Below are 70,500 nucleotides of genomic sequence, written 5' to 3' on the forward strand. Positions count from 1 at the left end.
TATACCATCTTCGTCTTCGTATGGTTTCCCCACTTCAACATCTCTTTCTTTGACATTGACAACAACACTTTGACTGTTTGTTTGAGTTGGTGAATTTAACTTCACATCTGCCACCGCCATTAAACCTTTTGAAACACTTACGCTTCTATTTTTCGGAAATGACATTTTACTTAGAATAAAAAGATGGACGTATTTGAGTATCTCTTCGAATTGAAGCAAAACAAAGTTTACACACACAAACAATACAAGTTCATTGATAGAATAGTTCTTTATACAAACAATGGAAAATGTTATAGAATAGCAGTCTTTGCTGAACCAAAATATTTTCATAAAGCAAAGAAAGTTGGTATAACTGAAATGGTGAAAGTTCTTGACGTTGACAAAAATATAACAACAAAACTTACAGATATTTCTAAAGGTAAGTTTATCTTACAATTTTATGTCAAAACTGGCGTACTGTCAATATTTGACGGAGAGAAGTCAGTTCAAGAACAACTTACTGACCTGCTGCCAAAATCTGCTCGATGGAAGCTGTCGTTATACCAATCTGAGGAGCCCCAGCAGGTTTCATCGAACGAATTTTCAAAAGAGCATCTTCTGTGAAAAGTGCTATTGGTTTTGTAAACTTCTTTGCTTTCAATTCATCTGGACCGTCTCTGTCACCAGTATATTGTATTTGAACTGTACCAACAGTTGAAATACCACCCATAAAGTCTTCTGAGTCAGCAAATGGAATGCCAAGCCAAAAGTTTGAACGGTCTCCATTTGTATATTGAGTTTTTTGACCTCCTGTATGAGTCCATACTTTCACATATGGCATAATAGAACTTTGCATTTCAGGGTTAATGGTTGTTGTGAAGTTGTTGTTAAAGTTCATAGCATCTAATGTCAAGTTGTATGACCTCATATCCTCAACTGTAGAATATTCTTCTCTTGGATAGTATTTGCCATCTATGTTTATATGATATTTAATACCGGGGTTGTAGAAACAAGAATAGTCATTTATAGTTCGTCTGAAAAGAACAAACATAGTATCTGCATGTTTCATTGCAGTTGTTAAAGCAATATCTGTTCTTGCACCTGGGTCAGCACTTTGGTTTCCAACTTCACCTGCAAAGTCTTTGACAGATATTTGGTGTATAGGGAACATAAGTGGAACTGCAATATATTTGGCAGCTAAAGCATTTGAAATATCTGGGTCCAACATATAGACTGCAAGTCTGCTTTCTATTCTCTTGCATTCAAATTTTTCGCATGTGAACTTAACTGGGTCCCAAGCAGTTCCAGCAGCATTGAAGTAGTAGTTTACTTCAGTGTTGAGGTTTGAGAAACCAAAGTCTAAGTCAACTTTGTCTTTGCAAAAGTCGGCGAATGACGTTTGATTTGCTCCCTTTACGTCTGTAAGAGTGAATGGGTCTTGTGTTGGTGCAATGACTAAGTTATTTTTGCTTGGAGTAAGTTCGATAGAAATTTTTCCTGCCCAGTTTGGCAAGTATCTTAAAAACCTGAAGATGAGGAAAGATGACAAAGGAACTCTAAGTTTCAATTTTACTTTGGTTATTGCTGCTGCAGTTTGTCCAGAAAGGTCAACATAAACTCCTGGAACGTTAGGGTCAAGTCTTCTTATTTTCTCAATAGTTGCATACTGGTCTGTTTGTTCTCTAGCTTGTGGTTGTACTGAGTTTCTCAAAGCGAACCATTCATAGTTTGCCCATGTTACTGTTTGAACTAAGTCAGAGTTAGAATATATCTTATATCCCATGAAAACTTCTGGAGCATATTGGTATCCGACATAGAAAATTCCATTGCAACCTTTCTTGTCAGACAACTTGGCAGAAGGTTTTATTTCAATGTCTTGTTCCACGTATAAGAAAGAGTTGTCAATAGAAATTATATGAAACCTGTCGCAAGCAATATCTACTGTTGTTGAAGAACCTTCTCCAAACTCACCTACGTTTCCATAAGAAACAGCAGTTGTATATTCGTAAGTTCCAGGAACTATTTCTGACCTTCTAATGGCATTGTCGCATTCGTTATACCATTCGGAAACATTTCCATTCATAGCATCCAAAACTGTTGGCGTTATATTCTGAGCGGCGTACATTTCATATGAGTAAAAATATAGAATAGTTGGATTTATATGTCATAATAGAACCCACTCCGACCAAGCTTTACTTTCTTCCTGACTGAGTTTTTAACTCTTCTTTTTCCTTCATTGCCCTCTGCTTGAAGTTGTTGCATCTTTGCATTATGTTCATCTAGTATGTTGCAAATTTCCCATGTCCTTTTTGCCTTTTGGCTCTGGTCGCCCATCTCAGGTAACCTATATCCTAGAAAGAGTTTGTCATAGTCTGTATTTGAGTCTTCGCGTATTGTTTGCATGACTCTTTCCTGAGTTTCCGGTTCAAGCTCTTCAAACAGTGCCTGTCCATATGGAATATGCTCGTTTCCAAATATATGTTTTTGTAGCCATTCTGGTTTTCTTTCCATGTTACCAACTATATCTTTTGTGAATGGGAAAGCTTCTACCCAATCTTTCAGTCTTGCGTCGTTTATTTCTGTAGTTGGTTTTATTTTGTCAAGGAACATGTTTTTCAATACTAACATTTCATTTGGTACTGTCCATTTGAGTTTTCTTAAATATTCATCCCTTCTCGGTTCATCGTCTGCAAAGTAAGTTTTTATGACATTTTGTAAACTTTCGTTTGCAAGGTCATGTACAATAGGTTCTCTTCCTTCTCTCTCCCTAACTTTCTTTCTAAACTCTTCACCAAATATACCATCTTTATGGTTCTGTGTAGTTCTTTGAGATAAATGTTCTAGAACGTCAGGTGTTATATTTCCATCAGCCATGTTCATTTCATACTGGTCCAAAATATCTGCATGTTTCATATCTTTCAATGGCATTAAAGCCGCGCTTAAAATACCAGCTATATCTCGTTCACCATTGACTTCCATTGCGTCTACAACTTCTTGGAATTGTGGTTGTAAGTTTATGAACCACCTATCCGGATTAGCTTTATGACCCCATCTCATTGTAGTTCCATCGTCTGCAGAAACAAAAGTAGGTTTGTTTCCATATTGGCTAGGTTCTGAATGAACTTTAAACAATGTTTCATTTCTATATGTTTTGTTGAAATTTAACCTTTTATTTTCACCGAGTTCATCCAAAGATTGAACGTTATATGCTCGTAAGTAAAAAGGATTGTTGTATTTGTGTACATTATCTTTCAGTACTTCCATTCTATGCTGGATATTTTCATCTGATGTTGGAGTCTTTTGTATGTCGGCGAACATTTTTCGATATTCTTCTACTATGTCAGCTGAATTTTTCTTAGACTCTTGGAAAGATTCCATATTCTCCGCATACTCTTGTTGAGGGTCAAGATTTTTCGGCTGTTCCAAATCTTCATCTAGTTCTGTGAGGTTAGTTTCCAAAGGAGGGACTTGTTCGTTTCCTTCAGGCTCTTCTAGCTGTTGTTGCTGAACTATTTCTTCCATGTCTGGTTGTATCTGAACTTCTTCCTGTGGAGTTTCTTGTACCTCATCTGCTGGCATTTCATATATTCCGAGACCGTTTTCAACAATTTCCCTATCTACGTCATCCGCATTCATAAGCTTTTGTTCTTTCGTTCCGTCTCTATTTTTTACGCGTTTCATGACGAAAGTTGAATTGTCATTTAGCTCTGACATCAAATATCTCGGAGTAAATTCATCCATGTCATTTGGATGATATGCTATTAAATCATATCCCTTAGCGAGCTTGTATTTTCCAGGTTTGAGATTATATCCGTTTTGGTGCTGAGCCATAAAGCTAAATAGGTTCGGGTCAGTATTTCCATCCTTGAACTTTCCAATAGCTTCTTTATATCTGTCACTAAAGTCAACAGTATCTGGGAAACCACACTCTTCTTTAAGCATTTTTAAGAATTCTTGGTTTCCTTGTTCTCTACTTCTTTTATGTCCTTGTTCTGTTTGTGGTTGTTGTTGTGCAGGGTTTTGAACTGTTGGTTGTGGAGGTGGCTGTTGTGCTGGATTTTGAACTGTTGGTTGTTGTGTTGGTTGTGGAGGTGGTTGTTGTGTTGGTTTTGGTGCATGCCTGTGTCTGTGTCCATGTGACGATGTAAATGTTTTAGGTAGTCCTGGTGCAGGTGCTTCTCTTGGAGGGTTTGGTGGTATATAAGTTCCACTAGCTAGTATATAAGTTCCACCAGCTGGTATATAAGTTCCACCAGCTGGCACATATGTTCCATCTGCAGCATAATGTCCTACCTGACTTTTCGTTTTTAAGAAAGCATTTACTAGGTCTGTTTTGGTCTGTTGTAACTCTTTTTCTTGACTTTCCACAACAGTTGCTCTAACGGCGTCATAGGCACTTTGAACTGCCTGTCTCGTTGCTGCATCTGTTATTTTCGTCATATTTTGTGCTACTTCTTTTAACTCTTTGTCGAAACCTTCAGACTTCAGTTTCTTTCCAGATGAGAAGTCGTTCACTTGTTTCACCTTACTATGAAGAGCTTCGAAGGCGTTCTTAAAGTCAGCATTTGTTAAAGCTTCATTTGAACTGTCTTCATCCGCTTGTATTTTTGTCCTTATTGACCCTATGAGTTGGGCTGCTTTAGCGTTGGCTTGGGCATCTAACCAGTCATTGTTAGCTTTTATATATTCTGCGCTTTTCATTGCTTTTTGCATAGCCGCGTCGTTATTTTTACTTTCTTGTGCTAAGTTTTCATACTGTACGGTTTGGTTTTGCAACTGTAAAAGTTTTTCTGCCTTTACATTTGCTTCAACTTCCTTTTTATACTCATCGCTATCCATATATGTCTTCAGGGCTTTTTGTTTTATCTCTTCATCTTTCAGTACTTTATATCGAGTAGTATGGTTTTTCAAATTTATGACATCTTGTTCCATTTTTGCTACTTCTGTTGCTTTTTCTGACACTTTTTTTGCATATTCCTCTGTACTTAGTTCTTTCAGTTGTTCTTCTTTCTTCTTTTTCTCTACGTTTAACTCATTTAGTTTCTTTGTGTGTCTGTCATATTCTAGTTTCTTTTCGTTTTCACTTATTTGCTTCTGTATGTCTATGTTTGACTTTTTGACATCTGTTATTTGATTTTTGAGTGAACTTAAATTCATTTGACTTTGAGGGTTATAGGCTGTTCCGTCTGCAGCTCCACCATAGCCTGCCATTTTCGCTAAAAGTGCCGCTCTTAAACCTCCACTCTGTGCACCAATAACTCGGTTTAAAAGCATAGGATTGCTTGACATTTGTTGCAACATAGTGGGGTCATTCAGCATTTGTTGTTGCAACTGTTGTTGTGGTGTCAGTTTTACTATTGGATGTTTCAATGCTCCCTTCCTCTTACGTATATTCTTACGTAGCTTACGTGGCATTTTAAGTGAAGTTAAAAAGCGGTTTTTGACAGATGTTTTATTGTGACTTCTTCGTAAAGACTTTGTTGAGATTTCTTCGTAAATGAGTGTAAATGACCCAAAAATATATTTTAGGGTAGAAGGGTATATCTACCCCGTTTTCTACCCTCTTTTCTACCCTCTTGAATTTTCATGAATTTCTTCGTAAAGACTTTGTCAAGACTTCTTCGTAAAGACTTTGTTGAGACTTCTTCGTAAAGACTTTGTTGAGACTTCTTCGTAAAGACTTTGTTGAGACTTCTTCGTAAAGACTTTGTTGAGACTTCTTCGTAAAGACTTTGTTGAGACTTCTTCGTAAAGACTTTGTTGAGACTTCTTCGTAAATGACCCTAGTAGTATATTTTTGGTGTAAATTTCATGAAAATTCAAGAGGGTAGAAAAGAGGGTAGAAAACGGGGTAGATATACCCTTCTACCCTAAAATATATTTTTGGTGTAAATTTCATGAAAATTCTGAGTAAAATGACAGATGTTTATATGACACTTTCTCCGGTTTATAGGACCTCTCTCATATTCTAAACATCTTCGGGGCTAGAGGGCACGAAGTGCCTGGAAGCCCCACTACCTTTTTTTTTTTTTTTTTTTTTTTTTTTTTTTTTTTTTTTTTTTTTTTTAAATTGACATGTGTGATGCTTCCTATTCTGTTACAACTATTAAAGCTTACATTTAAATTCGAATTCAAAATTTCAAAATTTTTTAAATTGATCAATACAATGATTTTAATAATATATATTTGTTTGTGCTTTTAAATTTCTTAAGCTTTCAAAATTTAAGAGAATTGATAACTTAATACAATATGATCTGAGTATAAACTCAAAAGTGACAAAATTTTAAACTAAAGGTCTCAATTTTTTTTCAAATTAAACAAATGGTTATAGGAAAAATTATTTTTTGTTGAATGTTAGGCAGTGATCAGAACTCACCCAAGGGAAGATCATAATTGATGCGCACAAGATGAAACATAGTATATAAAAATTATATTTATCATTGTTGGATAAATATAAGCGTTTATATATGGGTGAGATCACACATGTGTTTTATATTAAGTTATTAAAATTATTTAGATTTATAATTAATATTGAAAGAAATTTATTAAATAATGTAAGAAATATTAGATATAAGAAACAGTGATTGATAAAATACTAAAATATATATACTACTTATACATTTATATGTATGAACATTGATAGTTTTAACATTTATATGTATTCATTGATATAATAATATTTCAAAGAGCATTTGATTATGAAATTTGCTTATTTAAAGGAAATATATTGAATATGAAATATAAAAAGGTGAAAAACAGTGGGAGTTGAAAGATCTTAAAAAATCTCAATTCAAAATTGGATATAACCTCTCTGTCCATTATGAGATAGCTGAGAAAGGAGTCCTAGCTTTGAGAAAGGGCTCCTTTCTCAACTTTCTCCATCAATGATAATTGAAAAAGGTTAGTAGATTGTATTTCCAGACTCTGACGTCAATATAAGTCAGAGTCTGGATATTTCTATCTTTAAGGACCGAGTCTTGAAGAGACCGTCCATGAAAAGGACAATCCCCCTCAAACCCGATCCTGAGGATGAAATTTGCAGGTCCTGACCTAGGCTGAGACCAGAGATTCGTATTTTCTCGTTTTTAGAGCCGGATTCTTTTCGTGCAGCACTAGATCAGGACAGCATTTAAGAAATCCGGCTCTGAGGACTGTAAGCGAGGCCCTGGTCTCGGCTAAGGCCAGAACATGTGATTCTATGTCTTTCAGGGCTGAATTTTGATGAGAACAGCCATCACATGGACATTCCTCTCAAAATTCGGCCCTGAGGATTGCATTTCAGGTGTTGGCCTTTACCAAAGCCATATCTTCGTATTTAATGCTTTTCAGGGCCGAGTTTCCGCTGAGAAGTGTCTGCGATCTGGACAATCTCAGGGAACTCGGCTCTGAAGGATATTAGCGAAGCTCTGGTCTCGGTGGGAGCCAGAGCCTGTAATTTGATGTCTTTCAGGGCCGAGTTCTTGCGAAACCGTCTATCATTAGGACGATCATCGCAAAACTCGGTCCTGAGGATTGATCTTGCATGCTCTGGCTTCAGGAAAGGACAGAGCTTCGTAGTGACGTTCTCTCGGGACTGGATTCCTCTCCGGCCGCCCCGAATCAGGGTGGTCTTTGAGAAAACCGGCCCCGAGGAATGTTTGCGAAGCTCTGGCCTTTCCTGAGGCCAGAGCTTGTGATTTTCGTTCAGAGCCAAGTTCCTCTGGGAACATTCCTAATGAGGACGACCGTCGAGGAACTTGGCTCTGAGGTGATGAATTGTGAGCACTGGCATTGATGAAGGCCAGAGTTTTTAAACGAATGTTTTGACGGGATGAGTCTATGATCAGTAAGCCCATCCCATCAAAACATTCGTTTAAAAATTGAATTAAAAATTATCGTAATCATTGAAATTTAAAACAAATTAAATGAATAATATTATTATATAATAAGAATGGAATAAAATAAATACAAAATTGAATAAAAATTTCCAAAAAAAATTGAAATTTTGAAAAATAAGATAAAAAATAGCAAATTTGATAAGAAAATTAAGGATTAGAGAAATTTTAGAAAGATAAAGTATGATTATTTATATTTGAAAGTGAAAAATGAGTAGATTTAAAAAGTTTTAAATAAAATAGGGTATTTATAATTTATTAAAGTGCTATATATTCAAGAAAGGAGTTTACAAATGCAGGGTAAAGGAACAATACTCTGCATTTGTAAACTCCTTTCTTGAATTTAAATCTCGATGTGACATTCTATAGAAAAAGTGCTATATATTCAAGAAAGGAGTTTACAAATGCAGGGTAAAGGAACAATACCCTGCATTTGTAAACTCCTTTCTTAAATTTAAATTCAATGAATCTCATTCAAATGAAAAAGTGCGTTATTTTCCAGCTATGCATATACGGGTGCAGTGTATCAGTGATATACACTGCATCTATAAGGGAAGAACTGGAAAAGCATATACTACGAATCAATTATTTTTTACACAACAATTTTATTGTGTATAATGATGTTGTTCTATTGATTACATATACAATAATCAAAGATAAGCACTAAGACATTTCAAAAACACAACTTAAAAATTTGGTGAATATATTGCTGATAGAGATTATGTCGAATATCATTTAATTACATTGAATATGAGAGTTAACAAACTATAGTATCATGTGAAGTTACGAACCTTCTGTTATTTTGTATTTTAGGTTATAATCAAATGTGATTATAACCTTCGAAATAATAAAATTCCTCCAAATTCTCATAGATTATCGCATTATGCCTATATTTTAATGCTGTAATATCAGCATTGGTTATTAGCTCTGTTTTATATCCTCCAGCATGCATTTGTTTAATTTGGAAAAAATTGAGAGGACTAGTTTAAAATTTTTTCACTTTTGAATTTATACTCATATGATCTTAATGATATACTAATTAATAATTCGCAAAATGTAAAAAAGTCTTCTCAAAACTAAATTCAATGCCTTTCAATCGAGATTTTGAGGCAACTTTATTAATTAATTTTTTTTCAAATGCAAATATATTAGAGGTACTTATCCATTGATTGCAAATTTTGGCTTGAACTTTTTTTATTAATTTTGAAAATAAGAAAGTCAAAAATACCTCAGAAATAATTTGGACCATCAAGTGTTTCTTACCATAGAAAATGTGAAGTCACTAGTAAATCTGAAATAGATTTAAATCCAAGCTTGGATACTATATTCAATCTAATTTATAATATTTAAATCTTATGTTAATCCCAAGTCAATACAAGCTAAGAATTTTTTTTAAAAATAAATGGAAACCGAGCTTCATCAAAATTACGAATATATTGGAGCTCATGTAAAGGATTATTTAATCGATAATAAATTATTTAGTCTTTTTGAGATGGATGAAATCGAAAAAATCTTTGATTACACTACATTTACAGCAGATGACTACATTTCTTTTCTTGAACAATCGCAAAATGAAACACCTACAGAACAACTAGCTATAATTGCATTAAAGGTGAATGTTTCTATGAATAATAACCAAGAAGCTATCTCAATACTCAAATCATTACGAAATATTTTAAATCTTAAATTTTTTGATAGTCTTATTACTTTTTTGAGTTCATCTAAGATACAAACATCAATTTCAACAACAAATACATTAAACTCAAGCCATTCTTTTGCATTACAAAAACCAAATTTAGGATTTAATTTAGGTGGTTTAAAATTACCTCAACGTCCTAAAGATGATTTGTCAAGAATTAAGGAATTAAAAATGTCCCAAAATAACAATGAAATATACAAATTCTTAGAAGAACTCATAAAACAAGGAAAACAAGATATGATTAAAAAAGCATGCGAAGAAGGACTTGCTGAAAAGGGAGATTCGTCTTTTATGGGAAAAATGTTCTTCATCAAGCATGCGAAAAAGGAAATCTCAAACTTGTCAAATCTCTAATTGAATGTGGTTGCAACAAAGAATTTAATGATTCACTTACATTTACTCCACTCATGACTGCATCTATTAAAGGGCAAATTGAAATTGTTAAATATCTTTGTTCAATCGATGCAAATAAAGAAGCAAAAAATAAAAACGAGTTCACACCATTAATTTTTGCTGCTAGCGAAGGACATCTAGAAGTAGTCAAGTATCTTATCTCTGTTGGAGCTAATAAAGAAGCAAAGACAGATTATGGCAACACTCCGCTTATTTGGGCTTCTCAGAAAAATCAACTTGAAATTGTCAAATATTTGGTTACTATTGGTTCTGATAAAGAAGCGAAAACTCAAAATGGATATACACCGTTAATAGTCGCTTCTGAAAAAGGAAATCTTGAAATTGTGAAATACCTTATTTCTGTTGGAGCTGATAAAGAAGCAAAAGAAAGCAATAATTGTACTCCTTTGATTGTGGCCTCCAAACAAAATCATCCAGAAGTAGTAACTTATCTTATCTCTTCTGGGGTAAATATTGAAGCAAAAGATAAAATGGAATGCACAGCTCTTATTCACGCATCGGAAAAAGGTCATCTTGAAGTTGTAAAATGCCTTGTTTCTGCAGGAGCAAATAAAGATGCGAGAAATAACTCGGATAAAGCCACTCCACTTATTATAGCGTCAAAGAAAGGATATTTCGAAATTGTTAAATATCTGATAACTGCTGGATCAGAAATTGATGCAATCGGTAGTCATTATAAAAATGCTTTATTATTTGCATCAGAAAATGGTCATCTTGAAATTGTTCAATATCTCGTCTCAAATGGAGCAAACATAGAATCAAAAGATAATTGTAAAAATTCCCCGCTTATCATGGCATCAGAAAATGGACATCTTGAAGTTGTTAAATATCTTATATCAGTTGGAGCTAAAAAAGAAGAAAAAAGCATATATGGTATAGATCATACACCATTACAAATTTCTTCTAAACGTGGTTATCTTGATTTGGTTAAATATCTTATTTCGATTGGCTGTAATATAGAAGCGATGGATAGAAATGGAAAAACTGCACTTATTTTTGCATCGGAAAATGGAAAACTCGAAGTAGTAAAGTATCTTATTTCTGCTGGTGCAAAACTAGAAGCTAAAAGCAATGATGGAAGCACAGCTCTCATTTGTGCGACAATGAATAACAAATTCGAAGTTATAAAATATCTTATCTCAGTTGGTGCTAATAAAGATGCAAAGAGTGACATTGGTCATATCCCTCTTATTGATGCAGCATGGAACGGGCAGATTGAAATCGTCAAATATCTTGTCTCTGTAGGAGCAAACATCGAAGTTGAGAATAATAATGGATATACACCACTCATTTGTGCAGCATGGAATAGTCATTTTGACATTGTTAAATATCTCATCTCGATTGGTGCAAATAAGAATGTTAAAGATTGTGATGGTAAAACGATTCTTATCTTATCATCAACCGGAGGCCATCTTCAAGTTGTTGAATATCTAATATCAATTGGAGTTGATAAAGAAGAGAAAGATAACAATGGATTAACATCTGTTATGTGGTCATCGTCTGGAGGTCATCTTCATGTTGTTAAATATCTTATATCAATTGGCGCAAACATTAATGCAAAGAGTTATTTTGGACATACTGCTCTTATGTTAGCATCAATGAACGGACAACTTGAAATGGTTAAATATCTTATTTCTATTGGTTTAGAGAAAGAAGTTAAAGACAATGAAGGCAAGACATCACTCATTTATGCATCAGAAAACGGAAAAGTTGATGTTGTGAAATATCTTATTTCAATTGGATCCAACAAAGACGAAAAAGATCTTAATGGAAAAACACCACTCATTTATGCATCATCTAATGGTCATGACGAAACTGTTAAATATCTTATCTCAATTGGAGCTAATCCACATGAAAGAGATCATTTTGGAAAGACTTATCAAGATTATGCTAAAACTACATCCAGAGGACTTACAGGATTAGGAGGGCTGTCCTTAAGATTGAACAGTAACAAATATTAAATGAACTTACAAATGCATATGGTGTTCAATTTCCAGTCTAATAAATATCAATTTTTTATTTAACTAAAGGATTTTTAACGTTGAATGAAGTCAACTATTTATGAGAAAAATTATGATATATGCAAAGAAAAAGCTATTTGAATATAAATTTTTTATACACGATGGAATATAATCAAGTAAGATTGTAGTTATCCGTATAAATCCATTGCCATAATGACCAGTCTCGATAGATCCATATGGAGAAGACATTGGATGTTTGCCATCAATCATCTCTGTTCGTTCAAATCGATATCCTGAATAGTGAACTGAAACATCTCCTTGTGTTTTGAAATTCATTTGAGACTCAGTTGAATCTTCTAGAACAGATATGCACCCTATATGACCACCGATGTAGCTGCTTCCACCTCCACCTCCAAAATTACTAATTATATCAGAAGATCCACCCCCAAAATAACCAGAACCGCCAGCACCATTTCCTCCAGAGTATTTGACATCTCCAACAATAGTATCGTTCCCACCGCCATATCCAAAACCGCCTTTAAATTGTCCATCACCACCTTGAGTCTGTGTACCACCTTTGCCATGGTCATCTGTAGAGTTATAACCGATTAATCCACCACCGGGACCTCCTGAAATTCCTGAATCAGTACCTCCGGCACCTGCCGCAACGATTATGCGACTTTTCAGAGAGTCAAAATCATTATATGTTCCTGAATTAAGTCTTACATCACTAGCTCCTCCTCCACCATATTGTCCAGGACCTCCACCTCCATATGAATAATTATTTTGCCATTGAATTCCTTTTGAACAAACATGTAAATAGAAATCTCGAGAACCGTTGAGGAAGAGATATCCTTTCACATAAGAACCGTTGATTGGAGGTATGTGTAATGGCTCATCGATATACTCAGATGATGAGCAACCCCACAGTTCAAACAAGTAGTATCCTTTTTGTAATACAATGTGATATGGCTCAAAGGTGTAGTAATTAACACCTTTGAATTCAAACTCTAGTTTCTTTTTTGTTGAGAATAGAATTTAAGATTTCAAGCTATTATTACTCATCTATTTAAATAAACCTTTTTGTTGTCTTGCCAGCATTGCATTCTAATCATATTTGAAAGTATGGAATGAACTTAATACTCATCACTGAACCTGAAAGGATTTGCATATTACCTATATAACACAACAGGGAATGCTAGAGAAAGAGTCACAAAAGTAAAAGATTCATTTATTTTTGAATATCCATGTGATTCTATTTCCAAATGCGAACCATATGTCATCCAATTTCCGAAAGGTAGCTATGAAATCGAACTATGGGGATCATCAGGTGGAAGTGGACGAGAAAACAATTCTCCTGTCCTTTATGAGAAGTCAGGTGGAAACGGATCATATGTTAAAGGTCATCTTCACCTCAAAACATTTAGTAAGTTTTATCTTTATTTAGGTTCACAAGGCGAAGATCAATCAAAAACCGACGAATATTCCATTCCTGCGAAAGGTGGCTGGAATTTCGGAGGTGATGGTGGAATTGACAAGAATAGCACAAAGTTTAAACCCACCTCACAGAGTGGTGCAGGCGGCGGTGGTTCTGTTGACCTCCGCAATGAATATATCGACATCAACTCAGCTGCTATCGATAATATCTCGAGTTTTCATTTGCCAGATTCAATGATTAATACAATTTGAATATTTGCATCTTCAAAAATCACACACAAAATACATTTTAAAGAAGTTTGGTATTTAATGGTTAACAATGATAGAATTGAAATTTTGGCAGTCAGAGCATATATAATCTTGATATAAATTATATGTTATCCTGAATATGTGAATCAAAAACATTTTCGGGAAAAAATAGAGAAGTCAAAAATATCCCAGAAATATTTTGGACGATCAAGCACTAAGAATTTTATTCATTGATCATAATAATGCTTTGATTGATCTATTTTATAAAAAGATGCAGCAAGTTTTATATGAAAAATTTCGGAAATAATGAAGTCAAAAACATCTCAGAAAATAATTTGGATCATCCGATTTCTGTTCAGTTCATCCGGCAATTTCTGACGTTTATAAATATTTAAAAATATGAGTCATCTCGAGGAGAGATTCGCAGAAATTAGGACTCATCTTAAAGACTATGTTAGTAACAATAAGTTATTGATGCAATTTCAGAAGAAAGATCTCGAAAGTTTCTTTGAAAATACAACATTTTCATCAAATGATTACATTACATTACTTGAGCAATCTTCTAATACAGGATATGCAAGTACTATCTCAGAACTGGCTCTTAAAACTAATGTGGAGTTTAATAATTACGATGAAATAATCTCAACTCTGAATACAGTCAATAAATGTCTCAAACTCAAATTCTTTGATAGTGTTATTAACTATATAAATCTATCAGGAACAGAAATTAATAACTTAATAGCAAGAATATCATATCTTGAAACCACAATCAAGAAACTTCTGATTGAGATTGATCATCCAAATAAGCTAAGACAATCTACATCCTTGAATAATGAAAACAGATCAGAGAGTTCTCAAAATCCTGATACTGATGATGATAACCTTCCTGTTGAATTTTTAATGAAACTCCATGAACTCAGAAAATCAAGAGATTTCGAAATTTATTACAAATTCTTTGATGAACTTTCACAAAATGGCAATCAAAATATGATTACAAGGGCATGCGAGGAAGAATTTGATCAAATTTATATAAGAAATTACATGCATTGTCCATTTGGATAAAAATGCCCTGACAAAATAGCTAATATTGGTGAAAACAATATATTTCAGGAAGCTGCGCAAAGGGGAAATCTTAAGATTGTTCAATCACTCATTGAATCAGTATATGACAAAGAATTTATAAATAAAAGAGGATGGACTCCCCTAAATATTGCTGCAGCATATGGCCATCTTGAATTAGTTAAATATCTTATCTCAATTGGAGCTAATATTGAAACAAAGAATGATCAAGGAAACACTCCACTCATTTGCGCATCTTACAATGGTCATATGGATGTGGTTAGATATCTTATTACTGTCGGAGCCGATTTAACAGCTTACAATAATGAATGGCTTACATTACTCATTATTGCATCAAATAATGGAAATCTTAATTATGTCAAATATTTGATCAATCAAGGATTCGATCTTGAGTATCATGATAAACATGGTGATACTCCACTAATTTGGGCAATTAAGCATGGAAATTTAGAAGTGGCCCAATTACTGATTTCTAATGGTGCCAATCCAGATGCATGTAATAATGATGGAGTTACTCCGCTGATGATCGCCTCAAGTGTCAGCCTTGAATCAGTCAAATATCTTATATCAATTGGAGTTAATAAGGATGCAAAGGATCGAAATGAGATCAATTCGTTGATGTATGCAGCATCCAGTGGTCAACTTGAGATAATGAAATATCTAATTTCCTTGGGAGCTAAAATTGATGAAAGAGATAGGCATAATTATACTCCACTAACTTTCGCATCAGAGAAAGGCCACCTTGAAGCAATTAAATATCTGGTCTCCCTTGGCGCCAATATTGAGGCAAGAAATTCTGAAGGACGCACACCACTTTTATGCGCCTTAGATCATTATAATTTTGAAGTCATCAAGTACCTAATTTCACAAGGTGCCAACATTAATGTGACTGATTATCGTGGAAAAGGTCTTCTTTCCTCTCCTAAAGATGAAATTATAAATTATCTAACTTCTAATGGTTATATTGATAAAAATGAAAAAAGGAAGAAATAACTGTAAAGGTGGAATGGCTTTCCATCAAATAAATATCAATTTTTTATTTAACTAAAAAATTTTTAACATCGAAACATTGAATTGATATTTTCAGTTGAATGAAGTCAACTATTTATGAGAAAAATTATGATAAATACAAAGAAAAAGCTATTTGAATATAAATTTTTAATACATGATGGAATATAATCAAGTAAGATTGTAGTTATCCGTATAAATCCATTGCCATAATGACCAGTCTCGATAGATCCGTATGGAGAAGGCATTGAATGTTTGCCATCAATCATCTCTGTTCGTTCAAATCGATATCCTGAATAGTGAACTGAAACATCTCCTTGTGTTTTGAATTCTATTTGAGATTCAGTTGAATCTTCTAAAACAGATATGCACCCTAGATGACCACCGATGTAGCTGCTTCCACCTCCACCTCCAAAATCACTAATTATATCAGAAGATCCACCTCCGAAATAACCAGAACCTCCTGAGCCATTCCCACCGGCGTATTTGTCATCTCCAATTGTGCTGTTGTTCCCACCGCCATATCCAAAACCGCCTTTGACAAGTCCATCACCACCTTGGATCTGTGTACCGCCTTTGCCATGGTCATCTGTAGAGTTATAACCAATTAATACACCAAATGGTGTTAGAATTCAAACTCATACTTTCAAATATGATTAGAATACATTGCTGTCATGACAGCAAAACATATTTATTTAAATATTCAAACTCAACAGGGGATGCTAGAGAAAGAGTCACAAAAGTAAAAGATTCATTTATTTTTGAATATCCATGTGATTCTATTTCCAAATGCGAACCATATGTCATTCAATTTCCGAAAGGTAGCTATGAAATCGAACTATGGGGATCATCAGGTGGAAGTGGACGAGAAAACAATTCTCCTGTCCTTTGTGAGAAGTCAGGTGGAAACGGATCATATGTTAAAGGTCATCTTCACCTCAAAACATTTAGTAAGTTTTATCTTTATTTAGGTTCACAAGGCGAAGATCAATCAAAAACCGACGAATATTCCATTCCTGCGAAAGGTGGCTGGAATTTCGGAGGTGATGGTGGAATTGACAAGAATAGCACAAAGTTTAAACCCACCTCACAGAGTGGTGCAGGCGGCGGTGGTTCTGTTGACCTCCGCAATGAATATATCGACATCAACTCAGCTGCTATCGATCAATCTATTCTGACAAAATCTTTGAAATCTCGAATTATGGTCGCAGGATCTGGAGGCGGTGCTGTCTCAGATACAAATAGAAATGGTTTGCCTGGCAGAAAATTGTTTGCTTCGAACAATGGCGAATACATGTTCGGAGGTACACAAACTTCAGGCGAATTGGGAATTGGTAAAAATGGTATCGATTCTGACAAAAATCAAGGCGGTTCCGGCGGTTGCGGCAGTGGATATAGAGGCTGTTATCACAATTTTCCCCTAGATCTTACAACACTATCTGCATATGAATATGGCGGATCAGGAGGAAGTTCATATATAAGTGGCCATCCAGGGTGCATAAGTCCTCACTATCCATCAACTGCAGCAGCTGATGAATTTACTCCTTTCCATGAATCTCATTTTTATTTCACAAACACTTTAATGCGAAGTGGTGATGAATCAATGCCAGATCCGTTCCATGACAATTCTATTATTGGTCATTATGGTCATGGAGTTTGTAGAATCAGATTTCTCTTTGATCCTTATTGTCAAACACATTTCATCATTTTTCCTCATTACTTTTCATTCTCTATATACATGATTTTATTTTGTTTAGTTTCTGAATAAAGCATATGATTAACATAATATCGATTGGATCAAATATGAAGATCAAAATTTTTCATTTGCTGATAAGGTACACCATGTAAGCATTGAATGAATGGATCTCTATTCTGCAGCTCCACTGTGAAATGGATTTTTTTTACTTTTTGCGCTTAGCGTGCTATGTATAATTTTAATTATTAAATAATACAATTCTTAAGGGTGCATTTACCATTTTCTGACATGCTATGAAAAATTCAACATTATTTTAATGGAAAAAGAGTATAATAGCCATTTTAGGAACTAAGCAGTGATTTATAATAACTTTTTTTTTCGTCAAAAATATTAGCTTTTTATCATAAAAAATTGTGATATAGAGCTTGTATGTCATGAAATGTAAAGTATGGACAAAAAATAAATTGAATGGAAGTCAAAAGAGCATCTGAAATACCCTCAAAAATTAATTGAAGATTAAGATATACATTTTTAAAAAGTGAAAATTTGGGCATATATCCTTTAATATTTTAACATGTGATATTGATAAAATATTCGAAGTCAAAACAGACTCACAAAAAAAATTATAAAATGGAAGATAGTCAAGAGAAGTGCTTTGAATACTTTGGCACTCACATTAAGGACTATATCAAAGGAAACAAGTTGTTTCAAGTCTTTGATATCGACGGAATTGAATTAATCTTTAAACATGCAAAGTTTAACGTCAATGATTACATCTCTCTTCTGGAACAATCATATTCTACGAATCATTCAGGCAAACTTTCAGCCGTCGCCCTGAAGGCAAGCGTTTCAATGAATAATTTTGAAGAAGTCATTTCAACATTAAAATCTATTCGTCAATGTCTCAATCTCAGATTTTTTGATGGCTTAATTAATTTTTTATATCAAACTGAAAATGAATTAATTGAAAAAACGAAACAAATAGCAGATTATAAAAAATCTGTAAATAATCTTATTCAAAATTTAAGAAATGACACAAACTGTAATCTTGTCAAGAAAAATTCTGACGAATTCGATTATTCAATGGATTTTTTGCTCAAAATTATTGAACTAAGAGCTTTAAGAAATTATGAACAAACCTACAAATTCCTGTCTGAACTTTCAGAAGAAGGAGATAAAACAAAGTTTTCCAAAGCATGTGAAGCCGGATTATGTCAAATAGAAAGAATAAATAAATCATCAAAAAATTATATCCTCGAGGATGCATCGGAAAAAGGAAATCTCAAACTCGTAAAATTACTTCTTGATTGCGAAAATATTAAAAATACAAACCACAATAGTATGAATGAATCATTGATTATTGCATCAAAAATGGGACACAGAGAGATAGTAAAAACTCTTATTTCCTTTGGTGCTGATAAAGAAACATGCGATAGTGAAGGAAAGACTCCATTTATTTATGCTTCCTAATATGGTCAGCTTGATTTGGTTAAATATTTAAACATGATTGGTGCTAATAAAAATGCGAAAGCGCATACTATTAACAAGGGTTTGGGTCCTAAATATATTTAGGATCCGGAAAAACATCTTTAATGTTTGCGTCAAATGAAGGTCATCTTGAAGTTGTCAAATATCTTATTTCTATTGGAGTTAATATAGATGAAAAAGATAATACAGGAGAAACATCTCTAATTTATGCAATTGAATCTGGTCATCTTGATATTGTTAAATTACTTGTTCAAAATGGAGCAGATAAAGAAGTGAAAATCACTATCTCGTCAGGAGGATTGACTAAAAGCGTGTTAATATCTGAAATGACTCCATTATGCATTGCATCAAAGAATGGCAATCTTGAAATTGTTAAATATCTTATCTCAATAGAAGCTAACGAAGAAGCAAAGGATAAATATGGATGTACGCCACTTATTTGGGCATCAAAGAATGGTCATCTTGAAGTTGTCAAATATCTTATCTCAAATGGAGCTGTGAAAGATGAGAGAGATAAAAATGGAAAATCACCTCTAATTTGTGCATCAGAAAACGGAAACATTGATGTAGTTCAATATCTAATTTCTTGTGGAGCAGATATGGAAGAAAGGGATGATGAAGGAAGAACCTCACTTTTTATTGCAACGATAAGAGATCAGCGTGAAGTAGTTAAACATCTTACCTCTATAGGAGCTAATAAGGAAACAAAGGATAATAGTGGTAAAACAGCTGATGATTATAAAAAAAACAGTTGGTGGACTGAAACTATGTTCCTCTAATAAACTCCCAACCTTGATTAAAAAATAAGAAAGCAGAAAGTGAAATATTGCAATCATTATTTTCTTTTGATAAATCAAATGTTGTCCTGTTGGTCATATGTGATAATTTTTTTTTAAAAAAGCTAATAATTCGGCTTATATATCATTTAATTGAAAAATGTCCGGGATATCCAAAAACGGAGTTAATTGGGGCTAATACTAGGGATTCAGAAGGGATGTTACTTTACCAATATGACATCATATGAGAGAACCTTTGAAAACAGAGAAATTTCGGTAAATGACTTTATATATTTACTTGAGCAATTGCATAAAAGAGAATTAGCACAGAATGTTTCTTCAAATTCTATAAAAGCCAACTTTCAATGAATAATCTTCAAGAAATCATTTTAACTCTAAAAACTATTCAAAAGTGCCTTAATATCAATCTTTTTGATAGAATTATTGATATTTTAATACAAACAGAAAATATGAATTGCATTCTTGAAAATTCTATTAAAAATCTTCTAGAAGTTGCTAATCGTTGTCATTCATCCAATTCACAAAGTTTTAAAGAGATTCAAACAAAAGTTCCTCAAAATAATGAAGAAGGACATTTTCCATTAGAATTAAATTGAGCTCAAAATTACAAATGATTTTGAAAGCGTCCACAAATTCTTTGATGAATTGGGAAAGCATGTGAAGAAGGGCTTCTTGTAAAGAATGATAAAAATGGCGACCTTAAATTCGTTCTTCAAGAAGCTGCAGAAAGTGGAAATCTCAAACTTGTTATATTCCTTGTTGAAAGTTATTGTGGAATTCCTCTAATCAAAGCTTCATAAAAAGGCCATCTTGATATAGTTAAATATCTAATATCTGCTGGAGCAGATAAAGAAGAAACAGATCAACGTGGATGCACCTCTCTTATTATGGCAGTAAATAACGGTCATCTTGGCATAGTTAAATATCTTATATCTGTTGGAGTTAATATGGAAGCAAGGTGTAATATCAGGAAGCATCCACAATCTTGGTCAGGCATTGATGATGGAATCACATCTTTACTTATTTCAACTGAAAAAGGTCTTATTGATATTATTAAATGTCTAATCTCATCTGGAGCTGATAAAGATGGAAAGGACAATAGTGGCAAAACTCCACTCATTTATGCTTCCTTTTTGGATAATCTTGAATTAGTTAAATACTTTCTTTCGATTGGAGCAAATATTGAAGCACAAGATAATGATGGATTTACTCCACTCAATTATGCTTCAATGAACGGCAATTTAGAAATGGTAAAATATATTATTTCATGTGGAGCAAATATATAATGGAAGCACATCATTTATTTTGTGCTTCAGAAAAAGATCATCTTGATATCATTAAATATCTTATTTCAATTGGAGCCAACTTTGAATCCAAGAATGATAAGGGATACCCACCACTCTTATTTGGATCAAGAAATGGCAATTTTGATATAGTCAAACAATTAATCACAATTGGAGCTAATAAGACAGAAATTAATTGCAATGGAGAAAATTCACTCATTTTGTCTGCAGCTGAAGGCCATCTTGAGTTGGTAAAATATTTTATCTCCATTGGTGGTAATGTTGAAACAAAAGATAATAAAGGAAGAACTCCTCTAATTAGTGCATCAGCATGTAGCCATCTCAATGTAGTTAAATATCTTATCTCTATTGGAGCCAATAAAGAAGCAAAAGATATTCATGGAAGAACTCCCCTTATTTGTTCTTCAAGAAATGGTCATCTTGATGTAGTTAAATATCTTATTTCTTCAGGAGCTGATAAAATAGCATACGATCTAAGAGGAAATGATTCATATGCTACTTCACATGAGAATGTAAGAAAATTCTTTTGCTCAATAGGGCTTACTGCTGAGGCCACATTTCGCCGACAGGTTTTAGAAGCATTTAAAAAATAATAACTGAAAAAAATACAAATAATGAAAGATTTGATTAGTCTATAACAAAATTGTATCTCCCAATCACTTTAAAACTATATGTGATAAATTTTAAACATATTTTATATTGAATATGACGACTTAATTGTCCATGAATATGAGCATAATCCATGGACAATGTTAGCTATTCATTGACTAAGCTTTGGTGCCATAAATAGTCGTCTAAGTTGATTTCTTCTTCTGTATTCTGAATTGGAAGTTGGAAATGGGGAAATCCTTGGTTTTGTGGAGAAAACAATTCATATCATGGGAGAATATCTACTCTTGGCATAAATATTGAGGCAAGAAATTCTGAAGGACGGACACCACTTTTATGCGCCTTAGATCATTATAATTTTGAAGTCATCAAATACCTAATCTCACAAGGTGCCAACATTAATGCGGCTGATTATCATGGAAAAGGTCTTCTTTCCTCCCCGAGAGATGAAATTTTTAATTATCTAACTTCTAATGTTTATATTGATAAAAACGAAAAAGGAAACAATGTATGTTTTGGAGTATTGTCTTTCCATCAAATAAATATTAATTTTTATTTAACTAAAAGATTTTTAACATCGAAACATTGAATTGATATTTTTAATTGAATGAAGTCAACTATTTATGAGAAAAATTATGATATATGCAAAGAAAAAGCTATTTGAATATAAATTTTTAATACATGATGGAATATAATCAAGTAAGATTGTAGTTATCCGTATAAATCCATTGCCATAATGACCAGTCTCGATAGATCCGTATGGAGAAGGCATTGAATGTTTGCCATCAATCATCTCTGTTCGTTCAAATCGATATCCTGAATAGTGAACTGAAACATCTCCTTGTGTTTTGAATTCTATTTGAGATTCAGTTGAATCTTCTAAAACAGATATGCACCCTAGATGACCACTGATGTAGCTGCTTCCACCACCACCACCAAAATTACTAATTATATCAGAAGATCCACCTCCGAAATAACCAGAACCTCCTGAACCGTTCCCACCGGCATAATTGTCATCTCCAATTATGCTGCTGTTCCCACCGCCATATCCAAAACCGCCTTTAACAAGTCCATCACCACCTTGAGTCTGCGTACCACCTTTGCCACGGTTATTTGTTGAGTTGTAGCCTATTAATCCACCACCGGGACCTCCTGAAATTCCTGAATCAGTACCTCCGGCACCTGCAGCAACGATAATGCGACTTTTCAGAGAGTCAAAATCATTATATGTTCCTGAATTAAGTCTTACATCACTAGCTCCTCCTCCACCATATTGTCCAGGACCTCCACCTCCATATGAATATTTAATTTGCCATTGAATTCCTTTTGAACAAACATGTAAATAGAAATCTCGAGAACCGTTGAGGAAGAGATATCCTTTCACATAAGAACCGTTGATTGGAGGTATGTGTAATGGCTCATCGATATACTCAGATGATGAGCAACCCCACAGTTCAAACAAGTAGTATCCTTTTTGTAATACAATGTGATATGGCTCAAAGGTGTAGTAATTAACACCTTTGAATTCAAACTCTAGTTTCTTTTTGGTTGAGAATAGAATTTAGTAGTTTAATCTATCACCAAGCATAAATTTAAATAAATATCTTTTGCTGTCATGACTGCATTGTATTCCAGTCATATTTGAAAGTATGGAATGAACTTAATACTCATCACTGAACCTGAAAGGATTTGCATATTACCTATATAACACAACAGGGAATGCTAGGGAAAGAGTCACAGAAGTAAAAGATTCATTTATTTTTGAATATCCATGTGATTCTATTTCCAAATGCGAACCATATGTCATTCAATTTCCGAAAGGTAGCTATAAAATCGAACTATGGGGATCATCAGGTGGAAGTGGACGAGAAAACAATTCTCCTGTCCTTTGTGAGAAGTCAGGTGGAAACGGATCATATGTTAAAGGTCATCTTCACCTCAGAACATTTAGTAAGTTTTATCTTTATTTAGGTTCTCGAGGCGAAGACCAATCAAAAACCGACGAATATTCCATTCCTGCGAAAGGTGGCTGGAATTTCGGTGGTGATGGCGGAATTGATAAGAATGACACAAAGTTTAAATCCACCTCAGAGAGTGGTGCAGGCGGCGGCGGTTCTGTTGACCTCCGCAATGAATATATCGACATCAACTCAGCTGCTATCGATCAATCTATTCTGACAAAATCTTTGAAATCTCGAATTATGGTCGCAGGATCTGGAGGCGGTGCTGTCTCAGATACAAATAGAAATGGTTTGCCTGGCGGTAAATTGTTTGCTTCGAACAATGGCGATTACATGTTCGGAGGTACACAAACTTCAGGCGAATTGGGAATTGGCAAAAATGGTATCGATTCTGACAAAAATCAAGGCGGTTCCGGCGGTTGCGGCAGTGGATATAGAGGCTGTTATCACAATTTTCCCCTAGATCTTACAACACTATCTGCATATGAATATGGCGGATCAGGAGGAAGTTCATATATAAGTGGCCATCCAGGGTGCATAAGTCCTCACTATCCATCAACTGCAGCAGCTGATGAATTTACTCCTTTCCATGAATCTCATTTTTATTTCACAAACACTTTAATGCGAAGTGGTGATGAATCAATGCCAGATCCGTTCCATGACAATTCTATTATTGGTCATTATGGTCACGGAGTTTGTAGAATCAGATTTCTCTTTGATCCTTATTGTCAAACGCATTTCATCATTTTTCCTCATTACTTTTCATTCTCTATATACATGATTTTATTTTGTTTAGTTTCTGAATAAAGCATATGATTAACATAATATCGATTGAAGCTAATATAAAACTCATTTTAAAAGACTTTTAAAGATTATTTTGATATGAAGATCAAAATTTTTATTTGCTGACAAGGTACACTATATAAGCATTGAATGAATGGAGCTCTATTCTGCAGCTCCACTATGATATGAATTTTGTCACTTTTTGTGCTCATCGTGCTATGTAATATTTCAATTGTTGAATAATACAATTTTTAATAAATTCTTGAAATGTAATGTGAGGAAAAAAATAAATTGTATGGAAGTCAAAATAGCCTCTAAAATAAATGAAGAAGTAAGATATATATTTTATTTAGGCATATATATCCTTTAATATTTTAACATGTGATATTGATAAAATATTCGAAGTCAAAACAGACTCACAAAAAAAATTATAAAATGGAAGATAGTCAAGAGAAGTGCTTTGAATACTTTGGCACTCACATTAAGGACTATATCAAAGGAAACAAATTATTTCAACTCTTTGATATCGATGGAATTGAATTAATCTTTAAACATGCAAAGTTTAACGTCAATGATTACATCTCTCTTCTGGAACAATCATATTCTACGAATCATTCAGGCAAACTTTCAGCCGTCGCCCTGAAGGCAAGCGTTTCAATAAATAATTTTGATGAAATCATTTCAACATTAAAATCTATTCGTCAATGTCTCAATCTCAGATTTTTTGCTGGCTTAATTGATTTTTTATATCAAACTGAAAATGAATTAATTGAAAAAACGAAACAAATAGCAGATTATAAAAAATCTGTAAATAATCTTATTCAAAATTTAAGAAATGACACAAACTGTAATCTTGTCAAGAAAAATTCTGACGAATTCGATTATTCAATGGATTTTTTGCTCAAAATTATTGAACTAAGAGCTTTAAGAAATTATGAACAAACCTACAAATTCCTGTCTGAACTTTCAGAAGAAGAAGATAAAACAAAATTTTCCAAAGCATGTGAAGCCGGATTATGTCAAATAGAAAGAATAAATAAATCATCAAAAAATTATATCCTCGAGGATGCATCGGAAAAAGGAAATCTCAAACTCGTAAAATTACTTCTTGATTGCGAAAATATTAAAAATACAAACTGCAATAGTATGAATGAATCATTGATTATTGCATCAAAAATGGGACACAGAGAGATAGTAAAAGCTCTTATTTCCTTTGGTGCTGATAAAGAAACATGCGATAGTGAAGGAAAGACTCCATTTATTTATGCTTCTCAATTTGGTCAGCTCGGTGTAATAAAATATTTAAACATGATTGGTGCTAATAAAAATGCGAAAACACATTCTATTAACAAGGTGTGGGGTACTGTTCAAACAGGATATGGAAAAACTTCTTTAATGTTTGCGTCAAATGAAGGTCATCTTGAAGTTGTCAAATATCTTATTTCTATTGGAGTTAATATAGATGAAAAAGATGATGGTGGAAAAACATCACTCATTTATGCTATTGAATCTGGTCATCTTGATATTGTTAAATTACTTGTTCAAAATGGAGCAGATAAAGAAGTGAAAATCACCATCTCATCAGGAGTATGGTCTAAAAGCGTGTTAATATCTCAAATGACTCCATTATGCATTGCATCAAAGAATGGCAATCTTGAAATTGTTAAATATCTTATCTCAATAGAAGCTAACGAAGAAGCAAAGGATAAATATGGATGTACGCCACTTATTTGGGCATCAAAGAATGGTCATCTTGAAGTTGTCAAATATCTTATCTCAAATGGAGCTGTGAAAGATGAGAGAGATAAAAATGGAAAATCACCTCTAATTTGTGCATCAGAAAACGGAAACATTGATGTAGTTCAATATCTAATTTCTTGTGGAGCAGATATGGAAGGAAGGGATGATGAAGGAAGAACCTCACTCATTATTGCAACGATAAGATGTCATGATAAAGTTGTTGAATATCTTACCTCCATTGGAGCTAATAAGGAAGCAAAGGATAATAGTGGTAAAACAGCCGATGATTATAAAAGAGAAGCTAGTCTGAGATATTGTACCTTCACCGCAGGCAGTTGGGGTTCTAAACACTGCAAATAATAAGTAAGCAGAATGTGAGATGACACAATATAAATTTTCATTTGATAGATTATATGTTAACATATTGGTCTTTTTGATATCACAATATAAATCTTCGTTTGATAGATTTAATATTTGATAATAAATATTCATATTGCTGTAAATATATATCTACCATTGAGACTTCCAATTCCCAGAATTTATATATATAATTAATTAATTTCTGGGTCCCAGTCCCAAAATTTAATTTCCAATTTAAAATTACATGAAAGGGTCTATTTGAATTACAATATATAAAATGCTATTATATCAAATGAATTCGACAAAAATATGTGGAAATCAAAACACTCAAATGACACGAAAAAAAATCTCAAATTGCATTTTAAAATGATTTTTGCAGTATGATCAAATGTTATTTATTAAATATATGTGTTAGTTTAGATTCTCTGTGGAGAACTATAATTATGGTTGTAGTCGTTCTTTGTTCTTTCAAAAAACTAATGCATTTTACAATTGTTATAGTATTTAATTAAAAACATTTAAACTACAAAATATAAAATGACAACAAATATAAGTGCTATCATTAATAATATAACAAATGAAAGACCATAGACTTTGCTCCTTTTCTGCTGAATTGCAGATGTTTGTTCATTTTTGTTCTCAACTTTAGAAATAGGATTCTCAAGTTCAGGAGAAAGAAGAATTCGCCTCTTCCTGACTTGTTCACTCAATGCGAACTTGTCTTCATTTATTGGCTGATACTTCGGCGGATTGTTTTTGTTTTCGTTGTCTGAACTCTCCATCTTTGCACTAGATGAATCTGAACCAAGTCCAAGTGGAGATGTCAAACTAGAATTCCAAATAGGAACTTCTGAAAACTTTTCAGTCTTCACGGAATTCTCATCAATCTTGGATTTGCTTTTCTGTGGAATATCTTTTTGGTCACTGTCAAAACCGCTGTCTTCTGTAGAATCAATTCCAATCAACTTCTGTTTTCCTAAATTCATCAAATGATTGAAATTGGAAACAGGAGTTTGCGAGGAAGGATTGAACTGGTCTGGATGAAGCTGGAACTGACTAATCGGAAGAACAAATTCATGTGAAATGGTTTCTTTTGTGTCACTTTTTTCATCGTTAGTTTTCACTTCACTTTCTTCATGATGAACTGAATTCGAATTTTGAGAAGATTTCGGAGGTTGGAAAATTTCATCTTCTCTTGTTTCTTTGAAAACAGGAGGTGTGAAAGTGATGATTTCTTCTTTCTGCTGGTTGACAGGTGGTTTAAATATATTCAATGTCGTTGCAAAAGAAGAAAGAGGCTTCGAAGGAATAAATGTGCCATTTTGTGTTCGAGAAATAGGTTGGAAATCGAAATTTGACAACTTTACACCGGATGTTTGACCATTTTGGAAAAAAGTTGTTCTTGAATCTTCCTGGAGATCATCTGGATTAAATACAAGTGATCTTGTCTTGTTCTGGATTGTCTCTCCTGTTGCTAATGTGATTCCATGAGAGCCAATTGTGATTTCTTTCTCTTTTTCTGGTGGGTTTTCTTCGTTTTGTTGGTGTTCGTTAGTTTTCGGTTTGGAAAGGTCTGAAACAATGATGTTTAAGTCTGTTCTCCGCTCAACAACAACATTCTCGCCTGTTGTGACTTTCTGGACATTTGGATTAGATAAATTTATCTTCTTTTTCTTTGGAATCTGTAATTCTTTGGCAACAATTGATTTTTTGACTGTATAGTCCTTCTTTCCTGTGGATTCTTCTTGCTTGATCTGTTCTTCTTCTTCACTGTGCTCTATTTCTTGCTCAGGATAGTCATCTAAGTTGATTTCTTCTTCTGGATTCTGAATTGGAGGTTGGAAATGGGGAAATCCTTGGTTTTGTGGGGGAGGAACAAAGAAACTGTTGTTATATTGCATGGGATATGGTTGTTGGACTGGAATTTGGAATTGATTTGGATTTTGCATCTGAAATTGGTTCTGATTCTGAATAAAGTTCTGGTTTTGCATATTGAATTGGTTCTGCATAGGATATTGCATCTGATTTTGCATTGGAAACTGGTTTTGCATGGGAAATTGCATTTGATTCTGAATATTATATGGAACTTGGTACTGATTTTGAACCATTTGACCTTGGATGAACTGGTTTGGTTGTTGCATCATCATTTGGCCTTGGTTTGGAACCATTTGTGGATTTTGTATCATTTGTTGGTTTTGTTGAACGAATTGACCCTGTGGAACTTGTTGTGGAGGCATCACATTGGTCATTTGTTGAGGAATCATTTGGTTTTGTTGGAATTGTGGATTTGGTATTTGAGATATTTCCAGATTTTGTGGATTCTGCTGTTCAGGTTGGGTTACTTCAACAAGATGTTCTGATTTCGGAGGTTTTTCAACAGAAATTTTGCCATCTTTTGTTTCATTTGATTTTTGTTGCTGATTTACTTCTTTTTTAGCATTTGCTGGTTCTTGATTGTTCTTTTTAGCTGGTTTTGCTGCAATATGCTTCTTCTCAGCCTTTGATTTTGAAATAATTTTGAAATTTTTAATAACTTTTTCTTCTGCATCAGCAATATCATCAGGATCGATTTCAAGCATTTCTTTGATCATTTCCTTTGGAATTCCGTTAATTATTTCAGCAGTTCTATCATCTTTGAAACAATCACTGACTTCTGAAGGTAATTCCATGGCATTCTCCTTTCTGAGCAGCATAAAGTCACTGTATGGATCGAAATTATCATCATCGTCCGCATCTTCTTGAAGATATTTTGATGAAGATTCAGATTGTTCGGTTGGCATCTCTTCTTCCTCGCCAATTACAATTTCCTTCTGACCAATAGTCGAAAACATGTAGTCTGGGAGCTTTCCGGACTCTTCTTTTTCTAATACATAAGATTGACCTTGTGAATAGACAGAAATTGGTTCAGGACCTTCTATGACGTCCACAAGTATCTCATCTGGATCTGGCTGTGGGAAGTTTTTGAATTTCTCAGCTGCTTCAGGTGATGGCGGCGAAATTACTATTTGTTGGCCTTCATCGTCAACTTTTCTTTCAATTTCTTGCTCGTGGTCGATCTTTTCTTCATCGTTTTTCTCAATTTCGTTAATTTCAGGAATATCTTGCTTTTCTTCTTGTTTTTGCTGAGAAACTTCGTCAGGAACCTCTGTATGTATTGTTTCCGTTGATATCATTGGGGAATCTTTCTCTTCAATTAACTTATTTAATTCATGAATGATTTCATCGCTTGGAACTGGTTGATTTTCAAAAACAACCTCTTTCTTGGGTTTCTCTTGCACTTCCTGTAGAATTTCGATGTCTTTTTCTGCTTTTTCGACAACAATTGAAGGAATATTTTCATTTTCTTGAGAAACTTGATTTTCTTCTTGTTTTACGTCTTGTTTCTTCTTTTCTATTGGTTGTTGTGTTACAATTTGAACGTTGAAGTCTCGTTTTTCGAGTTTTTTAACTTTCAAAGATTCTCCATTTTGAACAGCTCTTTGGACTTGTAATGTTGTGGATGTATTTAATGGTCCTTTGGTGGATATTAATTCAGTACCATTTGGCTTAATTACCTTGATGTTTTGTGATTTATAAGCATTTTTCGGATCGTTGATCAAATAAGCAAGATCTTTGGATTTTTTGAGCTTCTGACTGATTTCGTATTTCCTTTGCTCCTCGGCTGATGTGAATAACGTTTTAGATTTAATTTGATTTGAAATTTCTTTCAATTTTGGAGATGTAAATAGCTCTTTCTTGGGTGTATTTGGCTTTTTATCTGGTTTAGTGGTGAAATATTCCTTTTTATTTGGAGTTGAAGCTCTTTCAACGGTCATTGTTTGTTCTTGATGATTTTGTGGTTCATTTTGTGTTTTGGATAAGACAAATGTTCGTTTTTTCTTATTTTGCGTATCATCTGCCTGTTGAAATTGATAATTCGGATCAAATGTTTGCTGTTGCATCATACTTGGATTATATGCTTGAGGATTATAACCTTGTATATATCCAGGAGCTAAGTAATATTGATTTGGTGGCTGAAAATGGATAGGGTTAAAATTTCCGTGCCCTTGATCCATTTTTGAGAATTTTTTTTTACAATTTTTTGTTACATCTTCATTACTGTGATTGATTTACTTACTAATAGACAATGCAAAATTACAATATGGCTGTTATACTTGAGTACACATGATGAAAAAAACACTAAATCTTTCAAAATTTCCTTAATTGATAACATTTCATTTCGTAATTGTAAATAATATCGATATACAACATATGAGATTTTCTTACAATCAATAAAATGTTATGATTTATTATACTCATAGACATCTAATTTATAAATCGAAAGTGTTTTTCATTATCCGAAAACTATTGAAACAAAAACAGCCCTTGACGTATAATTAGATTCTACATTATAAGATATTTATAGAAATATGAAACTAGCCTGGAATTTGTTGCTTATTAAAATGATTAGTTATTTGAATGTGGAAACAAAGCATATTACGTAAATATGAATTTCTAAAATAGATATTGTTTAATAATGAGCTACATCAAGCATTTGTGCACAAAAATGTTCAATAGAAAAAATATATTTCACAAAAATATCAAAATATTGCAATTTCTCAATAAGAATTCAATTTTATTTGGTATAAATTGAATAAATCATACATCAGATAGACTATAAATCCAAGGTTTATAGATGGCGTAAAATTTTCAAAGTCCGAAACGATGCATAGTTTATCGATAAAAAATATTTGTTATACTAATGTAAGTATATTTATTATGTTTTCAGAAGTATTGAGAAGTTCTGACGGTGATTTGCCAAAAGTGAATGGAAGCACTCGATATTGTTGCCGCCCCAGCCACTAACTTTGTTAAGTCCTGCGTCAAGGTTCTCAAGCGCTGCACCCTCCCATCTACAAAGGTTCTTAAGGATTCAGCCTCAGCTTCAGCCGTTGGCTTCCTTATTCTTGGCTCCGTCGGTTTCATCTTCAAAGTCATCGCCTACCCAATCAACAACGTTATCATTGGTGGTATTGGCCAATAAATGATAGTTCGTGCAGGGTTCTCTTCTATTTGCTAAATAAATCCTTAGATATTACAGTAAATCGACTATTTTTATGTAAATATTATCCTCTACGATGTTACCTTATCATAGGTCCCTCATTTGGCCTACAAATGAATACCTTTCTAGATATAATTATGATAAAATAACGACCAACTTATATTCTTTAGAATTGAATTTGCATTCTTAAGAGCAAAACCTAAATATAATTTAAACTGAATGATTATCAATCTAGATAGTTTCTATGTCACTTTTAGGTGCTGTGATTCTCTCTTGAGACATACTTGGATGAGTTCTATATATAACAAGTATGAATGAATTCTCGTTTACAGATATGCAATGAACTTAAAAATAAAAGAACTTGTTCTTTCCACTAGTTTCTAAAAATGCTAAAAAAAGCTCGGTCACCGGGAATCGAACCCGGATCAAAAGAACGACAATCTTACATGATAACCATTACACTATGACCGATTTACATTTTAACTTATTTAATAAATTATTTTCATTTTATACATAAACATTTAGCTTATATTCATTATGTTGTATCTTTGTTTTAAGGATGTCGTAGTATGAATCACTCTATTAAAAATTTGCTAATATATTAAAACTAATATTCTTTATAAAATAATATGATTATAATAAATTAGATTAATGTGTTCGAAATACCCTCAATTTTTTACTTTTGCAACTCAATATTAGTTTTAATAATAAGAATGCATATATTTTTGAAGAAATCTCCTTAAAAATTTGCTAATTTCCATGAGATTTGATTATAATAAATTAGATTATATTTCGAACACATTAATCTAATTTATTAAACATTATAATTAAAGGTTCAGACTTGGCAATTCTGTGTGCTTTAAGGAATGGTATAGTTTTAATTTGAAAATTTTGATCGTATGAAATTGTAACTTTTTCTGAGCATTCACGACTCTTCCTTTATGATATGGTGAAAGAATTTATCTAAAATTAGATAATGGATGCAAATATTTAGGTTTATCTCAATTATTCCGCATTGCTGATAATTTTTACATATCTCAGAATTTATAATAATCAGTAAATAAATGATTTGCATTGATGATGTTAATATATTTGAAGCATATGATAAGTTTCTGAAAATAAGAATCGACACATATAAATTCAAAATGGCTTTAATAAACATACTGACTCTGCGCAATAAATCTATAAAATTATAGTAATTATTTTCCATATGCATTTTTGAGAGTTAATGATTTTCTTCAGAGGATAGTTGTGCTGGAGTTGCGGGTTGGTTTTCAATGGTGGAGTGTGGTAGAATTTACGAAAAAGTGACACTAGAAAAGTGACACTTAACCTTAAATTTCCAAACACTATTTTTTGATTGTATTTTGTTATTTATATATTTATATATGTATATTTATATATGTATATTTATATATGTATATTTATATATGTATATTTATATATGTATATTTATATATGTATATTTATATATGTATATTTATATATGTATATTTATATATGTATATTTATATATGTATATTTATATATGTATATTTATATATGTATATTTATATATGTATATTTATATATGTATATTTATATATGTATATTTATATATGTATATTTATATATGTATATTTATATATGTATATTTATATATGTATATTTATATATGTATATTTATATATGTATATTTATATATGTATATTTATATATGTATATTTATATATGTATATTTATATATGTATATTTATATATGTATATTTATATATGTATATTTATATATGTAATTTATATATGTATATTTATATATGTATATTTATATATGTATATTTATATATGTATATTTATATATGTATATTTATATATGTATATTTATATATGTATATTTATATATGTATATTTATATATGTATATTTATATATGTATATTTATATATGTATATATTTATATATGTATATTTATATATGTATATTATATATGTATATTTATATATGTATATTTATATATGTATATTTATATATATATATTTATATATGTATATTTATATATGTATATTTATATATGTATATATTTATATATGTATATATTTATATATGTATATATTTATATATGTATATATTTATATATGTATATATTTATATATGTATATATTTATATATGTATATATTTATATATGTATATATTTATATATGTATATATTTATATATGTATATATTTATATATGTATATATTTATATATGTATATATTTATATATGTATATATTTATATATGTATATATTTATATATGTATATATTTATATATGTATATATTTATATATGTATATTTATATATGTATATATTATATATATATTTATATATGTATATATTTATATATGTATATATTTATATATGTATATATTTATATATGTATATATTTATATATGTATATATTTATATATGTATATATTTATATATGTATATATTTAAAAGACGGTGGTTCACCAACATGATTATGAAAATGATGTCCATTTACAAATCTGTATTGATTAGATTTCATTTCAAAGGTAAAGTTAGCACTACAACTTCCCCATCTACAGTAATGTCTAATAATTGTTACTCCATCTGAATTCAAATGCGAATCTTTCCGATAATTGCAGTTAGCACGCATCTCTGCTTGAACTCCATATTGAAGATAATGAATGAAATCAATATATGTTTTGTATCAGCAAGGGGTGCAGGAACGGATTGATTCATTTAAAAAATGAAAAAAGTGAGAATTGTAAATAATTAAGGTTAATATTGAATAAATAATACATCAAACTAGTTTTAGAGTTGATAGTAAGAAGCGAAGAACACTACCAGTAAGATACAGCAGTAGTAGCTGCTTCATGCTGCATTGAGTATTGTTGAATAATTTGAAGTAGTGGTTTTTGAAATCAGCACCCCTATGAGAGCGCTGGCGACCGAAACACCACTAGTAAGATTGTGTATTAGAAACTGCTTCATGCTGTGTTGAGTAAGCTTCGATGTCTTTGTAGGATAGCTTTCTGAGAGCGAAACAAGATAGTGTTGAAAAAAAATTTTGAAAATCTGAGAGACTGTGCAAGAGCCAACGACCAAAACACTACCAGTAAGATACAGCAGTAGTAGCTGCTTCATGCTGCATTGAGTATTGTTGAATAATTTGAAGTAGTGGTTTTTGAAATCAGCACCCCTATGAGAGCGCTGGCGACCGAAACACCACTAGTAAGATTGTGTATTAGAAACTGCTTCATGCTGTGTTGAGTAAGCTTCGATATCTTTATCAGACCACCTTTAAATTAACCACTCACATTCTCACTGTGGTCCATCTAAAATTTGTAAACTTTATGACATAAAATTATATTATATGCAGGATCCCACCTATTACTTAATCTTTTTGGAATAAATGCTTTATAATATTTATCAATTGATTGTAATTTTTTGTATAAAAAAAGTTTTTTATTTATATTAAAAATATATTCGGTTAATGATATTATCTTATAATTTGTAAATAAATCTAGTAATAAAATAACTTTAATAGTTGGTGTCACTTTTTCGAAAATTCTGGTTTTTTCTTTTCCATATGCATTTTTGAGAGTTAATGATTTTCTTCAGAGGATAGTTGTGCTGGAGTTGCGGGTTGGTTTTCAATGGTGCTATATCCATTGAAGAATGCATAGACTTTTGAAGAAATCTCCTTAAAATACCTGGTAATTAGCCATTGTCTGTTTTCTTGGTTCGGATTATTCTTTTTTTCCCATTCGTACTTGAATGCGTCATCTATATCAAGCTGTATATAGTCAGGATTAGAATTATCTGAATTGTATTGGAAACATAATTTAGTAAGACGGTAATGTTCAACATTAAATTTTGAACAGACAAGGAATATAGAAGTATCTTTATCAGGATGGATCTTTGAAGCGAAGATACGGAAATATACGAATGGATGCCAATCATAAAATGCATTCCTTAGTCTTTCTTCATTTTTAACAGGATGTGGTTCTTCAAATCGAATTTCATTGAGATCAAGATCTTTATTTGAATATCCTGTAAGTCTATGCAATACTTCTAAGAAAGGGAGGTCTGTCTTAATGTAGAATTGAACAAATACTTCACCTTTATATGAATATAATTTTTTCCCATAAACAAATGTAGCTGCAAGGATAGTTATAACGCCATCTTTTTTGTATGAAATCATAAAAGGTACATAGTCTTTATTATATTCATGATAAAAATTTGGCTTTTTAACTCCAAATTCTTCGGAAAAATTAATTAAAGCAAATTTGCTCTTGAGGATATCGACAATTTCTTTGTTTTGAATCCAAAAACAAAGCTTAGGAACGTTTCCTTCCAGTTCCCAAGGTAAAAAAAGCTTAGCTGGAAAACCAAAAGCCATAGGTTCGGACATTGAAATAATGAAAATTTTGACATCAAAAATTGTGAATTCATGATTTAAATTGTGAACTTTACAAAAGAAATTGTAATTACAGATTTATATAGTCATTAAATTCTTTTATTATTTACTTACCTTTTTCATAACTAAGGAATATTACTTTTAAAGAAAATTGGGAAAAAACAGTCGATCCTTGGAATCATCAAGAGATAAAGAAGAGACCTAAAATGGTCCGTCCACACCCAGCACATTCATGGTGATGCTCATGCAGTAATGAATCACATTAGATCGATTTCAACTTATTTGATGATTGGAAGAATTTTTAGTAGCATACACCTTGATAACATCTTGACCTATGTCAAGAATTGTCAAGTTATTCATAAAGCCTCATATCTCATATATATGAAATTAATATTCTTTATAAAATAACATATCGAACATATTAATCTAATTTACTAAACATTTGTATTCATAAAAAGATTTTATACATTTTTTGATCCTTATTGATTTTGAATTGTTTCGTATCCATTGAAGAATGCATAGATTTTTGAAGAAAATTCCTTAAAATACTTGGTAATTGGCCATTGTCTGTTTTCTTGGTTCGGATTATTCTTTTTTTTCCAAATCAACGCGGTACTGGTCGTAAAGATCAAGCTTGATATAGTCAGGATTAGAATCATCTGAGTTGTATTGGAGGCATAATGTACTAAGACGGCAATGCTCGACATTAAATTTTGTGCAAATAAGAAATATAGTAGTATCTTTATCAGGATGAATCTTTAATTCGAAAAGACGCAAGTATGCCAACGGTGGGCAATCATAAAATGTATTCCTTAATCTTTCTTCATTTTTTAGAGGGCATGGTTCTTCAAATTGAATCTGATTTAGATCAAGGTTTTGATTTGAATATCCTGTAAGTCTATCTAATACTTCTAAGAATGGAAGATCTGTGGTAATGTGGAATTTAACAAATACTTCGCCTTTATAGTCATATATTCTTTTTCCATAAACAAATGTAGCTGCAACAACAGTTATAACGTCACCTTTTTTGTAGGAAATCATAAAAGGGATTCTGTCTTTAATATACTGATGATAAAAGCTTGCTTTTTTGACAGCATATACTTCCGAATAATTGATTAACGCAAATTTCTTCTTTATTTCATCGACAATTTCTTTGTTTGTAATGAAAAAGCAAAGCTTGGGGATGTTTCCCTTCCTTTCCCATGGCTTAAGAAGCGAAACTGGATATCCACAAATCGTTTCTTCTGCCATTAAAAAATTAAAATTTTCAGGATTCACTCTAACGATATAGAGTATACAAATTATAAATTCACAGAATTTTTTGCTTGAATGTCATTAGGTATTTAATATAATCGTTTTAAATCTATAAACTTAATCAAAATTAAAAATTTTATCAGAAATCTTTGTAGTCATTGTTTTCTAAATGTATAGCATGATATTTTTTTTCACATAATGAAATGATGAGATAATTTAGTTGATAAAATGTAAATATATTTTTAAATGTCCAATCAAGACATTCGTCCAATCAAATACAGTGAACTGAGAAGTGTTATTCAATATCATATTGATTCATATAATGCATTGTATCAGTTAAAAATTGACAGAGAAGAAGATTTAAACTCAATTTACAAAATGATCAAAACAGAGCTGATTGATTCAAAGAAACATCCTCCCGAAAATATTATAAAAGACATTTTAAATATCATTGAGTACAATAATCGGTATACAAAGTCATACTTGAAACTTGCAAAACTCATTTCTGATGATTATCATGTAACAGATGTTTCTAATATTACAAATCTTTCTAACTACCTCTTTTATGAAGAATATGGAATTAATTTGGACAAAACAAAAAAATTCGAAACAATTAACATACAAAACCTCAAAATTCATTCAGAAGATACAATTTTCAGAGCAATTATGGATAATGACTTAGAAAAATTCATTGCATTCACTGAAAGACAAGGATTTGATAAAGATCAAAAACTCAAGAGTAATTTGTATCCATATTCATCCTGGGGACATTCATTACTTGAATTATGTTGTTACCATGGAGCAGTTGATTGTTTCAAGTTCTTAAGAACAGAATTTAAATCAGCAATAACTGATACATGTCTCAAATTTTCATTTTTAGGAAGAAGTAAAGAGAACTTGAGTGAATGTTTGAAATATCTGAAACCAAATGAATTTTGCATGAGATACGCAATTATTTCACACAACATTGATTTTGTTACATTTCTGATGAATGAATATAGTTTATATATCGACTTAGAATACTGTGCCGAACATAACAATATTGAATCATTTTTAGTATATTTTGATCAAACTAATGATGTTGACAAATGTTTTGTTTATTCACCTATGTTTAATATTCCATCCTTTTGTGAATATTTCCTTTCACGTTGTAAATATATCAATACAAGAGTTAATGGATTAACAGCTCTTCACAGTACGACATGGAATAATTGTAAAGAAATTGCCGAACTTCTCATTTCGCATGGCGCATATGTCGATGTGAAAGACAACAATAAAAAAACCGCTCTTCATTATGCAGCATTGAATAATAGTAAAGAAATAGTCGAACTTCTCATTTCGCATGGTTCAGATATCAACGAAAAAGATAATTCCGGAAAAACCGCTCTTCATTATGCAGCACAAAAAGATTATAAAGAAATAGTCGAAATTCTTATTTCACATGGTGCAGATATCAACGAAAAAGATAATTCTGGGAAAATCTCTCTTCATTATGCAGCATGGAATAATTGTAAAGAAACTGTTGAACTTCTTATTTCACATGGTGCAAATATCAATGAGAAAGATGAAGATGGAAAAATCGCTCTTCATTATGCAGCACAGAAAGATTATAAAGAAATAGTCGAAGTTCTTATTTCACATGGTACAAATATCAATGAGAAAGATAATTCTGGAGAAACCGCTCTTCATTATGCAGAATGTAATCGTTGTAGAAAAACTGCCGAAGTTCTTATTTCGCATGGTGCAAATAGCTCTGATTGTAAAAACAAAGATATTTTTTGCCTAATTTAATGAGTTTTTTTCACCCAATTTAGAAGATGATCTCAAGCGCTCCAAATTGAAGTTTATCTTATACTTCTTAGATGTTTGGTAATTAATACTCAATGGATTTACTCTTTTATGAACTCCATTTTAAACAGAAGAATCATTGATCCTGTATTGGCGACATACGCAGCATATGGAATGCTGCAGTGCCCTCTACCACGAAAAATAGAAAGAACAAATTATAAAAATGACTAAGAGTTTGTATTATAATATATGAGCACATCAATTGGATTGATGAGAAGTGCATTTCTCTTAAATTGTGGAAGAGCTCGCATCTTATGATTATCTCATAAATGCTAAAGACTGCAGCATACCGAATATTGCTGTGGTCTCTACCACCAAAAAATGGTTACAGGACGGAATCGAGAAATCAGGCAAGATGAAAAGTATTATCAGGAAGTAAAAACGAGATTTGGATTCTTTGAACCAAATAAAATGAAATTGTAAGTATATTGGTCGCTGAAACGGCTGGTATTCTATTTCTTTCTAAGATACATATATAATGCATGAGAAGGAGCAGCGATCAAAAATTGAGAGCTTTTTGCGGTTCTAACGGTTTTCAAATGGAACATGTTTTAGGTGAATTTATGACTTTCATGACTGCTGCACACGGTTTGAGCGATCCACTACACGCATACATGACCATTTCAATCATTATATTGGAGAATATCCAAGTTGAAACAAGATATTTAAAAATATCAAAAAGTTTTTCCTGATTACTGCTTGCAAATCGCTTCAGGACTAGGTACAGAGCTTGCACGCATGATATTTAGTTCAAAAAAATTAAAAATCCTAAAAAAGAAAAAATCTCCTCCCGTGTGGATCGAACACACGACTTCCAGATTAACAGTCTGACACTCTAACCAACTGAGTTAGGGAGGAATTTACATTTAGGAAATCTAACTCGTATATATCATATCTAATGAAAACTTGAAGAATAAATTTATGATTTTTTATTTCTTAGTTGGAACTAATAAAGAAGCATAAAGTATATTAGTAGATATTTCACCTATTGTTACATCAAATTATACTCAATTAAGAATTAATTAAAATAAAATATATATTTTTACTTAGACATAAAGGCAACAAACATAGAGTGCATTGTCTTATCACCATTCCAAATTTCTTTTGGAACTTCATTTTCTCCTTCCATGCACAAAATTGCTACATCTCTCCACAACTTTGGATTTGGAGGGACTCCGCTCTTCAATATTTCATGTTCTGACTTATTTATCTCTTCTTTCTTAATGTCTGACTTTGCCAAAATCGTTTGTGCAGCAGTAGAAACTTTCTTTGACTTGTAAGCCAAATTAAACATTTCATTTGTTGGTATTTTGACTCCCAGAGGCAAAGCATCAGCGCATATCTCTGCAACAACACCTTGTGATGACTTTTCGCTACTTCCCATTATGATGTTTCGACTAATGTTCATATTTTCATCGAAATTCTCTTCTTTCGTCTGGACATCAGCGCAGAAAACTTTAATTTCTCTGATGGAAATGATCTTAGAAACAAATATTTCTACTTTGACTGTCTTTCCGCACTCATTTTGTTTTAATGGGAACATAATATCTTTTTGACCATCATTATTAAATGGGAATGTAACTTTTCTGTTCTTCACAACTATTGTAACATCATCGAAAGATTGTTTCGACAAAATGAAGCCAATAACTTTTAATCCTTCATCGGCTTTCAAAATTAAGGACAAATAATTCTTTACATTGATGGAATCCGTGAACTTGACTGTATCATTTATGATTACTGATCCGCGGCCGTTCTTATATGTGCTGTTTGTCCAAAAAGTCAGAGGAACTTCAACAACTTCCTCGGGGAAGTTGTCACTTTTGTTTGGTATATTTGGCCTTGAAATTAATTTTGGTTCTCCTTCAGCCAAAGTTCCTATTGTTCCATCTTCTAATACAACAATAAGTTTCTCTCCATCGGAGGCTATTCCTGCCACATTATTTTCATGTATAGTTGTTGTGATAACCTTGTCATCAGCTATTTCAACAGTCATAATTGATTTTTTAGAAGTGAAAACGAAAATGTTTTCATGATGAGGAACTGTTGTGAAATACTGATATAATTCCTGGCAATTTATCTTGCAGCAATTATCGAAATCATCTGGTCTTGCTATTGTCAAAGAGTTCTCTGATGAAATGAAAATGAGATTGGAATAAACTAATGATGACAAATTCAACGAAGAACTTCCAAAAGAAGGATTTGAAAACATGAAATTCTTTGGTCCATTCATATCCTGAGTTATTTGAACTTTTGCCATCGATCCATCCATGGAAGAAATGACTGCAACAGGTGTTTCGTTATCTACTATGAATGTGCATGAGTTTATCATCCTGTCTCTCGGCAACAAACAAATCATTGGAGACAAACAATCATCAGGAATGTTGTAAATTTTGACAAATTTGTTTGAAGTAACCGCCAAAAGCATTGGCATGTTTGGAATCCATTCCAAGGAAATCAGAGAGAAATCTAACTCAGAAGTCATTAATTGAACAGTATGTGTTCTATTGATACCAGTTTCATCAACATACAAAACATAAACAACATCAAAACTACCAGCAGCTACGATATTTGGATCAAGATTTGATGCGGCCAAATAAGAAATTTGAGAGGACAAATCCAATCTCGATATTACTTCCATGTTTTTAAGTAATTTTACTGATTTTCCATCTGCTACTAAAACACCATCGAGTACAGAAACAATAGGTAATCTCTTGTTGTTCATTCTTATTGATCTTCCCCATGTAGACAATCCTCCCAAAGCTCTTATTGTTTGAGCATTTTGTGGCAAAGAAACTTTCAAATTCGATGAAGAAACTGACAAATAAGGAACTTTTTTTTGTATTTGCATGTTCTTTATATCTATAGTTGTTATATCTTGTGTCAATCTGTTTTGTAATATCGCTGATTCCGAAATCTCTATTTCATCCATTGATTTAACCATTTCTAACAAAGAATCAGGATTTGGACAATTTTGTTTGACATTTTCAACAAAATCGAATTTAGAAATTTGTGGATTTCCAAACAACGAAGGACCATGATTTCCTGGATTTCCATGATTTTCAAATGGAGAATTTCCAGGATTTCCGTGATTTGCAAATGGAGAATTTCCTGGATTTCTAAACATCGAAGCTCCAAGACCGAATTGTCCTGGGTTTGGTCTAACTGGCAAATTTCTTCTGTTTCCTCTGTGCATGAGTAAATCTCTTGTTGTCAATCTCGGTTCATCATCATTTTGGTTGTTTGGTTGACCGTCAGGACCAACTAAATATCTTCTTTCCATTCTCTGCATCAGAGCAATTTCGAAAGGAAGACCTTCCATTTGATCGACTTCTGGCAAATGCTCTTCTTGCTCTTGTTCTTGTTCTTGTTCAGGAACAAATGTTTGTTCTTTGTTGTATAAACAATTTCCTGAATAATAACAATCGCAATAGAAATTAGAAGGTCTATGATATTCCAAGATATGTCCTTTATGACATGTCATTGCGCAATTAACACAACAACCCATTCCATCTATTAATCCACATGTATAACAATGGAAATATGGTTGAAGAAAGTCATTTCTGCCATGTTCAACACAGTTACAATGAATATTTTTCATTTCTTCTTCTGTTGGAATTTTCCAAAGTGAATTTTCTTCTTCTGGTTTTTTGCTTTCTTCTGACCAATCACAATCTATTTCTTTGATGTACTTGTTCTCTCGTGGTGCACTATATGTTGGTAAAAGTGACAAAACATTTGAGAGAAAATGTAAAGCTGAATATTTCACTTTTCCTTTCAATTTTGTATTTTCCAGGATTATTTTTGCGAAATTTGCTGTTTTTGGAATATCATTATAAATGGCATCTATTGCGTTAGAGTTTTCTTGAAGTGTTGATGCCATTGCAACATAAATTTGTTCCAAAAACTTTATGTTTCTCGCAAAAGCCCTGAAAAATTGAGAACATTTTTCCAAATCATTACTTAAAATGAAAGTGAAGTATTTCATGACATCTTCTGATTTCAGATTAGTTAGAATATTATCACCACATACTTTAGTGATGAAATTAACTTTCGAACACCTGTTTTCTTCAATCAAAATAGAGATTGCTTCAGAAGCTGTTGTTTTATATTCAGGATTCAATAAATTTGCAAAATTTCGAACATCTTTCAATGCTTCTTTTAGAGACTTCTTCCAACATATATCTATTAAACCACTGATCTTTTCACAGTCAATGTAATCTGATACTTGAAGAGGAATTGAAGAAATTAATGAAATTTCTGCCAATTTTTTAAGTTCTTCTTCTGTTTTCAAAGAATTTGAACATAAAATTGCACAAATACATGCAACACAGACTTCGTTGTCTTTGATATCAAGTATATCTTCTATTTTTATTGTCTTCTTAGTCTTGTTAAGTTTGATTGGTTCAATAAAACAAAAATCGTCACATTTTGTTTTTGAAATAATGAAATCAAAACTTTTGTTGAAAACATTAACGGAAGAACCACCATTAAGAAGCTTGATGGCTGTAGATACAGTGATATCATCTGTTGGAGAGCTCTCATGGTTCATGGATTTGACAATTGTCTGAGAAAATGGATTTGACATCAAATTCCAGGAATTTTTAAGCTTCGATGCTTGGATAAGTGCGGGAATATTTCCTTTGTCGGCCCATTTGATGATTTCTTCAATGGAATCGGGTATATCTCGCTTGAAATTTGCAATAATAGGAATGTATTGTTCAATTTCAGGCGAATTCGTGTTGATAAGCTGGAATATCTCTTCATCGAACTTCTCCAGCTTGGTTGACATCGAAAATAGTAAGGCAAGTTTGACAGATGGCGTTGTATCAATGATATCTTTTGGTCGGAGGTTTATACCGTTCTTTAATGCACAAATGATGATGGATTCCACTGTGGCACCTTTAAGAAGCTTGTTGGTAGTGATTGGATTGCCACAAGCGTAACAGGCGGAGATTAATAAAATTTGATTGCTCGCCCTTGATTGAATGAGCTTAGTAAAGTAGAAATTATCGTATATTGGTGATTCAAAACCTTTGCCAATGAAATTACATACGCTTCCAACGCATAAAAAGTTAATTGACTGATTATTGTAAGTTGGCTTGAAAGCAAGCGATCTATCAAAGGAAAGAATGTCACTAACAATACTTTCTGGTTTGATCTTTGCGGCATAATAGTCGTTTTGTAAAAATGAAAATCCTGGCTTATTTTTATTTCGAAATTCTTTCAAAGAAGCATCTAATACCCAACAAATAATTTCTTTTGTATTGTAATATGGTGCTTGAAATAGTTTTCGCGCGAAATGAATGAGTTTTAATGGCTTTAAATTATTTTCTTTGAATTTTAAGCCTTGAGGAACAATAACTTCTTCTGAAGGTATAGTTCCATGAGTCCAGGCAGAAATTCCCTCCCAGAAATCGAAATTTAAATAAATTGATACTGATGATCTGATAAATTTGACTAAATAATACATTATTTCATCGTCATTAAATTTGAAATCAAAGTAATGAGATATGTTATAAGAAATAGAAAGCAAAAATCGTAAAACTGAATCGATATCTCCTCTAATTTCCAATTTGTCTGTCTTTATTGCTGCGGCAGCGCAGAGATACTGTTTCATCTCTTCACTACTAAGACTTTTGAAGTCTTTTGAAAGAATTTCTGTAAAATGGGTCGATAGTTTCTCTTGTTCTAACATAAATAAAATTTTAAAATTTTTTTTTTCACAAGTGAATGGGAAAAAAATTTTGGAAGGAAAAAAAAAATGAACTCATACATTTTTATCAAAAATAATAGGGATTAATTATTTCCTTCTAACATCCAATAATCAATTAGTAGTTCTCGGAATTCTATTCGAGAATTGATATCAAAATCTAGCATTAGCTTCACTTCCTAGTAGAACTTATTCATGTATAAGATTGTAAAATTAATAATCATACTTATGATGATATCATAGCGAAATATTTAAATCTATTCTGATAAGTTCTTCATAGTTGCAATATCTACTCCGCATTATGTGTTACGAGGATTGCCTCAATAATTTATCAATATGCAGTCTTTTGATGAAATAGGATAATCATATTGGCGAAATTGGGGAAAGCTACTCTCAATAGATTGTCTTGTTTGACATGTCTGCTTGAATTTGAGCAATCATGTGTGTCCTCGTCATCACAATTGTTGGTTTTTTTATAAAAAAATCATCATCTTCAGGACTGATATAATGAATTTATGTCAGTGATATAAAGATATGTTTAATGAGCTATATAGGATAAATGCATTTGATAAAGATTATATACTGGAAGAACTCCTCTTCAATATGCATTATAAAAAAATATTTTTTGTTGTGGAACCTATACTTTGAATAGATATCAATATTCCAAAGAAATGACAAAAACTATTAATAATTAAATACAAGTAATCAATGATATTTAATGATTGAAAAAAAAATTAAATATCCTTTAACTAAAACAGTGAATACTTTTATTTAATTACGCTCCCCACGGATGCGCTGAGCGAGTTGAACATCACGTTCCATGATTGTAACTCTGTTAGCATGGATTGCGCAAAGGTTTGTATCTTCGAAGAGACCTACAAGGTAAGCTTCAGAAGCTTCTTGAAGGGCAGCAATAGCAGAAGACTGGAAACGAAGATCGCCACGGAAGCCAGAAGCGATTTCTCTGACGAGACGCTGGAATGGGAGCTTACGGATAAGGAGATCTGTGGACTTCTGATACTTACGGATTTCACGAAGAGCGACTGTACCTGGGCGGAAACGGTGCTGCTTCTTAGCGCCCTGGGAATCGATTGTTGGTGTAGACTTACGAGCAGCCTTGGCACCAAGGGATTTACGTGGGGTCTTGCCACCTGTTGACTTTCTAGCTGTCTGTTTAGTACGAGCCATTTGAAAATAATGAAGAAATAACGGTTAATAAGTAATCCCGCCAAGAATATTGATTGCCAATTTGCACCAATTTATTTTGAAATTATTAAAAAATATAATATGTAAATCATGTGGATCCAAAGTGGAAAATGATAATTGTTGGCGGCAAACCAGATGATCGGAATTCTCTTCATTAGTTCATAATGTCCGGCCGCGGTAAAGGTGGTAAGGGTCTTGGTAAGGGTGGTGCTAAACGCCATCGTAAAGTAATGCGTGAGAACATTCAGGGTATCACAAAGCCAGCTATCCGTCGTCTTGCTCGTCGTGGTGGTGTCAAGCGTATCTCTGGTGATATCTACGAAGAAGTTCGTGGCGTTCTTCGTCACTTCCTCGAGAACGTCATTCGTGACTCTGTTACATACACTGAACATGCTCGTCGTAAAACAGTTACAGCTATGGATGTCGTCTACGCTCTCAAGCGCCAAGGCAAGACACTTTATGGTTTCTAAACATCTGTCTAATTGTTTTATTATTCTAATTTTTTTTCTTCATATCCGAAATTTGTTTATTTGTTTTAAAATACTTATGTAAATTTTATCAATATTTAATGTAATAAAGTTATTTAATACGTAAGAATAGATGCTCCGCAGTCATTTTGAGTTAGCAATATTTTCAAAATCTGAGCAGAACAATAATTCGTAATGATACTTATGATATCCATAATAAAATCACCAATAATTTAAGAAGAATAAGATAAACTTCAATTTGGAGAGCTTAAAGTGAATTCTTCAATGGGACAAAAAGTAATCTTTTAAAAATATTGACGGCGAATGTGACTGTTTATTCAATTCTAGATATTTGCACCATGTGAAATAAGAACTTCGGCAATTTCTTCAAAATTTTTAATTGTTGCAATTTGAAGTGCGGTTTGTCCAGAGTTATCTTTCTCATTGATATTTGCGCCATGTAAAATAAGAAGTTCTGTCATTTCTTTAGGATAATAGCATGCTGCATGAAGAAGAGCGGTCTGTCCAGAATTATCTTTTTCGTTGATATTTGCACCATGTGAAATGAGAAGTTCGGCTGTTTCTTTACAATTATTCCATGCTGCATGATGAAGAAGCGGTTTTCCTTCTTTATCTTTCTCATTGATATTTGCGCCATGTGAAATAAGAAATTTGGCGGTTTCTTTACTATTTCCTACTGTTGCATTATGAAGAGCAGTTTGTCCAGAATTATCTTTTTCGTTGACATTTGCACCATGTGAAATAAGAAGTTCTGCTGTTTCTTTACAATTTTTACGTGCCGCATAATGAAGAGCAGATTGTCCAGAATTATTTTTTTCGTAGATATTTGCAACATGTGAAATAAGAAGTTCTGCCGTTTCTTTACTATTATATTCTGCTGCAAGATGAAGGGCGGTTTTTCCGTTGTTTTCCTTCTCATTGATATTTGCACCATGTGAAATAAGGAGGTCGACTATTTCTTTACAATTTTTACGCGATGCATTATGAAGAGCGGTCTGTCCAGAATTATCTTTTTCGTTGATATCTGCACCATGTGAAATGAGAAGTTCGGTTATTCCTTTACTATTATTCAATGCTGCAATATGAAGAGCGGTTTGTCCATAACTATCTTTTTCATTGATGTTTGCGCCATGTGAAATAAGAACATCGGCTTTTTCTTTACTATTATTCAATGCTGCATAATGAAGAGCGGTTTTACCATTGTTGTCTATCACATCAACAAATATGCCATGTGAAATAAGAAGTTCAGTTATTTCTTTACAATTATTCCATGTCGTACGGTGAAGAGCTGTTAATCCATTAACTCTTATATTGACATGATAACAACGTGAAAGGAAATATTCACAAAAGGATGGAATATTAAACATAGGTGAAAAAACAAAACATTTGTCAACATAATGGTTTCGATCGAAATATACTAAAAATGATTCAATATTGTTATGTTCGGCACAGTATTCTAAGTCGATATATAAACTATATTCATTCATCAGAAATGTAACAAAATCAATGTTGTGTGAAATAATTGCGTATCTCATGCAAAATTCATTTGGTTTCAGATATTTCAAGCATTCACTCAAGTTCTCTTTACTTCTTCCTAAAAATGAAAATTTGAGACATGTATCAGTTATTGTTGATTTAAATTCTGTTCTTAAGAACTTGAAACAATCAACTGCTCCATGGTAACAACATAATTCAAGTAATGAATATCCTTCATAAGAAGATGGATATAAATTGCTTTTGAGATTTTGATCTTTATCAAATCCTTGTCTTTCAGTGAATGCAATGAATTTTTCTAAGTCATTATCCATAATTGCTTTGAAAATTGTATCTTCTGAATGAATTTTGAGATTTTGTAGGTTATTTGTTTCTAAATTTTTTGTTTTGTCCAAATTAATTCCATATTCTTCATAAAAGAGGTAGTTAGAAAGATTCGTAATATTAGATACATCTGTTACATGATAATCATCAGAAATGAGTTTTGCAAGTTTCAAGTATGACTTTGTATACCGATTATTGTACTCAATGATATTTAAAATGTCTTTTATAATATTTTCGGGAGGATGTTTCTTTGAATCAATCAGCTCTGTTTTGATCATTTTGTAAATTGAGTTTAAATCTTCTTCTCTGTCAGTTTTTAACTGATACAATGCATTATATGAATCAATATGATATTGAATAACACTTCTCAGTTCACTGTATTTGATTGGACGAATGTCTTGATAAAGGTGACCAAACTATTTTTTGAAAGTCCGCCATAACTTTAATGGTACTATTTCAGCGTGTACAATGAATACAAAAATTCTAAGAGTGCCACATAAAATAGTACTTTAGACTTAAGTTAATGCTACCAAGCAAATGTTAAAAAGATGACTTTAGTGTTTTGATAATCAAAGATTAAAATCATTATTGTCTAAATCAATAATCATAACGACAGAAGTTAATGTTTTTTCATCAGTGCTTTAAATCCACTTTTAAAAGTATACCTCAAAAATCAAAATATCAAAAAAAATTGGCCGATAGGTTTGGCTTTAATTTTTGTCTGCTTTTATGATTTGATATGGATGTTATAATTTTAAAAGTTGAGCCAAATTCACCAATAGATTTTTGAGATTTGCAAATACTCAATAATTTTCAGCGTGTTATCTTTTATTAAAAGAACTATTTGGTTTCAGTATCATATAAATTGATATTTACTTTCTATTTGAACCTTCATTTAGCTAATGATTTAATAATACAGATTTCATCTAGTCCTTATAAGAGAATTTTGAATTTGTTATAATAAAAAAACAAACAGATATAGCTTACACTTCTATAATAAAGATACCTTTTATAGAAATCAGTATGAAATGTGTTTTGGCTTATTGGAAGCATATCAGACATAATCGCCATAATCAAAAAATCTATATACCCAATAAGTAATAAATTTGTCGATATAGATTTTCCATAAAATTAGTTTTAGGGTTGTTAAAAATATCAAAAATTAGCGTTTTGAAGACACCATGGTGTCTTATAATTTTCCCTTCCTTATTGGCGTGTAGAAATAAATGCGCCAATAGATTGAAGAAGAAGAATTGTTTTTCTCTTAATGAACTTTAATCATTTTGATATAAGAATATTGAAAACATTAATATAATTTCGATTTCGGAAATTAAATTTCCAAATTTTTTGTCGATTTCGGAAATAACAGGATCCCGCATCCAACACGCAACAACAAAACACAAAACACACTTTTTGGTTCTTTCATCGTTTTAATCGTAATTTATGTAATACATGATTTGGATAAATTTTACAAAAATAGAACCTATATTATATTCTTTTCAAAGATTCTTACAAATCATCAAAAATAATTGTATTTTAAAAAACGATCAAATTATCCTTTCATTATTTTAAACTTAAATTAGTTTTTATGATTGACTAAGGGTTTCGTTTTGCGAAAAAACGTACAATACGCAATTTCGCTAAAAAACATTTCGCTAGCAATTTCGACCTTTGACTCCACTCAAGACGTCACTTTTTTAATTTTGCGGTATCATATTTTTGGAAAATCTTTATGAATATTATATAAAAAGTCTCTTTAATATCTATATTTCATATTTTTATCGATTTTTAAAGTTTTTGCGAAAAGTATTCAATTATTTTTGCTATTTTGTCGGGTAAATGTCAGATTTGCGACATTTTCTGATATGATATTCAGATTCTACGTTGATAATAATGCTCATAGAACCCTCTTGCTATTGTGTCAAAATTGCGAAACCGATAGCAAAAATATCTCGCAATATCAAAATTGAGATATTGAGTGAATTATGCATTATAGAGATTAAAAATCTGATTTGTGAAAACATCTCATCAGTTTCTAGCTAATTCAAAAATCTTTACTATCTTATTCGATTAAAATGAAAAGGGAATAGTTTCATTATGCTTTAAATGACAGCCTTATAATATAATCATAGTTTTCGCTCAATATGCAGCATTTTTTTTTCGAAATCTATGGTCAATGTCCTAAATACTGATTGCTTTGCATTCATATCTCTTACATTTTCTATACCCACATCACTATTCATTGCTATTCCTATCTTTTTCATTTTTGTTTGTTTCTCATAATTTCTCAAAAAACACGATAACTTGATATTTGTAAATATCATACTTTATAACGTAAATAAGAACTTGACCTATTAAGAAAAGCAGTAATGAAAAGAAAATCTGAAATTCATAAAAATTACAAGTTTCTGATGACAATTAGCTTAATTAAACCAGGTACAAGATTATATAATTGTATTTTCTATCCAATTATCCATATAATATCTTATCCAGAAAAAATAACTTGATCAATACCAAATGATTTTTTAACTAGTAAATAAAGTATTTTCTTTACACACACATTGTATATCATAGTTTTTTTTTTTTTGGTTTCGCAAAACATCCAAAAACAAATATGCTATAAAAGTGACAATTTTAGCAAAACGAAACCCTTAGATTGACTAAAGCAATCATATTTATTCATCATTAAATAAACAAAAAATAATATTTGAGAGTTATTTCAAAAAAAACACATTGAATTTATTAATTTGTCTCAATTTCAGTATTATAAATTTTTATAATTTCAATATTTTGAAATACACTTTTTAATATTTCAATATTTATGATATTTCAATGTATTAAGTGGTCTCAAATTGAGCTTCTCAAATATAAGTTGGCCTATTCAAATAATAAAATTAAATAATATTTAAAATAATAAATAAAAGTGATTGAGGTCATAGCAAAACGGCTGTTTCAGTCATTAATTCTTAAAAATAAAAAGGGTAAAAACTAAATAAAATGGGTAAAATTCAATAGTGTCTGTGCTATCGTTCAATTTGAAGGTGTCTTTTGAAACCGCAAGACACATTGAATTTTTGAATAGTGTATTATGGTTTGACAGACACCAATGAAAAAAATAAAATGATATTTATTTTAAATATATAAGATCCTTATATAAAATATAAATATTTTATCGTTTTATTTTCTTGTTTTAGAAATGTTTTTTATTGAAAAATCAATAAAACTAACTCCAAAATAAAATTTTTGATCTAAAGACACTATGATGACACCAGGCAAATCTTCCAAGACACCTATCGTCGGGAATCTAACAACCCTAATTAGTTTTTAGTCTGATCTTAAAATAAATTTAATTTTTTATAAAAAAAATCACATTTAAAAGTACCTTTTTAGTAGCTCGAAATCCTGTTGGTGGATTTCGGGCGTACTTCAAAATTAGCTTTTCTTCTACATATGCAAGCTATATTTTAAATATGGGGCAAATCGGATCGGCGAAAGGAGTTTAGTTACCTTTGTCTTGATTGGACATTTAAAAATATATTTACATTTTATCAACTAAATTATCTCATCATTTCATTATGTGAAAAAAATATCATGCTATACATTTGGAAAACAATGACTACAAAGACTTCTGATAATTTTTTTAAGGGGGTAGGTTTGAATAGTTTACATTTTTATAAAAAAATTATTATATCTCCACATCATTGAAATATTTTTTAATTCTGAGAAGTGCTATTGACGTACCTATGTCTAATTCATGAGTTGTATCAGTTTCATCATTTATGCTATTACACAAGTTGCTGACAGTTAGTTGAAAAAAAATTACGTAAATCTGCTATAACTTCTTCGATGTTGAGTATTTATCTGTAATAACAGCAGATATCATGGTTTGGAAAGATTCTCCAGAATCGTATTAGACCAAAATTTTGAAATATGCCTTAAATTAATCTAATCTGAATCAAATTACTGGATTTGAAGACGAAAATTAAAATTCTAGTCTAATAAGATTCTGGAGAATCTTTCCAAACCATGATATCTGCTGTTATTACAGATAAATACTCAACATCGAAGAAGTTATAGCAGATTTACGTAATTTTTTTTCAACTAACTGTCAACAACTTCTGGAGTATTACAGTAATTGAAACTTATGTTACATATACATCAGATATAATATTGCTAATATCACTTGTCAGAATTAAAAAATATTTCCTCTATATGCAGAAAAAGCGTGTTTTTACTAAAAATGTAAACTTCACAATGTTACCCCCTTAATTTTGATTAAGTTTATATAAAACGACACAATGATAATAATAAAAGCGAACTATCCATGTAAAAAATGTAATGTGTCTCATACATAATATTTTGTTTTAACATAACTCATTGCATTTATACAGTAATAAAGCACTTAAAGATATGAGCTCTCAATTTTCGACCCCCAATATACGTTTATTTTAGTTTCGGCATATTAACATGAAGCACGAGCCAAACCCTTAAAGACGTGTCCTCTAGTTTTGCCAACTCTTTCATATATTGTAACTATTTTCAGGAAAAAACGCAAATTCAAAATTAGAAATTCACATTTAATCGAGTATAGTATTAAATTACTATCTTTCGTACACGGACCAAGCAACAACTCAAGGTGCATGCTCATTACAGACAAAATCCCCTCTAGTGCACTTAAATTGGGTGAGTTAGCACCAAACAAGCCATAAGTTAAAGATCTGAACTTGCTCCAGACAATGTATCACTTTAGTTATGAATGCACCAGAAATCCGTCCCAAACTCATACATTTCTACGCTAATCACGATAATAAATATACTATTTTGTACTTTTTACAATAAATCTCTCTTTGTTACACTACAAAATTAATGTGCATTTCGTTGCACCAGTTTTGAATCTTGTTAAATAATGATTTTTGTTACTTTCATGATACAGTCCCATTTAGTAAACGGATTATTTACAAAATAAAAATAAAAAATATATTTTTTATTTACGATTTTTTATATTTGGATTTTTAAGGCATAATTTAGAAAATATTAATAATTTAATCGATTTGATATTAAGAAAGACATTTAAAATTCATAAAAGATCCAAATAATTTCATATCCAAAGTTATTAATATTTGAAGATTTGAGGAAAGAAAAGGAGAAATATTGCATATGAAATGTTTTCAAAAAATACATCAGAAATTGTAAAAGAATTTTAATAATTAATAAGATTTGGATGGGTTAAAATTTGTGATGAAACCACCCGATGCTAACTCACGCCACACATAGACAGAAGCATTCTATCACGCAACCACCCGATGCTAACTCACGCCACACATAGACAGAAGCATTCTATCACGCAACCACCCGATGCTAACTCACGCCACACATAGACAGAAGCATTCTATCACGCAACCACCCGATGCTAACTCACGCCACACATAGACAGAAGCATTCTATCACGAATCCACCCAATTTGACATTAATTTTTATTAATCTTATTTTCATTACTATATGCAACCAACCAATTTGACATTAATTTTTATTAATATATTTTTCATTACTATATGCAACCACCCAATTTGACATTAATATTCATAAATATATTTATCAAACTTATATGCACCCAACGAATTTTCAAATTCCTATCAACCACTTTTTTATTTTTATATTTTACAATTCTTTTATATACAAATTTAATACAAAGTTTTTATTCACTCATCATCTCTACTTCTTTATTATCTTCAATCTCATTCTAGCAGCTCTCGCATCTTTTACTTCCTTCATTAATTCAGGCAAGTATTTTTCCAACCAAATTTCTGGTTTATTTTGTAATGTAGATTCATAATTTTTTGATTGTTTTTCCAGAGAATTGATTAAATCTTTGGCATCTTGGAACGTTTCAAGATTATAAAGCAGTTTTACGACTAAAACTGCTTTATTTTTATCGTCAATATCAATAAATTCTGCGTATTTTGATATTTCGATCGGCGAACTCTTTTCTTTGTGATCCACGAGTTCATCCTGATCACCTACATTTTTATCGATTGGGAATTCTATGATTTCACCTACGTTTTCTCCTATTTTCATAACATGTATGCCTGCAAAGGGAACATGACTCTTATTCATAAAGAAATCCTTGCAATATTTACAAGGATTCTTATCAGTATTAATATCATTATAGGAGAATCCGCAATGTATGCATTTTTCGTTTAACAAGTCATTCTTCTCGCGTTTTTGCTTATTAATGGGATCAATTGATTCATTAATCCTAATGATAGTATCATTCAGAATGAAATTGATCAAAGTAGAAAAGTTTCTTGCTTTTTTTTGCAAGTTCGTTAATGTGTCTATGCTTACCCTCTGCACTATTATTAGTGCTTATAGGTGGAATGCGGTGGTATGCTGCTAAATGCTCTTGATCTTTATATATCTGCTTCCATTTTTCCAGCTGCTCATCTGATATATTCTTTGTAGCATACATTTTCTGAACCGATGGATCAAAACATTTGTAATTGTCCTCAAAATCTTGTGCCGATTTTGATAATAATACTATCAGAGCAAAAACATGTAGTAAAGTATTATTGCCCATGGTTCCGAGATAGTGCCTAATACAGATATAATTTTGGAAATGATTCGTATTCAAAAATTTTAAAACTCCAGTACCTAAATCGCTCATCCATTTGATTCTTGAAAAGTGCTCCATAATGTTTAATGATTTAAATTCAATATTCATGGCTGTAAGCCACCGTTGATAAGCAGCTGATGATTTGCTGCGCCCTATGTATATCCCTAGAGGGTAACCTCGCATATAGTAATTACCACGAGGAAAAATAAATATATATTTCGGCCATGAAAAAGTAGCATCTAAGTGAATTAAATTACACTCCAACGCCAAATTTCCTGATTCGCTTGGAATATATATAAGAAATTCTATAGGATTTCCATTGACGAATAAACTATCACTTCTTATCGTTGTGCTATAATTTACATAAAAAATTTCCCGGGATATGAAGTTAAGATATCACCAATCTCATTATCATGCTTTATTTTTTCCTGTATTTCATCTTGCAGAGGATGTCCTGGAGATCAACTTTCGTTATTTGAATGTACCATTTTAACCTCCCTGAAAACTCTTTGGGTAATTTTATGTTTTCATGTTTTTTGTACAGTAATCATCCACAACGTATCTGATACTTTTGAATATTCAAAGGATAATTTTGTCATACAATGTGAAATTTTTAAAGGGGAATAATCTTCGTTTTGAAGTAGAAAATAATTTAAGTTTACAGATCGATCAGAACTTATATTGGAAAGGCCCAAATGAATAAATGCTGGCATTTGTTCCAAAAACTTCAATGTTTGTTCATAAGTTAACACATTGATATGAATACCAGGGCTTATTAGAATTAATTGCATTGATTTGAGTTTTTCAATATCAGTATTTTTAGAGCATTCAAAACAAATATGGCAACCATCTATTGTAATTGGAGACCGATCAACTGGAATTTTTTCTATGGATTCATGAAATTGTTTGATCGCTGTAAATTTAATACCCATGATTTGTTCAAAATCTGCTTGAATTTTTTTGTCAGCTTTCAAACAAGCTTTTGCTAAAATTTCCAGAAGGTCATTGTTTTTTATTTGATTCAAAACATTAAAGTTCTTGTACATAAAATCATTATTTTGAATTAGGGCCTCATGGAAGATTAAATGAATCTTTAAACGAATAACTTTGCTTTCATTCAAATTCATTACTGATATAATATTATTTGTTGAAACAATCGAAGAGAGTAATGGATTTCTAAATGTAGAAAATAACTCTGAGATATTGTATGCAAAAGATAAAACATACTTGATTTGGTTTGTAAATTGATAAGTCTGCAAATTGAATTTATCATTCATTTTGAAAATTGTTTCGTTTGGGCTTGACATTATCAATGCTTTCATGATTGGTGTAACATTATCTATATTACACGAATTTAAAATATTAATTGATTCAAATTTAACTGCTAGTTCATAGAAAGAATATTTACTATTATCCAATATAGATCTGATACGTATTTGATAATATTCTTCACCATTTTGATTTGTTTGATCTGAAATTAAAACATTAATAAAATCTTCGATTGTTAAATCACACGATTTTCCTGAAAAAGCAAAAATATTCGAATATCTTTTATCGCCATTAATTATTGCTTGTATTAATGGTTTAGAAATTCCTGCTTTTGAGTATAATTCCTGGTCAAATGAAAAATTTTGTAAGAAACCTATAACCTGTGCATAAAATTTGGGGCGGGCAATTATAAATGCTTCTAAAAATTTAAGAATATATTGTTCCCCTAGACGATGGATTTTGATTTTAATTTGACTGAGATCTGTTTGCAAATATTTTTCACTTATAATCATATTTACCATTTCTGTAAAAGCTTCAGCGGATTTCTGAAATTTAGGTGTTGTTTCATATGTTTGAAGATACTTTACTTCATCGCTATTCGAGATAAAACGCTCTTTGAGTTCCTCCAAATAACAAATGATAGATTTATTTTCAAATCCAAATAATTTATGTCCAAAATTATATACATTCTTAATATTTCTGTTTAATTCTTTGATTTTTGAAACGATTTGTCCCCAAGGATATGATGGTGAATCTCCGACATATGCATTTGATAATGAATCCAAAACAGTGAATTTAGGTTTACCATCTTGATAAGTTATTTTATTTGTATACCATTCTTTTTGATAGGGTTTATTGGAAAAATATCTGGATAAATTGTTGAATCAGAATTTACACTATTACATCTAATAGAACCCAACTGAATTAAAATCAAATCATCCGAAACATTTAATGGTAGATGAAGATGGTTTAGCATTAAAAAAATGTCACTTTTTTAAAATTTCGGATTTTTAAGAGTATGTTGAAAATTAAACATACTCTTAATATATGTTAATAATTATCATTTGATAAAATTATTTAAATAGTAATCAAAATATTGTTATAAATATTAATGGAGTTGAAAAATTATGATCATAAAAGTAAGATGTTAGCATCTAGCCTCAGTAGATACTAAGTCATATCAGAATAGACACATATTCATCCTCAATTGACTCTTACTCATCTTCAATTGATTCTCACAAATAATCAATTGATCCATTAATTATCATTCTCACTAAGATCAATTGATTCTTACTCATCCTTAATTGATTCTCGCTAAGAATCAATGATTCTCACTATTCTTCAGAATTCAATTGATTCTCACTGATGTTCAGTTGAATCTCACTAATAATCAAATGATTCTCACTCATCCTCAATTGATTGTCACTTATTCACAATTTATTCTTAAACAACCTTAATTAACTCCCAGTATTCTTCAATTGATTCTCACTAATTATAATTTGATTCTCAGTCATCCTCAATTTATTCTAACTCAATAAGAATATGAATTTGTGATAATTAAAATATATTGATATGAATTTGTGAGAGTGTCTTTAATAAAGAAAAATTTGTCAAAGAACAATAATGTCAAATTGGGTGGGAGCATATAGTAATGAAATATTTATTGATAAATATTAATGTCATAATAATTGAGAGCATGTAGTAATGAAAAATTAATTGATAAATAATAATATTAAATAGGGTGATTGCATTGATCAATACATATATATGAATGAATTTCGATGTCAAACCGTCAGTCATATTGTCAGTCAAAACGTCAGTCATGTTGTCACTCAAACTATCAGTCTTATTCTCACTAAAACCATCAGTCATACACTCTCTTAAACTATGAGTCATATTGTCACCCAAACTCTCAGTCATATTCTAAATAAAACCGTAAGTCATAGAGGCTGTCAAACCGTCAGTCATATTGTCGGTCAAACTCTCAGTCATATTGTCACTCAAACTGTCAGTCTTACTCTCAATAAAAAACTAATTCATAGTGTCTGTCAAACCACAGTCATATTGTCACTCAAACTGTCAGTAATATTCTAATTAAAGCCGTCAGTCATATTGTCAGTCAAACTGTAAGTCATACACTCACTCAAATCAACAATCATATTGTCACTCAAACTATCAGTCTTATTCTCACTAAAACCGTCAGTCATATTGTCAGTCAAATCGTCAGTCATATTGTCAGTCAAACTGTCAGTCATTCACTCACTCAAATCAACAGTCATATTGTCACCCAAACTGTCAGTCTTATTCTCACCCAAACCGACAGTCATATATTCATTCAAATTAGCAGTCATATTGTCACCCAAACTGTCAGTCTTATTCTCACTAAAACCGTCAGTCATATTGTCAGTCAAACCGTCAGTCATATTGTCAGTCAAACTGTCAGTCATTCACTCACTCAAATCAACAGTCATATTGTCACCCAAACTGTCAGTCTTATTCTCACCCAAACCGACAGTCATATATTCATTCAAATTAGCAGTCATATTGTCACCCAAACTGTCAGTCTTATTCTCACTAAAACCATCAGTCATACACTCTCTTAAACTATGAGTCATATTGTCACCCAAACTCTCAGTTATATTCTAAATAAAACCGTAAGTCATAGAGGCTGTCAAACCGTCAGTCATATTCTAACTAAAAAGCTAATTCATAGTGTGTGTCAAACCATCAGTCATATTGTCACTCAAATTGTCAGTCTTATTCTAACTAAAAAGCTAATTCATAGTGTCTGTCAAACCGAAGTCATACACTCACTCAAATCAACAGTCATATTGTCACCCAAACTGTCAGTCTTATTCTAACTAAAACCATCAGTCATACACTCTCTTAAACTATGAGTCATATTGTCACCCAAACTCTCAATCATACACTCACTCGAATCAACAGTCATAGTGTCTGTCAAACCACAGTCATATTGTCAGTCAAACTATCAGTCATATTCTAACTAAAACTGTAAGTCATCGTGTGTGTCAAACAGTCAGTCATATTGTCAGTCAAACTTTCAGTCATACACTCACTCAAATCAACAGTCATATTGTCATTCAAACTATCAGTCTTATTCTCACTAAAACCGTAATTCATATTTTCACTCAAACCGTCAGTCATATTGTCATTAAAACGGTCAGTCATACACTCACTCAAATCAACAGTCATATTGTCAGTCAAACTATCAGTCTTATCCTAACTAAAACCATCAGTCATACACTCTCTTAAACTATGAGTCATATTGTCACCCAAACTCTCAATCATACACTCACTCAAATCAACAGTCATATTGTCAGTCAAACCGTCAGTTATATTGTCACTCAAACTGTCAGTCTTATTCTAACTAAAAAGCTAATTCATAGTGTGTGTTAAACTGTCAGTCATATTGTCACTCAAACTGTCAGTCTTATTCTAACTAAAACCGTAAGTCATAGTGTGTGTCAAACCGTCAGTCATATTGTCAGTCAAACTGTCAGTCATTCACTCACTCAAATCAACAGTCATATTGTCAGTCAAACTATCAGTCTTATCCTAACTAAAACCATCAGTCATACACTCTCTTAAACTATGAGTCATATTGTCACCCAAACTCTCAATCATACACTCACTCGAATCAACAGTCATATTGTCAGTCAAACCGTCAGTTATATTGTCACTCAAACTGTCAGTCTTATTCTAACTAAAACCGTAAGTCAAAGTGTCTGTCAAACCGTCAGTCATATTCTCAGTCATACTGTAGTTCATACTATCACCCAAACTGTTGTTCATACTGTCACTCAAACTCTAAGTCATATTGTCAGTCAAACTGTGAGTCATATTCTCTCTCAAACCTTGAGTTATACTGACAACCAAACCCTCATTCAAAATGTCACTCAAACTGTCAGTTATATTCCTAGACACATTCAAACTTTCAGGCATATTGTCAGCCAGATACTCAGTTATAGAGTCACTTTTTTGTCATTAATGAATTCAGTTATAGATTCAAACATACATTCGGTCCAATATTGGATCATGCAGTTAATTCTACATTTTTTTAACTTGTAAGTCATTATTTATGAAAATATTTAAAATAGTGTAATTGCACAATGATGTGCAGTATTATCTTTAATATTAATATTGTAATATGATATTAGATTTTATCATATGAGATATTAATATTGATTTATGGATCACTGCACAATGATGTGCAGTATTATCTTTAATATTAATATTGTAATATGCAATGTTATATTCTAATTTGAATGTTCCTTTTTAACCTCATGATTTCTTCTCACTGATCTGCCTTTTTATGCAGCATTTTGTATTTAATCTCTCTTATCCTTTAGATTCTCTATGCTTTCCATCTTTCTAAACCAGATTCCATTGTTAATTCTTAAATTAACACAAATCTTAAATTTCATATTAGTCATTGATCTGAAGTTATTGAAACATCTGACGTCTTTAGATTATCTTATCTAATATTAAAATGATTGATCTATTTACATTTTTAAAATAGTCCTAAAAAGTCTCAATATTTATAAAAGCATAATAAAATTAAATTTTTTAATATCATTTTGTAAATTATTCGTTTACTTTAGGGTTGTTAGATTCCCGACGATAGGTGTCTTGGAAGATTTGCCTGGTGTCATCATAGTGTCTTTAAATCAAAAATTTTATTTTGGAGTTAGTTTTATTGATTTTTCAATAAAAAACATTTCTAAAACAAGAAAATAAAACGATAAAATATTTATATTTTATATAAGGATCTTATATATTTAAAATAAATATCATTTTATTTTTTTCATTGGTGTCTGTCAAACCATAATACACTATTCAAAAATTCAATGTGTCTTGCGGTTTCAAAAGACACCTTCAAATTGAACGATAGCACAGACACTATTGAATTTTACCCATTGTATTTAGTTTTTACCCTTTTTATTTTTAAGAATTAATGACTGAAACAGCCGTTTTGCTTAAAGTTCATTAAGAGAAAAACAATTCTTCTTCTTCAATCTATTGGCGCATTTATTTCTACACGCCAATAAGGAAGGGAAAATTATAAGACACCATGGTGTCTTCAAAACGCTAATTTTTGATATTTTTAACAACCCTAGTTTACTTTATGGCATAGTCTTGAAAAAGTATCAAAAAACATTATCTTAATGGTCTCTAAAGAGGTTAAGTAGCATACACACAGATATGCTAATGTGGTAAAAAGAGATTTATTGCAAAAAGTCCAAAATAGTATATTTATTATCAAGATTCGCGTGGAAACGTACGAGTTTGAGACGAATAACTAACATTCTTAAACATTTAGTAATACTCTGATAAGTACAAGTCCTTAGATGCGACATATGGCTTCTTTTGTTCTAACTTACCAAATTCAAGAACTCAAGTTGGCAGTAACTCTGTACTAAACATACTCTAAGAGCTTGTCATTATTCCGTGTATGACAAATCATACTTTAATGTTTTACTCGTTGAATAAAGAATGCTTGATTTTGAAATCGAATGTTTTTGCTTAAATAGTTCCAGATTCTTGAACTAGGGACGGAATTAGAGGACACGTCTTTGCTGGTTAGTCGCGTGCTTGATGACAATATGCTACAATTATAATAAACGTACAAAAGGGACGAAAATTGAGAGCTTGTAACTTTCAACCAGTAATAAAGATACTAAATGCAGGTATCGGAGCATTTTATTAGATTCTAGATTGAAAGAACTCTCTTTGAAATGTGTGTGATCAATGTGAAATGATTTACCTTATCTTTGAATTAATTATTTTTGCAGTTTCCTTCTCTATATCATCATCAACCTTATTAATTACATTAACAAGTGTCTAAGATAATTTTTACTCCAAATTGAGAAAGTAGGAAATAAAAAGGTACTGACACTTCAAATCTGTTAATAGTTTTTCAATGTGGTTAAGATGGAAGATAGTATGGAAAAATTCGTCTGTATGATTTTGAGTTAGGATGCACTGAAATATCTTTTATTTTTATATTATTTTAGCTAAAAATTTAAATTTTAACTCGAAAAAGCCTCATTTTGCGAAATTATAACGGCAAAAACGCATGTTTATTATATACAAGGCACGATATGAGCAAAAAGTGACAAAACTATCGATCAAAGGGGAGATAACAAAAGAAGCATTTCACAGAGGTAAGGCAATGGACAAAATCTACAGATATGAGGGAATTGATCCTAGAATGACAAAATTATTCCTAGCATTTGCAAAGTTATCAATAGCATGGAATCTGACCTAAAAGGCAAAGATGTCGAAAGACAACTCTATTAACTTTTGATACTTTACAGACTTTTTCAATTTGTCCATTTAATTTTCAGAGGCTTTCAAAACAAAAATGCAAAAAAATTGAAAAAGTGCAAAAAATGCGCAAAAACGATTATTTTACATTCAAACTGCGCATTATTTGTGCGTTTAAAAATCTATCCGTGTAAAGTAGTCAAAAGATGTAAGCATTTTTTCTTTAATATATTATACATATGCAATTGTGGCTATACTTTATTAATGGTTTTGATTATTTATAATAGTCAACTCCAAACTTTTTCAAATGCGCAAAATATCCGCAGATTCAATTTTAAATAATCGTTTTTGCGCATTTTTTGCACCCCATGTAAAACCCAAAAAGTGTATAAAGTATCAATATTTTTATGATATTTTTATATAATAGGCAAGTCCATGTACTGTTTTAATGTCTATGGACATGAGCATTATCCATGAACGAGGTTAACTATCCATAGACTAAGCTTTGTCCATGGACAATAATCAAAGTCCATGAACTTGCCTAATATTCATTTTGTTTTATTTATTTTATATTTTCTTCAAAGTTATATCTTTAAAAAGTCTGTATATGGTATGGAAAAATCAATTGAAGAAATAAAATGTTTATTCTTAAATAATGCTGTTTATTTTCAATTCTTAGCACCATGTTCAACTAAGAATTTCACAATTTCAATTGAATTAGTTTTGATTGCAATAATAAGAGGGCATTCATTAACATAGAGAGAACTTCATTATACAATGAGAAATGTGAAATGAATGAGAATGCAATAAAACAATGATAAATATGAAAAGAAAGAGAATCAAATAATATAATGACAAATATGAAAAGAAAGAGAATCAAATAATATAATGACAAATATGAAAAGAAAGATAATGTAATAAAGCAATGATAAATATGAAAAGAAAGAGAATGTGATGAAACAATGGCAAATATGGAAAGAAAGAGAATTCTATAAAACATTGATAAATATGAAAAGAAAGAGAATAAGTTTTATGTTAGCATCAGCACCATGTTCAACTAAGAATTTCACAATTTCAATTGAATTAGTTTTGATTGCAATACTAAGAGGGCATTCATTAACATAGAGAGAACTTCATTATACAATGAGAAATGTGAAATGAATGAGAATGCAATAAAACAATGATAAATATGAAAAGAAAGAGAATCAAATAATATAATGACAAATATAAAAAGAAAGAGAATGTCATAAACTAATGAGAAATATGAAAAGAATGAAAATGTCATAAAATAATGATAAATATGGAAAGAAAGAGAATAAGTTTTATGTTAACATCAGCACCATGCTCAACTAAGAATTTCACAATTTCAATTGAATTAGTTTTGATTGCAATACTAAGAGGGCATTCATTAATATAGAAAGAATTGCATTAAGCAATGACAAATATGAAAAGAAAGAAAATGTGATGAAACAATGACAAATATGAAAAGAAAGAAAATGTGATGATTTTCATTTAGAACTTTGTTTCATGAGTTTCTGGAACAAGATAACATCTGAAACCTTTTGTGCGGGCAAAAGAAGGGATGTTTGTTGATTGAAAAATGCTCATTTAAAAGAAGTTCTGAAAAGAAATTTGGAGATGATTTGTGGGTTGTGTAAGGTGTAGGTGTTGTGATATATTTGGAATGGAATGATCCTTACCTAAGTCATTGACTCATCCTTACCTCAGACAAAAAGTCATCCTTACCTCAGTTATTGACTCATCCTTACCTCAGTCATAGACTCATCCTTACCTCAGTCATTGACTCATCCTTACCTCAGACAAAAATTCATCCTTACCTCAGACAAAAATTCATCCTTACCTCAGACAACAACTCATCCTTACCTCAGTCATTGACTCATCCTTACCTCAGTTATTGACTCATCCTTACCTCAGTCATAGACTCATCCTTACCTCAGACAAAAAGTCATCCTTACCTCAGTTATTGACTTATCCTTACCTCAGTCATTGACTCATCCTTACCTCAGTCATAGACTCATCCTTACCTCAGTCATTGACTCATCCTTACCTCAGTTATTGACTCATCCTTACCTCAGACATATACTCATCCTTACCTCAGACAAAAAGTCATCCTTACCTCAGTTATTGACTCATCCTTACCTCAGTCATAGACTCATCCTTACCTCAGTCATTGACTCATCCTTACCTCAGACAAAAATTCATCCTTACCTCAGACAAAAATTCATCCTTACCTCAGACAACAACTCATCCTTATCTCAGTCATTGACTCATCCTTACCTCAGTCATTGACTCATCCTTACCTCAGACAACAACTCATCCTTACCTCAGTCATTGACTCATCCTTACCTCAGTCATTGACTCATCCTTACCTCAGACATATACTCATCCTTACCTCAGACAAAAAGTCATCCTTACCTCAGTTATTGACTCATCCTTACCTCAGTCATAGACTCATCCTTACCTCAGTCATTGACTCATCCTTACCTCAGACAAAAATTCATCCTTACCTCAGACAAAAATTCATCCTTACCTCAGACAACAACTCATCCTTATCTCAGTCATTGACTCATCCTTACCTCAGTCATTGACTCATCCTTACCTCAGACAAAAATTCATCCTTACCTCAGTCATTGACTCATCCTTACCTCAGTCATTGACTCATCCTTACCTCAGTCATTGACTCATCCTTACCTCAGACAAAAATTCATCCTTACCTCAGACAAAAATTCATCCTTACCTCAGACAACAACTCATCCTTATCTCAGTCATTGACTCATCCTTACCTCAGTCATTGACTCATCCTTACCTCAGACAACAACTCATCCTTACCTCAGTCATTGACTCATCCTTACCTCAGTCATTGACTCATCCTTACCTCAGACATATACTCATCCTTACCTCAGACAAAAAGTCATCCTTACCTCAGTTATTGACTCATCCTTACCTCAGTCATAGACTCATCCTTACCTCAGTCATTGACTCATCCTTACCTCAGACAAAAATTCATCCTTACCTCAGACAAAAATTCATCCTTACCTCAGACAACAACTCATCCTTATCTCAGTCATTGACTCATCCTTACCTCAGTCATTGACTCATCCTTACCTCAGACAACAACTCATCCTTACCTCAGTCATTGACTCATCCTTACCTCAGACAAAAATTCATCCTTACCTCAGTCATAGACTCATCCTTACCTCAGTCATTGACTTATCCTTACCTCAGTCATTGACTCATCCTTACCTCAGTCATTGACTCATCCTTACCTTAGACAAAAAGTCATCCTTACCTCAGACAACAACTCATCCTTACTTCAGTCATAGACTCATCCTTACCTCAGACAAAAAGTCATCCTTACCTCAGTCATTGACTCATCCTTACCTCAGTCATTGACTCATCCTTACCTCAGTCATTGACTCATCCTTACCTCAGACAAAAATTCATCCTTACCTCAGTCATAGACTCATCCTTACCTCAGTCATTGACTCATCCTTACCTCAGTCATTGACTTATCCTTACCTCAGTTATTGACTCATCCTTACCTCAGTCATTGACTCATCCTTACCTCAGACAAAAAGTCATCCTTACCTCAGTTATTGACTCATCCTTACCTCAGACAACAACTCATCCTTACCTCAGTCATTGACTCATCCTTACCTCAGACAACAACTCATCCTTATCTTAGTCATTGACTCATCCTTACCTCAGACAAAAAGTCATCCTTACCTCAGTCATAGACTCATCCTTACCTTAGACAAAAAGTCATCCTTACCTCAGTCATAGACTCATCCTTACCTCAGTCATTGACTCATCCTTACCTCAGTCATTGACTCATCCTTACCTCAGTCATAGACTCATCCTTACCTCAGTCATTGACTCATCCTTACCTCAGACAACAACTCATCCTTACCTCAGTCATTGACTCATCCTTACCTCAGACAAAAATTCATCCTTACCTCAGTCATTGACTCATCCTTACCTCAGTCATTGACTCATCCTTACCTCAGTCATTGACTCATCCTTAACTCAGACAACAACTCATCCTTATCTCAGTCATTGACTCATCCTTACCTCAGTCATTGACTCAGTCATTGACTTATCCTTACCTCAGACAACAACTCATCCTTACCTCAGTCATAGACTCATCCTTACCTCAGACAAAAAGTCATCCTTACCTCAGTTATTGACTTATCCTTACCTCAGTCATTGACTCATCCTTACCTCAGACAACAACTCATCCTTACCTCAGTCATTGACTCATCCTTAACTCAGACAACAACTCATCCTTACCTCAGTCATTGACTCATCCTTACCTCAGTCATTGACTCATCCTTATCTCAGTTATTAACTCATCATTACATCAGTCATTGACTCATCCTTACCTCAGTCATTGACTCATCCTTACCTCAGTCATAGACTCATCCTTACCTCAGACAAAAATTCATCCTTACCTCAGTCATTGACTCATCCTTACCTCAGTCATTGACTCATCCTTACCTCAGTCATTGACTCATCCTTAACTCAGACAACAACTCATCCTTATCTCAGTCATTGACTCATCCTTACCTCAGACAACAACTCATCCTTACCTCAGTCATTGACTCAGTCATTGACTTATCCTTACCTCAGTCATTGACTTATCCTTACCTCAGTCATTGACTCATCCTTACCTCAGTCATGGACTCATCCTTACCTCAGTCATTGACTCATCCTTACCTTAGACAAAAAGTCATCCTTACCTCAGACAACAACTCATCCTTACCTCAGTCATAGACTCATCCTTACCTCAGACAAAAAGTCATCCTTACCTCAGTTATTGACTTATCCTTACCTCAGTCATTGACTCATCCTTACCTCAGTCATTGACTCATCTTTACCTCAGTCATTGACTCATCCTTACCTCAGACAAAAATTCATCATTACCTCAGTCATAGACTCATCCTTACCTCAGTCATTGACTCATCCTTACCTCAGTCATTGACTTATCCTTACCTCAGTTATTGACTCATCCTTACCTCAGTCATTGACTCATCCTTACCTCAGACAAAAAGTCATCCTTACCTCAGTTATTGACTCATCCTTACCTCAGACAACAACTCATCCTTACCTCAGTCATTGACTCATCCTTACCTCAGACAACAACTCATCCTTACCTTAGTCATTGACTCATCCTTACCTCAGACAAAAAGTCATCCTTACCTCAGTCATAGACTCATCCTTACCTTAGACAAAAAGTCATCCTTACCTCAGTCATAGACTCATCCTTACCTCAGTCATTGACTCATCCTTACCTCAGTCATTGACTCATCCTTACCTCAGTCATAGACTCATCCTTACCTCAGACATTACCTCAGTCATTGACTTATCCTTACCTCAGTCATTGACTCATCCTTACCTCAGACAAAAATTCATCCTTACCTCAGTCATTGACTCATCCTTACCTCAGTCATTGACTCATCCTTACCTCAGTCATTGACTCATCCTTAACTCAGACAACAACTCATCCTTATCTCAGTCATTGACTCATCCTTACCTCAGTCATTGACTCAGTCATTGACTTATCCTTACCTCAGTCATTGACTTATCCTTACCTCAGTCATAGACTCATCCTTACCTCAGTCATAGACTCATCCTTACCTCAGTCATTGACTCATCCTTACCTCAGTCATTGACTCATCCTTACCTCAGACAACAACTCATCCTTACCTCAGTCATTGACTCATCCTTAACTCAGACAACAACTCATCCTTACCTCAGTCATTGACTCATCCTTACCTCAGTCATTGACTCATCCTTACCTCAGTATAACTCATCCTTACCTCAGTCATTGACTCATCCTTACCTCAGTCATTGACTCATCCTTACCTCAGTCATAGACTCATCCTTACCTCAGACAAAAATCATCCTTACCTCAGTCATTGACTCATCCTTACCTCAGTCATTGACTCATCCTTACCTCAGTCATTGACTCATCCTTACCTCAGACAACACTCATCCTTACCTCAGTCATTGACTCATCCTTACCTCAGTCATTGACTCATCCTTACCTCAGTCATAGACTCATCCTTACCTCAGACAAAATCATCCTTACCTCAGTCATTGACTCATCCTTACCTCAGTCATTGACTCATCCTTACCTCAGTCATTGACTCATCCTTACCTTAGACTCATCCTTACCTCAGTCAACACTCATCCTTACCTCAGTCATAGACTCATCCTTACCTCAGACTCATCCTTACCTCAGTCATTGACTCATCCTTACCTCAGTCATTGACTCATCCTTACCTCAGTCATTGACTCAGTCATTGACTTATCCTTACCTCAGTCATTGACTTATCCTTACCTCAGTCATAGACTCATCCTTACCTCAGTCATAGACTCATCCTTACCTCAGTCATTGACTCATCCTTACCTCAGTCATGGACTCATCCTTACCTCAGTCATTGACTCATCCTTACCTCAGACAACAACTCATCCTTACCTCAGTCATTGACTCATCCTTACCTCAGACAACAACTCATCCTTACCTTAGTCATTGACTCATCCTTACCTCAGACAAAAAGTCATCCTTACCTCAGACAACAACTCATCCTTACCTCAGTCATTGACTCATCCTTACCTCAGACAAAAATTCATCCTTACCTCAGTCATAGACTCATCCTTACCTCAGTCATAGACTCATCCTTACCTCAGTCATTGACTCATCCTTACCTCAGTCATTGACTCATCCTTACCTCAGTCATTGACTCATCCTTACCTCAGTCATTGACTCATCCTTATCTCAGTTATTAACTCATCATTACATCAGTCATTGACTCATCCTTACCTCAGTCATTGACTCATCCTTACCTCAGTCATAGACTCATCCTTACCTCAGACAAAAATTCATCCTTACCTCAGTCATTGACTCATCCTTACCTCAGTCATTGACTCATCCTTACCTCAGTCATTGACTCATCCTTAACTCAGACAACAACTCATCCTTATCTCAGTCATTGACTCATCCTTACCTCAGACAACAACTCATCCTTACCTCAGTCATTGACTCAGTCATTGACTTATCCTTACCTCAGTCATTGACTTATCCTTACCTCAGTCATTGACTCATCCTTACCTCAGTCATGGACTCATCCTTACCTCAGTCATTGACTCATCCTTACCTTAGACAAAAAGTCATCCTTACCTCAGACAACAACTCATCCTTACCTCAGTCATAGACTCATCCTTACCTCAGACAAAAAGTCATCCTTACCTCAGTTATTGACTCATCCTTACCTCAGTCATTGACTCATCCTTACCTCAGTCATTGACTCATCCTTACCTCAGTCATTGACTCATCCTTACCTCAGACAAAAATTCATCATTACCTCAGTCATAGACTCATCCTTACCTCAGTCATTGACTCATCCTTACCTCAGTCATTGACTCATCCTTACCTCAGTTATTGACTCATCCTTACCTCAGTCATTGACTCATCCTTACCTCAGACAAATCATCCTTACCTCAGTTATTGACTCATCCTTACCTCAGTCAACACTCATCCTTACCTCAGTCATTGACTCATCCTTACCTCAGTCAACAACTCATCCTTACCTCAGTCATTGACTCATCCTTACCTCAGTCAAATCATCCTTACCTCAGTCATAGACTCATCCTTACCTTAGACAAAAAGTCATCCTTACCTCAGTCATAGACTCATCCTTACCTCAGTCATTGACTCATCCTTACCTCAGTCATTGACTCATCCTTACCTCAGTCATAGACTCATCCTTACCTCAGACATTACCTCAGTCATTGACTTATCCTTACCTCAGTCATTGACTCATCCTTACCTCAGACAAAAATTCATCCTTACCTCAGTCATTGACTCATCCTTACCTCAGTCATTGACTCATCCTTACCTCAGTCATTGACTCATCCTTACTCAGTCAAACTCATCCTTACCTCAGTCATTGACTCATCCTTACCTCAGTCATTGACGTCATCTTATCCTTACCTCAGTCATTGACTTATCCTTACCTCAGTCATAGACTCATCCTTACCTCAGTCATAGACTCATCCTTACCTCAGTCATTGACTCATCCTTACCTCAGTCATTGACTCA

The 70,500-nt window shown here is 32.4% G+C and overlaps 25 protein-coding genes and 2 non-coding genes across 27 annotated transcripts, besides 3 other annotated features; 14 read left to right on the plus strand and 13 right to left on the minus strand.

The window, feature by feature from the left end:
- Positions 1-6,028: part of a mobile genetic element that runs on past the window's edge.
- On the minus strand, positions 1,224-2,104 carry TVAGG3_0851900 (protein of unknown function, DUF4106 family; the record flags this gene model as incomplete). Its single annotated transcript, XM_051249280.1, has 1 exon — positions 1,224-2,104. A coding segment is annotated over one exon (881 nt), but the record flags the coding sequence as incomplete, so codon positions are not given.
- On the minus strand, positions 2,137-2,409 carry TVAGG3_0851910 (protein of unknown function, DUF4106 family; the record flags this gene model as incomplete). Its single annotated transcript, XM_051249281.1, has 1 exon — positions 2,137-2,409. A coding segment is annotated over one exon (273 nt), but the record flags the coding sequence as incomplete, so codon positions are not given.
- TVAGG3_0851920 (protein of unknown function, DUF4106 family) lies at positions 3,501-4,911 on the minus strand (the record flags this gene model as incomplete). Its single annotated transcript, XM_051249282.1, has 1 exon — positions 3,501-4,911. A coding segment is annotated over one exon (1,411 nt), but the record flags the coding sequence as incomplete, so codon positions are not given.
- A 3,227-nt stretch (positions 6,029-9,255) lies between the features above and the next one.
- TVAGG3_0851930 (protein ubiquitination) lies at positions 9,256-9,906 on the plus strand (the record flags this gene model as incomplete). Its single annotated transcript, XM_001302130.1, has 1 exon — positions 9,256-9,906. One exon carries the CDS (start codon positions 9,256-9,258, stop codon positions 9,904-9,906), a length of 651 nt encoding a protein of 216 aa, XP_001302131.1.
- Positions 9,907-9,959: 53 nt separating this feature from the next.
- TVAGG3_0851940 (ankyrin repeat protein family) lies at positions 9,960-11,927 on the plus strand (the record flags this gene model as incomplete). The annotated part of the gene is made up of 1 exon (XM_001302129.1): positions 9,960-11,927. The coding sequence occupies one exon, from the start codon at positions 9,960-9,962 to the stop codon at positions 11,925-11,927; it is 1,968 nt and encodes a 655-aa protein (XP_001302130.1).
- A 2,085-nt stretch (positions 11,928-14,012) lies between these two features.
- Positions 14,013-14,675, plus strand: TVAGG3_0851950 (protein ubiquitination; the record flags this gene model as incomplete). The annotated part of the gene is made up of 1 exon (XM_001302128.1): positions 14,013-14,675. One exon carries the CDS (start codon positions 14,013-14,015, stop codon positions 14,673-14,675), a length of 663 nt encoding a protein of 220 aa, XP_001302129.1.
- A 267-nt stretch (positions 14,676-14,942) lies between these two features.
- On the plus strand, positions 14,943-15,686 carry TVAGG3_0851960 (ankyrin repeat protein family; the record flags this gene model as incomplete). The annotated part of the gene is made up of 1 exon (XM_001302127.1): positions 14,943-15,686. One exon carries the CDS (start codon positions 14,943-14,945, stop codon positions 15,684-15,686), a length of 744 nt encoding a protein of 247 aa, XP_001302128.1.
- A 667-nt stretch (positions 15,687-16,353) lies between these two features.
- On the plus strand, positions 16,354-17,469 carry TVAGG3_0851970 (glycine-rich protein family; the record flags this gene model as incomplete). The annotated part of the gene is made up of 1 exon (XM_001302126.1): positions 16,354-17,469. The coding sequence occupies one exon, from the start codon at positions 16,354-16,356 to the stop codon at positions 17,467-17,469; it is 1,116 nt and encodes a 371-aa protein (XP_001302127.1).
- Positions 17,470-17,658: 189 nt separating this feature from the next.
- Positions 17,659-17,690: a mobile genetic element.
- Positions 17,691-18,027: 337 nt separating this feature from the next.
- Positions 18,028-18,867, plus strand: TVAGG3_0851990 (protein ubiquitination; the record flags this gene model as incomplete). The annotated part of the gene is made up of 1 exon (XM_001302125.1): positions 18,028-18,867. One exon carries the CDS (start codon positions 18,028-18,030, stop codon positions 18,865-18,867), a length of 840 nt encoding a protein of 279 aa, XP_001302126.1.
- Positions 18,868-18,989: 122 nt separating this feature from the next.
- TVAGG3_0852000 (ankyrin repeat protein family) lies at positions 18,990-19,664 on the plus strand (the record flags this gene model as incomplete). The annotated part of the gene is made up of 1 exon (XM_001302124.1): positions 18,990-19,664. One exon carries the CDS (start codon positions 18,990-18,992, stop codon positions 19,662-19,664), a length of 675 nt encoding a protein of 224 aa, XP_001302125.1.
- Positions 19,665-20,569: 905 nt separating this feature from the next.
- TVAGG3_0852010 (protein ubiquitination) lies at positions 20,570-20,968 on the plus strand (the record flags this gene model as incomplete). The annotated part of the gene is made up of 1 exon (XM_001302123.1): positions 20,570-20,968. One exon carries the CDS (start codon positions 20,570-20,572, stop codon positions 20,966-20,968), a length of 399 nt encoding a protein of 132 aa, XP_001302124.1.
- On the plus strand, positions 20,968-21,579 carry TVAGG3_0852020 (ankyrin repeat protein family; the record flags this gene model as incomplete). The annotated part of the gene is made up of 1 exon (XM_001302122.1): positions 20,968-21,579. One exon carries the CDS (start codon positions 20,968-20,970, stop codon positions 21,577-21,579), a length of 612 nt encoding a protein of 203 aa, XP_001302123.1.
- A 2,217-nt stretch (positions 21,580-23,796) lies between these two features.
- Positions 23,797-24,363, plus strand: TVAGG3_0852030 (glycine-rich protein family; the record flags this gene model as incomplete). The annotated part of the gene is made up of 1 exon (XM_001302121.1): positions 23,797-24,363. The coding sequence occupies one exon, from the start codon at positions 23,797-23,799 to the stop codon at positions 24,361-24,363; it is 567 nt and encodes a 188-aa protein (XP_001302122.1).
- A 1,152-nt stretch (positions 24,364-25,515) lies between these two features.
- On the plus strand, positions 25,516-26,246 carry TVAGG3_0852040 (ankyrin repeat protein family; the record flags this gene model as incomplete). Its single annotated transcript, XM_001302120.2, has 1 exon — positions 25,516-26,246. A coding segment is annotated over one exon (731 nt), but the record flags the coding sequence as incomplete, so codon positions are not given.
- A 685-nt stretch (positions 26,247-26,931) lies between these two features.
- TVAGG3_0852050 (uncharacterized protein) lies at positions 26,932-30,499 on the minus strand (the record flags this gene model as incomplete). The annotated part of the gene is made up of 1 exon (XM_051249283.1): positions 26,958-30,494. One exon carries the CDS (start codon positions 30,492-30,494, stop codon positions 26,958-26,960), a length of 3,537 nt encoding a protein of 1,178 aa, XP_051084758.1.
- A 747-nt stretch (positions 30,500-31,246) lies between these two features.
- On the plus strand, positions 31,247-31,627 carry TVAGG3_0852060 (P-P-bond-hydrolysis-driven protein transmembrane transporter protein; the record flags this gene model as incomplete). The annotated part of the gene is made up of 1 exon (XM_001302119.2): positions 31,247-31,462. The coding sequence occupies one exon, from the start codon at positions 31,247-31,249 to the stop codon at positions 31,460-31,462; it is 216 nt and encodes a 71-aa protein (XP_001302120.1).
- A 252-nt stretch (positions 31,628-31,879) lies between these two features.
- On the minus strand, positions 31,880-31,951 carry TVAGG3_0852070. The gene has a single exon. It is a non-coding gene; the product is annotated as a tRNA-Asp (tRNA).
- An 821-nt stretch (positions 31,952-32,772) lies between these two features.
- Positions 32,773-32,810: a mobile genetic element.
- A 2,255-nt stretch (positions 32,811-35,065) lies between these two features.
- TVAGG3_0852090 (uncharacterized protein) lies at positions 35,066-35,875 on the minus strand (the record flags this gene model as incomplete). Its single annotated transcript, XM_001309023.1, has 1 exon — positions 35,066-35,875. One exon carries the CDS (start codon positions 35,873-35,875, stop codon positions 35,066-35,068), a length of 810 nt encoding a protein of 269 aa, XP_001309024.1.
- A 591-nt stretch (positions 35,876-36,466) lies between these two features.
- On the minus strand, positions 36,467-37,132 carry TVAGG3_0852100 (uncharacterized protein; the record flags this gene model as incomplete). The annotated part of the gene is made up of 1 exon (XM_001309024.1): positions 36,467-37,132. One exon carries the CDS (start codon positions 37,130-37,132, stop codon positions 36,467-36,469), a length of 666 nt encoding a protein of 221 aa, XP_001309025.1.
- Positions 37,133-37,381: 249 nt separating this feature from the next.
- TVAGG3_0852110 (protein ubiquitination) lies at positions 37,382-38,926 on the plus strand (the record flags this gene model as incomplete). The annotated part of the gene is made up of 1 exon (XM_001309025.2): positions 37,382-38,926. One exon carries the CDS (start codon positions 37,382-37,384, stop codon positions 38,924-38,926), a length of 1,545 nt encoding a protein of 514 aa, XP_001309026.2.
- Positions 38,927-39,767: 841 nt separating this feature from the next.
- Positions 39,768-39,841, minus strand: TVAGG3_0852120. The gene has a single exon. It is a non-coding gene; the product is annotated as a tRNA-Asn (tRNA).
- Positions 39,842-40,025: 184 nt separating this feature from the next.
- TVAGG3_0852130 (perineurial glial growth protein family) lies at positions 40,026-42,581 on the minus strand (the record flags this gene model as incomplete). The annotated part of the gene is made up of 1 exon (XM_001309026.1): positions 40,026-42,581. The coding sequence occupies one exon, from the start codon at positions 42,579-42,581 to the stop codon at positions 40,026-40,028; it is 2,556 nt and encodes an 851-aa protein (XP_001309027.1).
- Positions 42,582-42,991: 410 nt separating this feature from the next.
- TVAGG3_0852140 (uncharacterized protein) lies at positions 42,992-44,678 on the minus strand (the record flags this gene model as incomplete). The annotated part of the gene is made up of 1 exon (XM_001309027.2): positions 42,992-44,678. A coding segment is annotated over one exon (1,687 nt), but the record flags the coding sequence as incomplete, so codon positions are not given.
- Positions 44,679-45,444: 766 nt separating this feature from the next.
- Positions 45,445-45,887, minus strand: TVAGG3_0852150 (histone H3-1; the record flags this gene model as incomplete). Its single annotated transcript, XM_001309028.2, has 1 exon — positions 45,465-45,881. One exon carries the CDS (start codon positions 45,879-45,881, stop codon positions 45,465-45,467), a length of 417 nt encoding a protein of 138 aa, XP_001309029.1.
- A 152-nt stretch (positions 45,888-46,039) lies between these two features.
- TVAGG3_0852160 (histone H4-2) lies at positions 46,040-46,447 on the plus strand (the record flags this gene model as incomplete). Its single annotated transcript, XM_001309029.2, has 1 exon — positions 46,064-46,369. One exon carries the CDS (start codon positions 46,064-46,066, stop codon positions 46,367-46,369), a length of 306 nt encoding a protein of 101 aa, XP_001309030.1.
- Positions 46,448-46,639: 192 nt separating this feature from the next.
- TVAGG3_0852170 (ankyrin repeat and SOCS box-containing protein 4 family) lies at positions 46,640-48,639 on the minus strand (the record flags this gene model as incomplete). The annotated part of the gene is made up of 1 exon (XM_001309030.2): positions 46,711-48,483. One exon carries the CDS (start codon positions 48,481-48,483, stop codon positions 46,711-46,713), a length of 1,773 nt encoding a protein of 590 aa, XP_001309031.1.
- Positions 48,640-53,917: 5,278 nt separating this feature from the next.
- On the minus strand, positions 53,918-54,319 carry TVAGG3_0852180 (uncharacterized protein; the record flags this gene model as incomplete). The annotated part of the gene is made up of 1 exon (XM_001309031.1): positions 53,918-54,319. The coding sequence occupies one exon, from the start codon at positions 54,317-54,319 to the stop codon at positions 53,918-53,920; it is 402 nt and encodes a 133-aa protein (XP_001309032.1).
- Positions 54,320-70,500: the final 16,181 nt, after the last annotated feature.

The sequence above is a fragment of the Trichomonas vaginalis genome, chromosome VI (assembly GCF_026262505.1).
Source record: "Trichomonas vaginalis G3 chromosome VI, whole genome shotgun sequence".
NCBI classification, from domain to species: Eukaryota; Parabasalia; order Trichomonadida; family Trichomonadidae; genus Trichomonas; species Trichomonas vaginalis.